At 43.2% G+C, this 60,948-nt stretch overlaps 2 protein-coding genes across 13 annotated transcripts in view; both read right to left on the reverse strand.

The window, feature by feature from the left end:
* Nucleotides 1–18,793, reverse strand: part of LOC105027504 (cytochrome P450 2K1-like) — a 20,502-nt gene extending 1,709 nt beyond the window's left edge. Inside the window, exons 1-7 of the mRNA XM_034295589.1 lie at nucleotides 18,199–18,793; nucleotides 15,607–15,769; nucleotides 7,805–7,954; nucleotides 7,528–7,688; nucleotides 1,496–1,675; nucleotides 710–851; nucleotides 387–571 (exon numbers count right to left, since the gene is read on the reverse strand). Of these exons, the coding sequence (XP_034151480.1) occupies nucleotides 387–571; nucleotides 710–851; nucleotides 1,496–1,675; nucleotides 7,528–7,688; nucleotides 7,805–7,954; nucleotides 15,607–15,769; nucleotides 18,199–18,405 (1,188 nt within the window). The 5' untranslated portion in view covers nucleotides 18,406–18,793. The remainder of the gene's footprint in view (nucleotides 1–386; nucleotides 572–709; nucleotides 852–1,495; nucleotides 1,676–7,527; nucleotides 7,689–7,804; nucleotides 7,955–15,606; nucleotides 15,770–18,198) is intronic.
* A 10,288-nt stretch (nucleotides 18,794–29,081) lies between these two features.
* Nucleotides 29,082–60,076, reverse strand: LOC105008234 (cytochrome P450 2K1). 12 transcript variants are annotated; one of them, XM_034295587.1, is made up of 12 exons: nucleotides 59,735–59,822; nucleotides 59,569–59,639; nucleotides 47,390–47,454; nucleotides 45,951–46,113; nucleotides 41,568–41,717; nucleotides 41,300–41,460; nucleotides 32,898–33,110; nucleotides 32,121–32,262; nucleotides 31,798–31,982; nucleotides 30,487–30,628; nucleotides 30,213–30,385; nucleotides 29,339–29,633 (listed from the first exon to the last, which is right to left on the reverse strand). In XM_034295587.1, exons 4-12 carry the CDS (start codon nucleotides 46,084–46,086, stop codon nucleotides 29,586–29,588), a joined length of 1,350 nt encoding a protein of 449 aa, XP_034151478.1. In that variant the 5' UTR covers nucleotides 46,087–46,113; nucleotides 47,390–47,454; nucleotides 59,569–59,639; nucleotides 59,735–59,822; the 3' UTR covers nucleotides 29,339–29,585. The 12 variants fall into 12 exon arrangements, 10 of the variants coding, with proteins under 10 accessions (XP_034151474.1, XP_034151472.1, XP_034151471.1 ...); XR_004576539.1 differs by lacking the exon at nucleotides 59,569–59,639 and having other exon boundaries at nucleotides 29,082–29,797; nucleotides 30,487–30,582; nucleotides 47,347–47,454; nucleotides 59,735–60,076; XR_004576540.1 differs by lacking the exon at nucleotides 59,569–59,639 and having other exon boundaries at nucleotides 29,087–29,633; nucleotides 30,487–30,582; nucleotides 47,347–47,454; nucleotides 59,735–60,076.
* Nucleotides 60,077–60,948: the final 872 nt, after the last annotated feature.

The raw sequence follows: 60,948 nt of genomic DNA on the forward strand, positions 1-60,948 counted from the left end.
ATCTTCAGTCTCGTTATCAATTGCTCAATTCTTATGATTATTCCTAGGAAGTTAGTAGTTACTAGTAAGCCTATTACTGGCTAATAAGCTGTTAAAACGGCCAGTGGCAAAAGCAATACAGTTCATAGACGCCATTTGTGGTGAAGGTAACCTTAAGAAACGTTCCTCAATGGAGTGTAGCGACTGTTGAAACGTGTAATGCAGTGGTTAACGACACAGCCTTTCAAGTGGGTGACCGAGGTTTGAACCTTGCTTACAAAGCAATTCAGTATATATTTTTTATTACCTTGGAATCAATTTAAGTGATTTTTTATCTACAATGACCAATATAATACTTTTACATTCACATGTATGATATGTCCTCTACAAAAATCCTGGTATCTGACCTTCTTGATGAAATATCCCTGGAAGGTAATGTCTCGACTGGTGGTGTGAGGGATAGACATGGGTACAATGCTGGCCAATCTCTGGGTCTCATGTATCACTGCATTAGTGTAGGGCAGGTTCTTCCTGTCTTCTACCAAAGGTTGACGACTTCCTATAACCCTGGTGATCTCCTCTTGGACCAGGTCTGAAACCAAATGGAAGGACAGGTTGGAGTTACTACAGTGAAACCCTTTGATAACATGTAATCTTTTACCAAGCAATGCTGATCTAGTTTCATGGAAGAGAGAGAGTGAATGTGTGGAGTTGTGTTTAGTAACCTCACCCTGTATGTGGGGGTACTTGGCCATAAGCAGTAAACCCCAGCACAAGGTTGTCCCGGTGGTGTCAGCACCAGCAGTGAACAGGTTAGTGACACTAAACACCAGGTTGTCATCATGGTAGAGAGATTGCATGTTGCCCAGTTCCTAACAGAAACACACCCACACATTTTCTCAATAATGTACAGTTTCTTAACACTGTGACACCCATTAGGACTCAGTACCAGTCAAAAGTTAGAGTACAACATGTAAAATTGTTTAAGTCTTTCTCAGTGCAGTGAGTGTTTTTTTGCCCATAGAACTACTATAAAACATAAAAGTAAACAAGAGTAAAACGAATTTCTTGTTGTCCTAAAAGGTAACTGATATCTTCAGAGATGGCTAGATGTTGAAGACCGAAAATCTAGTGGAAGACCCAAAAAGTTATTTGATGAATATTACTCCAAGATCACTTCATTTAAGAAGAAAGTGCACACTTCGACCATGAGACAAAATAAAAATAGGTATTGTTGGGTGGGAAGGACTAAAGATGTAGCGGCTTCTCTATCCCTCAATGCTGTTTCAAATATAACAAATCTGACTGGGAGGTATTTTGTTTGTTTCCAGTATCCACATTTTCCATAACGTTTAGGAAGGTAATAGAGTTATTGTTAAAGTTGACAGCTTCTGCTTTTGTTGGTGAATGTTAATGATGGACAACAAGAGTTATATTCTATGTTCTATGAGGTAATATGGATACAACACTTTGTTATGCATACCTGATATGCAGATTTTGTAGGCAATCTCCTTACCTCCAGGGTCTGTTTTCGGACAAGGAATGAGTCCACAAAGCCTCTAGACATCTCGGGGTTGAGAGTCTCCTTCAGGCCCCTAATGATCTCCATCACCTCTGACTTCCAATCGACAATATTCTTCTTTGCAACCATCAGGTTCTTTATCCATGGGCCCAACCAGGGAAACATATTGTATATCTGCACAAAAAATAGAGATATTTTGATATCTGCCTATATAATACACACAACTTATTATTGCGGTGAGAACGCTTGTACAATAATTATGCAAACCTTCTCACCTCATCTTATATAATTATACATAGACACCAACATGTTTAACACCCTTGATACAAATGAGCAGGGGTGGGTAGAGTACTGAAAATATGTACTCAAGTACTGTTACTCGTCCTAAAATGTACTCAAGTAAAAGTACCACCTGAAAAAACAACTCAAGTAAGAGTAAAAGAGTACTAGGTCAAAAAAGTACTTGAGTACTAGTTACATAATTTGTTCAAGACATAGTAACAACAAGGAAAAAGTATTTAAGAAAGTACAAACGAAATACTGCATTTCTATTATTAATCTGTGTTGCAATAGGATTCTTGCAAATTAAGACCATCATACGTCTTAATTAAATATTGTGTAGTAATTCTCAGTACATTTTGTCAATCAAATATTTGTTAAGTAAGTCAGGTCTTGGGTGGAATTACTGACTGCATTGCAACTAAGCCACCTGGTTAGCAGCAATTGCTTTCAACTTAAATCTAGCTAGCTAGATTGACTGCTAACTAAAGTGCATTACTAAATAATAAAGTTCAAGTCAAGCCCAATGAACCACTAATACAAATACACTAACAAGTTGTAGTGTTATTATATATTGTAGGTTAGCTAGAATATTACATTATCATTAGGACATATTACATGTCGTTATACTGTACGTGTACTTGTTCAATGACTAAAAAGTTGAAACAAAAAAAAAAGATGGCTATAATAATAGGATTTAGCTGGCAAGTTTCGCTAACTTTACCTCTGTGTGAAAGCGTAGATTGGTTTTGTCTTTGGGAATAAAAAGACATTTCATGAACACTGTGTTGCCTATTTCAAATGTAAATGTAACTGTTGCCAGGGATTGGAATTTCCCTCGTCAACGTCCTCCATTGACAACTTACCATGTCGGTGTCTGTCATTTAATTAGCTACGTCTGTGCTCGCACTCCGATGCAGATTTAAAGGAGCGGGAGCGGAACACCCAAACTTAAATCACGAAACGAATATATTTTTTGACCAACGACAGAAGACAAAATTGTTACAAAAGAGTAGATGAAATGTAACGGAGTAAAATGAGTACGATTTAGTTTAAACAAAAAATTGAGTACAGAGTACAGCCCCCAGAAAGTAACTAGAAACGTAGTTGTTACTCTGAAACTTTACTATCTTACTCATTCTCGTTACTCGTTACGCGTTATTTACCCACCCCTGCAAATGAGTAAATGTTATACTGTACAGGGAATTACTTTTCATTTGTGAAAGATCCCATATAAAAAGTAAAACCCAGTTTCCAAAGAAGTTGGGATGCTTTGTAAAATTTAAAGAAAAATAGAATGTAATGATTATTTAAACCCTATAGATCCATGTAGAGAGCAGCTATGTCGCTTTCCACGCCCCCTATTGGGGGAAAGATAGCGCTGTGAAAGTGTAGATTAGAAGACAACGGCGCAAATTTGGAAATATTTTTGAGAATCCTGCCTCACACAAATATGTCGACGCGAAAGGGAGGAGAATCTTCAAGGCGACATCACAGAGTTGAGGGTATTCCTGCATCAATGCTGCCCAGAATGACGAAAGAGTACAGGAGGTAAAGAGTTCCTTCAGCCTACTGTCACTCTTCAGCTCAATAAGCTGTTCCTACATATCAATTGACACTTCGTTTGCTGTGCACACAAATGGATCTCAAACCCACGCAGAATCCTCTTTAAAGTACGTCGAAATTGTTCTCTCATTGCTGACAGGCGCTCAGACGCTGACTGAAATAGAGAGGAGAAATCGTGTGACGTGCCTGCAACCGTGATAAAGTCTGCAAGGCTGGGGAACATGTCGCAGTTCCCTCGACTGATGCGGCCATATGTCAAGTTTTTGTGTGAAGGCGTCCACTCTGTCTGCAAGGAGCAAAATATGGGTTTTGCGCCCTTGCAAAGATAGGTTGAGGCCATTCAAGCGGACCAATTTATCGACCAAATAGGACAGAGACGCAAGCCACATAGTGTCATTCAGATGCTTCGGCAGATTTGATTTCTGTCAAAAAACACTTCACCTCCTCGCAGCTCATACATCCGCTGTAACACCCGCCCCCTGGAGAGCCAGCGAACTTCAGTGTGCAGAAGCAGCTGTTCGTGCCCTGACCCCATCTCCTGGCAGAGGACCCCAAACAAGCGAGAGTTTAGAGGCCGTGATTTGATGAGATTTATCATTTTCACGGATTGGTTCAGCACGGAGTCAAAGAGAACTGGCATTTTTTTAGCAGCTAGTGCTTTGCGATGGACCATGCAATGTGTCCATTTCACAAGTGGAGCTACTTGCTGAACGCAAGCAGCTAGGCCACGCTCATGGCCCGTCATTGCCCGCGCACCATCCGTGCATAAGCCAACGCATCGGTCCCAAGTCAAACCATTTTCACTGAGAAAAATATCAAGGACAGTGAAGATGGCTTCTCCTGTAGTGTGCGACTGAAGAGGCCGGCAAAACAGGACATCCTCCTCAATCGCCTTGTGCCGCAGATACCTGACATAGGTGAGGAGCTGTGCCTGCCCAGCAATATAGTGGATTCGTCCAGCTGCAGCGCGTAGTAAGGACTCTTTTTTTATGAACTCTATCAGTTGCTCTCTGATATCATTAGACATGTCTGAAATTCTCCTAGCGAATGTGTCATTGGACAGTGGTACTGCACCGAGCCTGGCTGCTGCACTATGTCCTATCATTATTCTGCACGTGTCTTGCGCGGCCGGCAAAATGAGAGTCTCTGCAATTGTATGCGGTTTACCCAGTTTAGCTATTCTTTTGGCCACTGATGGAGGCCATCAAGCTTTCTTTTAAAATATTCAGCTGGTTTATCCTTAATGCCAGCATGCTTGGTTTCGAGGTGCAGGGCTTCATGCTGTCGTTTGCCAGCACCTCGGCACACACGACACACAGAGGTCTCAGATCAGCCGTGACTGTAAACCCAAACTGCAGGTATGCTTCATCGTACCTTCAAAGCTTTTTTGCAGCTGGTGGGTTGCCTTGTTGGTCCTCACTAGAAATCTCTCCATTTTTGTTTGGTTTTGAAATCATTTGGATGTGGATTGGTTGTGTTTACAATCAAGTTTAGGCTATGATGTAAAGATGTGTCCGTGTGTGGCTATGTTGAGAGATTAGTATCGGCGGCTAATCAGTCGGGACTAAGGCACGATCTTTAAAACAACGAACAAAATAATGATTTTATGGGCAATGCAAATTCTATTTTAAGACTTAACGATTGTAGTTCTTTAAAAAGACTGTTTGGGTTTTGAAGTAAATTGATATCAATGGATAACAACTAGACTAGTGAGAGATGGCACAAGTAAACTTGGCAAGAGACTAGACTGGAGTGAATGCAGCTATGTGAGTCAAATGCAGTGATATTATTTTTGTGTGAGAGTGAGTAAAGAAACATTTACACCCGCTCTGTAAACCAGGGCGGGAACGGCGGCGGCCATGCGCATGCGCGATTCATTTGCAGCCTGGACGCGCAGTGGTGTGAGTGTCCTCACTGCTGCGCGAAGCTACTGAGAAACTGACTGCCTGTGAGTGCTTTTGGACGGGGGAGGGGCTCACGGCAGCACCCGCTGCTCGTTGAGCACAGTAACTGCAGAGTGATACGTGCTTTCGAGTCTCCAAACACCACACATTTTTTTTGCCATCTTATTAATCACTAAATTCAATTCAGTTGAGATGCTCCATGAAGTGATGCAACAGCCAGCTAGTGCCTGCCCCGACCACTAGCTCGTCGGTTGGACAGTCCTGCGCTGAGACCTCACTGTAAGCTGGAGGTCTCTCAGACCACTCTCGTTAATAAGAGGCTTTTATTTCGCTGTTGACGGTTCGTTTGTTTATATCACAACACATGTCCATCATAAGATCAATGGGTACCTGTGGTTAACTATGGTTAACTGGTCTTTTTGGAGTTAAACTCCAAAAGAGTGCCCTGCGGGCTTGACAACCTCGCTGTCCGGGCTGTCTCATACACACACACGTCCACAGCCCAGCAGGCAGAGGCGGGGGAGAGAGAGATACCGTTTCTCTTTGGGAGACTTGTTTAAATTTTGACAAATATGCTATATACATGTCACTAGATTTGTCGCTAGTCGCTTTTGACAAAAAAGTTGCCAGGAGGATGATTTGTGTGTTATAATAGTCCAACCACTTGCATTTGGGAATTTCCGTGATTTTTTTTTTTTCTGATAATTTTTTTCTCCCATCCTGTAGCCTACTCGCACCCCCTGGGAAAGTGTCCACACCCCCGGTTGAGAACCACTGATCTATGGTACACAATATCATAAAACATTTCTGAGAATCCATATGAATCTCTGTATGCGAGGGACAAGGCCGAAAACCAATATTGGTTGGCCGTGATCTCAGGGCCTTCAGCCGGAACTGCATTAAAAACAGACACGATTCTGTAGCAGAAATCCTGGCATGGGCTCAGCAACACTTCCAGTAACCATTGTCTGTGAACACAGTACGTCGCTGCATCCAGAAATGCAAGTTAAAACTCTACCATGCAAAGACGAAACCAGATATAAACTCTGGGCCCAAGCTCATTTAAGTTGGACTGAAGTGAAGAGGCTAACTGCCCTGTGGTCTGACGAATCAAAATCATGGAATCATGGACGCTGCATCCTCCGGAATAAAGAGGAGAGGGACCATCTGGCTTGTTATCAGCGCACAGATCAAAATCCAGCATTCATAATGGTATGGGGGTGCTTTAGTGAAGGCACCATTAATGCTGAACAATATATACAGTTTTTGGAGCAATATATCCTGCCATCCAGACAATGTCTTTTTCAGGGAAGACCTTACTTATTTGAGCAAGACAATGTCAAACCACATTCTGCAAGTATTACAACAGCATGGCTATGCATTAAAAGTATCCTTCACTGGCCTGCCTGCAGTCCAGACCTGTCACACATTGAAAACATTTGGCGCATTATGAGACGAAAAATACGACAAAGCAGACGCCGAACTGTTGACCGGCTGAAATCTTATATTAAGCAAGAATGGGAAAACATTTTACTTCCAAAACTACAGCAATTGGTCTCAGTTACAGAGTATTTTTAAAAGAAGTGATGCAGCACATTGGTCAACATGCCCATGTCCCATTTTGAAACATGTTGCTGGCATAAAATTCAAAATGGGCATGTATTTTTCCAAAAACAATAACACTCCTCATGTTGTCTTTGTACTATTTTCTATTGAATACAGGGTTTAAATGATTTGCACATCATTGCATTCTGTTTGTTTTTTGCATTTTATGAGGCCTCCAACATTTTTGAGACCCCAACTTTTTGACCAGCTGAAATCCTATATCAAGCAAGAATGGGAATACATTTCACTTTTAAAACTACAGCAATTGGTGTCCCCAGTTCCCAATCGCTTGCAGAGTATTGTTTAAAGAAGAGGTGTTGTAACACAGTGGTAAACATGCCCGTCCCAACTTTTTTCGGCCATTTTTCGGAAAATAAAATTTCTCAGTTTCAACATTTGATATGTTGTCTTTGTACTATTTTCAATAAAATATATAGAGATAAAATGATTTGCACATGTTCACATCAGCATTCTGTTTATATTTGCGTTAGGTGCAGTGCCCCAACTTTTTGGGAAACGGAGTTGTGTGCATGCGTAGTGTGTGTGTGCGTGTGTGTGTATACACACACTGAATGATAAACATTTAGTTTAGCTAATTTCATTGTATTCATTTAATTGAGGAAATTCAATATACTGAGGAAATACACGGGGGATTCAATGAGAAGACTGTACCTGAATTGATGCAGAGCCCATAAGGCGTGCATTTTCGTTAGCCCAATTCACCATAGCAATGAATGGGGGGTCAGTGTATTCGAACCTGCTGCCAAACACAATGGCTGAGATTATATTGGAGACAGCAAAGGTCACAGGCTTGCTGGTGTCCAATGCATTCCCTGTAATTAGACAAACATTTACAAATGATGTGGTTAAAACAAATATTTATAACCAGGTAATTAATTAATAATTAGGTATGACATACATGTTTAGAGATACCTAGTATTGTTCTTACCCTCATGTTTTTTTAATTCTTCAATTAGGTAAGCAATTTCTTCCAAGATTTTCTCCTCGCTCCCTTTCTTGCCCATCCCAAAATCCTTAAGGTTTGTCATGGCAAAGCGCCTCATCTCTTTCCATGAGTCTCCATTGGCAAGCAAAATCCCTGTAAAGAAGTTATGGTTGGTTTCCATGAGAATTTGAAGTGTATTAAAGGGATACTTGTCTGAAAGATTTCTAGGGAAGTGAGATTTGTTTAACACATAGTTGGCCATAAGGAGCGAGGAATGTTTTTTGCGCACTAAAAACAATTACATCACACTTTGGCCTGAATGGAGAGCAAGATCTGAGCCTCCATGATATACTGATATGGCTATAAGTCAATATCATGTGTAGTCGCGGTTGTGTTTGCGTAATGAAGCCATCGGAAGTCTTTTAGCAATGTTCCTACCAGCAAATATATTGACAAATGTACAAGGTGTAAACATATCTCTTTCTAAATAACTACAATGCAGTACAACTTACTTCCTACCATGCTGTAATCCCTCTGCTTCCACAGCATTTTTCTTTAAACATTATCCCGGTGGACAGGATAATGCTAGCAAGCAATCTAGCTAACTTCACAATAAGCAACAAAATGGCTGGTCATCATTTGAAGGATTCATTTTTGGAAGTGATCTTACATGGTAATATTTAACTACAGTCATGTGAAAAAATTAGGACACCCCATTAAATATTCAGTTATTCATTAAGAAATGTTCACATATCGATGTCTAATCTCGTTTTATTTATCGCTGGAAAAGTAAGTGATCTAATTGCAGGTAAACAGCAAAATAATAACATTGTTTTACTCATTAAACAAAAGACATCAACATAAATGCATATTCTAACTGAGGAAAAAGTTAGGACACCCTACCTAATGTTATCCCTTTTGGCTGAAATAACTTCAGTGAGACGCTTCTTGTAACCCTCTACGAGTCTCTGACATCGTTCTGAGGAAATTTTACCCCACTCCTCAATGCAGAATGCTTTAACCTGTGTGATGTTTGAGGGGTTTCTTGCAGGCACAGCCCGTTTCAAGTCACCCCACAGCATCTCAATGGGATTAAGATCTGGGCTTTGACTGGGCCATTCCAGGACTCTCAATTTCTTAGTTTTCAGACAGTTCTTGGTGGATTTACTGGTATGTTTAGGGTCATTGTCATGTTGCTGTGTCCAGTTCAGCTTCAGCTGAATTTTCTTACAGATGGTCTCACATGTTGCTCAAGCACCCTCTGATACACTGTAGAATTCTTGATGGATTCTATGATGGTGAGCTGGCCAGGTCCTGCTGCAGTAAAGCATCCCCAAACCATGACACTTCCACCTCCATGTTTCACAGTTGGTATGAGGTTCTTTTCTTGGAACGCTGTATTTGGTGTGCGCCAAACATGTCTTCTGTTCTGGTGTCCAAAAAATTCAATTTTAGACTCATCTGTCCAAAGAACATTATTCCAGAAGTCCTGTTCTTTGTCTAAGTTCTCTCTGGCAAACTTCAGTCTGGCCTTAGTGTTTCTCTTGGAGAGTAAAGGTTTCCTCCTTGCACACCTCCTGTGAAGATTAAACTTGTTCAGTCTCTGATTGTAGAGGCATGCACTTTTCACATCAACAGTCGCCAGAGCCTGCTGTAGGTCCCTTGATGACATTTTAGGGGTTTTGGAGACTTCTTTTAGCATCTTTAGCGTCTGCTTTCTGGGTGAACTTGCTTGGACGGCCAGACCTGGGCATGTTGGCAGTTGTTTTGAATGTCCTCCACTTGTACACTATTCTGCAAACAGTGGAATGGCTGATTTCAAACTTTTTTGAGATCTTTTTAAATCCCTTACCAGACTCATAAGCTGCAACAATCTTCTTTCTGAAAGCCTCAGACAGGTCTTTCGATCTCACCATGGTGTTCACTCTCACGTCAACAGTCAGGAGCATACCAAACTGAATGTCTGAGGTTTAAATAGGGCAAGCCTCCTTCAAAATGCTTAGTAACAATGTTCTAGTCATGTGTACCTAATGTGATACACCTGTGTGTGATTTCAGCCATTTTAAGTGGGACAAAATGTGGGGGTGTCCTAATTTATTCCTCACCAGAAATTGCATGTTTATTTTATTATATTTTACAGAAAGTTTTTAAAGGTATTTTCTTCAGTTTTATTTGTTTAGTTATATTACTTGAATCTCTCAGTATTGTTAAAATTCATATTAAATATCTATGTCTAAATATGTTAAAATACACACGTTTTCATAGGGTGTCCTAATTTTTTCAAATTACTGTATAAGTTTGAACCGATTTGAAATATACTGCTGGCTGCCAGGCTTGGAATTTCGTTATTTTAGGGGCAAGGTCATTTGGCTTTCGGTATAACAAAAATGTTTAGGGCACAAAAGCCACAGAGTGGAGATCAACGATGTAGCAAGGATGAGGAAAAAACTTGACAAGGCTGTAATAAATACAACTCTGTTTCGTTTTTTATGCAAGTCTTTATTAACAAGAACATAGCATAACAAAAATAGACAACAACAATATTGACTGTGATTAATTGTAAACCTGATGGGTGAGTTCATATTTATTTTTAAATGACTAGGTTTTGTTAAGAATAAATATATTGCTTGCATATTTTGGTTGATATTAGGGAGGACATTGTAACGTGCATTAGCTACTCAAGTGGACAGGGACAACAGGTCAGATTATCACTATAATAGTATTTTTCAAGTGTGTAGCCACATTATATAAAGTATTTCACAGAGGGGTGTCCAGTAGAGTGGGGTACCACCTTTGCCTTATAGTGACTGAACCAGTGAACTAGTCAGGCTAAGATGTAGCACACAATTTTCACATTTTATCAAATAAAACTTAATTCCCAACAACAACATTTTGGCTAGTGAAAATGCTGAGTGGCTAGTAACTTTGGAAAACCACTAGCCACAAGTGGCTGGTGAGCAAAAAATGTAATGTCAAGCACTGGGTGAAGCAAATAACCCTGATAGTCTCGTTATCATGGCACCTGTCAGTGGGTGGGATATATTAGGCAGCAAGCGAAAATTCTGTCCTCAAAGTTGATGTGTTAGAAGCAGTATAAATGGGCAAACGTAAGGATCTGAGCGACTTTGAAAAGGGCCAAATTGTGATGGCTAGAAGACTGGGTCAGAGCATCTTCCAGAGCATTAGGCCTTGTGGGGTGGTCCAGGTCTGCAGTGGTCAGTACCTATCAAAAGTGGTCCAAGGAAGGGAGAGCGGTGAACCCATGGGCGGCCAAGGATCACTGATGCATGTGGGGAGCGAAGGCTGGCCCGTGTGGTCCGATCCAACAGATGAGTGTTGAAAAATGTAATGCTAGTACTGATAGAAAGGTGTCAGAACAAAGTGCATTGCAGTTTGTTGCGTATGGGGCTGCGTAGCCGCAGACCAGTCAGGGTGCCCATGCTGACCCCTGTCCACTGCCGAAAGGGCCTGAAATGGACCACAGAGCAATGGAAGAAGGTGGCCCGATCTGATGAATCACGTTTTCTTTTACATCACATGGATGACCAACACATGGCACCAGGATGCATTATAGGATAAAGCAGGCCAGCAGAGGCAGTGTGATGCTTTGGGCAATGTTCTGCTGGGAAACCTTTGGTCCTGCCATTCATGTGGATGTTACTTTGACACATACCACATAACTAAGCATTGTTGCAGAGCCGGAAGGCAAAGCTCTCGATATACCGGTCAATTTTCGTTCCTACCCTCACCTATGGTCATGAAGGCTGGGTCATGACCAAAAGAACAAGATCGCGAGTACAAGCGGCTGAAATGGGTTTTCTCAGAAGGGTGGCTGGCTTCTCCCTTAGGGATAGGGTGAGAAGCTCATCCATCCGTGAGGAACTCGGAGTAGAGCCGCTGCTCCTTTGCATCGAAAGGAGCCAGTTGAGGTGGTTCGGGCATCTGGTAAGGATGCCCCCAGGACGTCTCCCTAGGGAGGTGTTCCAGGCACGTCCAGCTGGGAGGAGACCTCGGGGTAGGCCCAGGACTAGGTGGAGAGATTATATTTCGACACTGGCCTGGGAACGCCTCGAGATCCCCCAGTCAGAGCTGCCAAATGTGGCTCAGGAAAGGGAAGTTTGGGGTCCCCTGCTGGAGCTGCTGCCCCCACAACCCGATACCGGATAAGCGAATGAAGATGAGATGTTGCAGACCATGTGCACCCTTTCATGGCAACGGTATTCCCTGATGGCATAGGCTTCTTTCAGCAGGTGGTTGTACTTAAAACCATTTAATCAATATTGCTAAATAATACAAATGAGTAATTTTTTTTCTAAAATAAGTCTAAAAAAGTTTATTAATTGGTTATGTCCCCTGGTATGACAGCGATTTCCTCCGGTGTGACACCAATGCCATGTCACACCAAAGGAACTATCTGTCACACCAGTGGACATTTCAAGCCAAATGGTCCATTTTTGGCCTTGTTGTAAACACAAAGCCTTCCATTTTGTTTCACAAAAGACAAAAAAACTGACCCCTTGTATGACTATGGAAGAAAAGTGGGATAATTATATAAATATTTCCAGTCCATGTCCTTAAGTGATGTCTTCTGTACATGTCTTCTTAACGTGCATTGGTGCCCAAATGAATGCCTGATTATTTTGATGTAATTGTTATGATCACAAGAGTATTTGAAATAAATTACAGTCTTTTTTTCATTTATTTACTTAATTTGAAAATTCCACAATCTGATTAGCGACAGTCACACCATTGGACATTTGGCTTATTTGGTTCAAAACTGTAAGAAAATAAATTATATTAAGCATTAATTTACTTGAGTGCCAAGTAAAAAAAAAGAAAGGCAATTAACCATATATCACTAATTTATTTTTATTAAAATAAACTGGGGATTGCCAAATAAACCAAAAACAAGGGTGTCACGTAAACTACCCATGTCCTACGTCTGAGCAATAAGAATGTAACGGCCCCTTCCTGAAGGGACCATTACACTTCATGTTTTCTGTGTGTACTTGTCTTGTCCTTGTATGGTCTTTCCTGTTCTTGTTTCAGTTAATCGGTATATTCAGTTCACCTGTGTTTTAGCCCCCACCTGTTTCTGTTCTCCTCGTTTATCAGTGTATTTAGTTCAGCCCTTTTCTCCCTGGGGCAGCCCCAGCCCTGCGGCCTGTTGCCGTCCCACTCCCTGCGCCCTCACCTGTAGTGGACACACCAATGCCCGACAGGTACGACGGCTCCCCCGAACGGTTTCTCCCCTTTTTAGAGCAGGTCCTTCAGTACCTTCATGGCAGCAAGACCTGTATCGCCGCCGGCTTTGAGCCATTATTACACTCCCTGCTCACCGATCGGGCACTCAAGTGGACAGGAGAGCTATGTGGGTCCGCAGAGGTGTTCCTCGGGCTCCTACAAGAAGAATTTGGCCTGAAAGCGCCCCCTGCTGCCCTGGAGAGGCAGCCAGCGCCCCCTGCTGCCCTGGAGAGGCAGCCAGCGCCCCCTGCTGCCCTGGAGAGGCAGCCAGCGCCCCCTGCTGCCCTGGAGAGACAGCCAGCGCCCCCTGCTGCCCTGGAGAGGCAGCCAGCGCCCCCTGCTGCCCTGGAGAGGCAGCCAGCGCCCCCAGCTTCCCTGGAGAGGCAGCCAGCTCCCCCTGCTGCCCAGGAGATGCAGCCAGCGCCGCCAGCTCCCCCTGCTGCCCAGGAGATGCAGCCAGCGCCGCCAGCTCCCCCTGCTGCCCAGGAGATGCAGCCAGCGCCGCCAGCTCCCCCTGCTGCCCAGGAGATGCAGCCAGCGCCGCCAGCTCCCCCTGCTGCCCAGGGTCCGCCGCAGCCGCCAGCTCCCCCTGCTGCCCAGGGTCCGCCGCAGCCGCCAGCTCCCCCTGGTGCCCAGTGTCGGCCGCAGCCCCAGGAGGATTGGTGGCCCGGGCCGCCCCAGGAGGATTGGTGGCCCGGGCCCGCCGATGACTGGCCGCCTCGTCCAGCGGCGCCCTCTCCTGCCCAGATACCGCCGCCACCTCAACCAGCTGCGCCCTCTCCTGCCCAGGTACCGCCGCCTCGTCTTCGGGGCGCCCTCTCCTGCCCAGGTACCGCCGCCACCTCATCCAGCGGCATCCTCTCCTGCCCAGGTACCGCCGCCTCGTCCCGCGGCACCCTCGCCTGCCCTGCAGCCGCCGCCGCCTCTCCCTGCGGCACCCTCTCCTGTCCCGGTCTCCGCGGCATCTCCCTCTCCGGTCCCGGCTCCCTCTCCTATCCCTGTCCCTCCGCCGGCTCTTGCCTTTCAGCCAACTCTCCTGGCTCTTACCCCTCAGCCGGCTCCCCTGGCTCCTGACCCTCCGCCGGCTCCTGACCCTCCGCCGGCTCCTGACCCTCCGCCGGCTCCTGACCCTCCGCCGGCTCTCCTGGCTCCTGACCCTCCGCCGAGTCCTGGACTTTCGCCGGCTCCCCCAGCTGCCGGTCCTCCCCCCGCTCCCGACACTCCGCCGGTCCTCCCCCCGCTCCCGACACTCCGCCGGTCCTCCCCCCGCTCCCGACCCGCCTCCGGCTCTCCCCGCTCCCGACCCGCCTCCGGCTCTCCCCGCTCCAGACCCGCCTCCGGCTCTCCCCGCTCCCGACCCGACTCTCCCCGCTCCCGACCGCCTCCGGCTCTCCCGGCTCCCGACCCGGCTCTCCCGGCTCCTGACCTGCCGCCGGCTGTCCCGGCTATGGCTCCGGGTTCCTTGGGGCCACATGGTCGGTGCTCTACTAGGGGGCTTCCGTATGTTCCGGTCCCTGGTCCCCGAGCCTCCGCCTTGGTGCCCTGCCAGTCCCCCCCTTTTGATGTTTGGGCGCGTCCGGGTGTCCGTGTCTTTGGGGGGGGGTACTGTACCGGCCCCTTCCTGAAGGGACCATTCCACTTCATGTTTTCTGTGTGTCCTTGTATGGTCTTTCCTGTTCTTGTTTCAGTTAATCGGTATATTCAGTTCACCTGTGTTTTAGCCCCCACCTGTTTCTGTTCTCCTCGTTTATCAATGTATTTAGTTCAGCCCTTTTCTCCCTGTCATTGTTGGTCATTGTGCCTGTATGCCCGTCATGTTTTGTGTGCTCCTGTGCTCCTGTGCTCCTGTGCTCCTGTGCTCCTGTGCTCCTGTGCTCCTGTGCTCCTGAACCCCTGAACCACTGAACCACTGACCCATTGAACTCTGGACTATTTTGAGTGCTCGGCACTCTGTTTTGGTTTGCTTTAGTTTTGTTTAAATAAAACAGGGGAAACCCTTAAATTTCTGCGCCTGCCTCCATCTCCAACTCAACAAACATGACAAAGAAAACTGGATTTTTATTCTCATCTTAGAGCTCTTTTCTGGCATGTGTGTGCTAAAACATGGAAAGTTAGCATCCCCAAAACATAAAGCTACAAACAACGTGCTTGTCCTTTGACACTGGGTAAATATTGTGACTATTGTTTCTCTGAGCATGATGTGACTGTCCTAGAGATTCATGTTTGACCCATCTGGAGTCCTGAAAAATGCTTCCTCCATCAGGCATTTGGACTAAGAAAATAGATAAATAGATAAAACTGAAACAGCAACATTATACAGACTCATTCCAAATGCCCATCTACTGGACAAAGGCCAAACTGAAACATGCAGTTAATGGTTAAAACTGCTATCAAGATACTTCTGTGCCACCTGACAAGAATTTTGACAATGAAGAGCTTGTAAAGCACTTAATATACAGATCATCTCAAAGAGTGTAACACTGTTTTTGTAGTGCAATTGCACTACTATTGCTTAAAGGTGAAGAAACTGTTTTGTTATTTGGCTGAACTGTTATCATTACCATGTCCTTGGTTGAGATCATGGAACACCGGAGTGATGTCCCTGTCCCCAAAGTCCTGTGCCTGGTTAACTAGTGCCTCTTTGACCGTCTTGTATCCTGCCAGAACGATCACTTTCTTGGGGCCAAAGTGCATCGTGAAGACCGAGCCATATTTTTTGGAAAGCTGGACAGATAATACATGCATAGAGAACACTAAGAGTGAGCAGGCAAAACAAACTAATTTCTTACGGGATACACATTCAACTGTAGGTTATAACAGAATGGCACAATCATAAAACAAAACATGGCAACAAAGAAAAATATTTACTGACCCCTGTTAAAAAGTCTGCATACCCTTAGTTCTTAATACAGCACTCTAGCATCAATGACAGCGTGTAGTCTTTTTTAATAGTTCCCGAATTCTTGCAGGCGGTAAAGCAGGTGGTATAGTAATCAACTTGGCAAAATGCCTCCAGGTCATGCAAAGTCTTTGGTCGTCTTGCATGAACCCCACGTTTGAGATCTCCCCAGAGTGGCTCGATGATATTGATGATACGTCAGAAGACTGTGATGGCCACTCCAGAATTTTCACCTTTTTCTGCTGTAACCACTGGAGTGTTAACTTGGCCTTGTTCTTAGGGTCATTATCATGCTGGAAAGTCCAAGAGCATCACATGCGCAGCTTTCATGCAGAAGAATGCAAATTGTCTACTTGTATTTCCCTATAACATGCTGTATTCATCTGGCCTACAATTTTCACAAGATTCCCCGTGCCTTTAGAGCTCACCGCTCCCCCAAAACATCAATGAGCCACCACCATGCTTCACAGTGGGGATGGAATTCTGTTCAATATAGGCCTTGTGGACCCCTCTCCAACCATAGCGCTTATGGTTGTGACCATAAAGCTCTATTTTGGTCTCGTCACTGTAAATTACAGTGTTCCAAATGCTGTGAGGCGTGTCAAGGTGTTGTCAGGCATATTGTAACTGGGCGCAGTAAAGGCTTCTTTCTGGCAACTGGACAATGCAGCAAAAAAAATTCTAGTATCATCATATTGTGCTCCTTGAAACAACCACAACAGTCTTTTTCCAGAGCAGCCTGTATTTCTCCTGAGGTTACCTGTGGGGGTTTTTTTTGTATCCTGAACAATTCTTCTGGCAATTTTGCTGAAATCTTTCTTGGTCTACCTGACCTTGGCTTGGTATCAAGAGATCCCTGAATTTTCCACTTTTTTATTAAGTGATTGAACAGTACTGACTGGCATTTGCAAGGGTTTTGATATATTTTGATATCCTTTTTTATCTTTATAAAGTTCCATTACCTTGTTATGCAGGTTTTTTTGACAGTTCTTTTCTGCTCCCCATGGCTCAGAATCTAGCCTGTTCAGTGCATCTATGTGAGAGCTAACAAACGCATTGACTATTTATACACAGACACTAATTGCAATTTAAAAAGCCACAGGTGTGGGAAATGATCCTTTCATTGACATTTTCACCTGTGTGTGTCACATTGTGTGTCTGTAACAAGGCCAAACATTTGGGTGATTTCTGTTATCATTATGTTTTTTAAAGGAGCCAAACAACTATGTGATAATAAATGGCTTCATATGATCACTATCCTTAAATAAAAGACTTATTTGCATGATCAGTCATATTTTCATATCATTGCCATGATTTCAACATTTCTGCCAGGTTATGCAAACTTATGAGCACAACTGTATTCATAGAGAATATACAGTGCCATTGTAAAGTATTCAGACCCCCTCCTCCACATTTTCTTCAAATTAATAATTTGTTAAATGTTTACTTTTTGCAATCATTCTACACATTACCCCATAACTGTATGACAAAGCTAAAACATGTTTCCTGAAAATAACAAACAAGTATTCAGTTACTTGCCATAGAGTTTAGTACAAAAAACTCCCCCAGTTTTATATGTAAAATTTTCAAAAACTTTGATATCTATTCTAGATTTAAATTCAAAATCTCTGCATTAAGCTATTATATGAAACCTTACTCTGATAAAAGAAAATGTGTATTTTGGTTTAAACAACTGTGTATAAAAGGGGCTCTACACTCACACTTACTTCATTACAGAATGAACGTAAGAGTGTCCTCAACCTTTACTATAGTGATTTAAATAATTATAAAGGGCATATTATTTTTTCTTTATGCTGCGATTAAGGCCTTGTTTCATCACATTAACACCCTGTGAGCATAGGTCAGTCGAAGATAATGACGTATTATTTTTAAATAAAGTAATCATGTTATTAATACATAAAATACAACCTAAATACATACACATCATTCAAATGAAAGCAGATAAAACAAAAAAAAATTCACCCATTTCAAATTCTTATTCCCAGCTGAATTTCTAGCCTGGTTTTAACAACAATAAATTTGGGACCAGGCTATTTGGGAAAGACATGTCTATAGCAATTAACTACAAAAAAGAAAGCATAAGAAAAACATTTGCCAGCTAAGATCATGTACAACTCTGTAGTTTGCTTGTTGTACTTTTAAAATGTGAAATAGTGAAAAATTTGCTAGATAACACAAGATCAAAGATCAGATCAAAATCCTCGTCATGAATTCTCTTTGAATAATGTTTTACCTTACAGAGAGTACGGTAGGGTCTCTTGAGATCCATTATTAGAATGTTACCAAGCAAGGGCAGTGGCCTGGGTCCAGGAGGATTTATCCCCTGCTCCTCAGAACTGGAACCGAAGAAGAGACGGTAGAGGGCCAGCAGAAACAGCACAGCCCCCAAACATGCCACCGTGCTGGGAATCTGGAGGAGAAAATCTTTCACAATAGCCATGGCTCTCAACCCCTGAGCTTTGTTATGTTCACAGAGCACCTCCGCAGATTTCCCCGAAACGCTGTTTGGTTGCAGGTCTTGTATTTCTGAAATAATAGCAACTTAACAAAGGTATGGTAGTTTCTCACTATTGCTTCATCTGTAAAAACAAAAGGAAGAATTTTAGTGATAATTAGTGTGGCTGGTAGGATGTTAGTGTGGCTGGTAGGTTATTGGGCTAAAGAAATGTCAACTAAGTAGCAACCATTTAAAAATGGCTTTCCTATTTGCACAGTATGAACATGTACTGTGTAGTAACTCTGCTTACACCTTACAACTAGATGACTGGATAAAATCAGCTTGTAAATGAGCCAATGATTCGTACAGACTTTCTCCTTTAGTATTGTTCTGTCATTCATTTCTTAATCTGTCGTAGCTTATTAACGTGTTTTAGACACTTAATGTGATTTACATAGTAACAAAGGAAAACACACTTCATGCCCCTCCATATATTCCCAGTCAGTAAATGGCTTTACAAGTTTAGCACTATACTGTGCAACTTTGTAGCTCCCCAATATTGCTTGATTTCTTTTAATAGATTTTTCTTGAACACAATGCTTAGCTTTTCATTCATGGACACTTAATAGCTAAAATAAATCTATATTATTTTGTATAAATTGCAATAAAAGAAATGGTGTGGCCATTTTGAACTTACTAAAATAGTTTTAAAAAACATGCCAACTGCCAGCAATGCTGCTCATCAACAGGGTCTAGTTTTGAATTTAGATAGAAGAGGCAGTTTGTTTCAACAACCTAAAACTCATTGGATAATGCATATTCAATTAATGTATATTGAAACCTTGCAATTTCGATCATGTTTATCCAGTTTTTATTGTTGACAATAGTTCATTTTAAATACAACACACAAAATAATTTTAAATAATGCACTTCACAAGCATCGCAATTATAATGAAATACGTTTTTTTCATTGTAATTATTGTTCAAAACAATTGTGTAAGCCCTTGCTGTGCCAAGGCAAATATTATTGCATGCACTTATGACACACGTGCCTTAGATTGCTGGACCCTTGATCATTTACACTCCATCTGCAATTACCCAACTTGTGATCGAGGCAGGTGAGTGCGCAAATAGAGGTTGGGTGTGGATTGGAAGGGTGAATTCGGAATCTGAGAGAGAGAGAAAAATGTCATGATTACCAAATTTTGAGAGAGTGTCTTTGACATTTTTTATTAATCTGCAGTTTGGAATGGTCTTCACAACCTTTTATAAAACAGTATGTTTGTGTGTGTGTGCGCATGCATGTGAGTGTATGCAGATTTTAGTTTTTTACTTTCTTAGGGTAAATTGAAGTATGCCTGCTAAATCAATTGATGTGTTGAGTCCATTATTACCAGGTTTTAAGGAAGGGTCCATTTAGGTAATCATTCTCAACAGTCCTGATCTGAATGTCTTAGCTTCATGCTTAAAGGTAGAACAAGCTGTTCCATCAAGGATTAACCTTTAAGAACAAATAATGGTCTATTCATTCCTTGGTTAGACTTCAAAATAAGTAAGGCTATCTTTCAAATAAAATATATATTTTCCTGTTTTCCTGGATTTGCATTGGAAAAATATGTTAAAGGTCAAGTGTTGAAAGCCATCAAGGATTCTTTGAGACAAAGCCTAGAATTCAAATATTAACATTTCAGTAGTTTATGTCAATAAGGTTTATTCTGAAGCCTGTAAACAGGTTTCAGTCTGTTGTTTAGTTTCCTATGTGAAGATTGATCTGAAGTCATCTGGATTATTTAGGAAATTCTTGACTTATTTAATTATAGTTTTTTTCTGTTCATCATGACATTTTTATTTAATCAGAAATAATATTATTTATCTGACATAATATTTACAAATATTAAACGTTTATATTCACAAATTCCATATATTGGTTTTCAATATGAATCAGTCAAAGGAGGGAGCTTTAGGAGAATTTGGGCAAGACAAGAAACATGATCAGTTTGGTATTACCCATACAGGTGAATGAAAAACACAATGCAGAGAGGAAAGGAGTTCCTGCACTAATTTCTGCAATAAAACTTACACCAATCAGCCGTAACTTTATGACCACTGACAGGTGAAGTGAATTACACTGATAATCTCGTTATCATGGCATCTGTCAGTGGGTGGGACATATGCAGCAAGTGAACATTCTGTCCTCAAAGTTGATGTGTTGGAAGCAGGAAAAATGACAAGGGCCAAATTGTGATGGTTAGACGACTGGGTCAGGGCATCTCCAAAACTGCAGCCCTTTTGGGGTGTACCCGATCTGCAGTGATCAGTACCTATCAAAAGTGGTCCCAGGAAGGAAAAGCGGTGAACCGGCAACAGGGTCATGGGCGGCCAAGACTCATTGATACACGTGGGGAGCAAAGGCTGGCCTGTGTGATCCAACAGACGAGCTTCTGTAGCTCAAATGGCTGAAAAAGTTAATTCTGGTACTGATAGAAAGGTGTCAGAACACAGTGCATTGCAGTTTGTTGCGTATGGAATTGCGTAGCCTCAGACCAGTCAGGGTGCCAATGCTGACCCATGTCCACTGCCAAAAGCACCTACAATGGGCATGTGAACATCAAAAATGGATCACAGAGCAATGGAAGAAGATGGCCCGGTCTGATGAATCACATTTCATTTTATATCACCTGGATAGCCGGGTGCGTGTGTGTGGCTTACCAGGAGAACACATGGTACCAGGATGCAATTTGGGAAGGAGGCAAGCTGGCGGAGGCAGTGTGATGCTTTGGGCAATGTTCTGCTGGGAAACCTTGGGTCCTGCCATTCATTTGGATGTTACTTTGACATGTACCACCTACCTAAGCATTGTTGCAGACCATGAGCACCTTTTCATGGGAATGGTATTCCCTGATGGCATTGGCCTCTTTCAGCAGGATAATGCACACTGTCACAAAGCAAAAATGGTTCAGGAATGGTTTGAGAAACACAACAACAAGTTCAAGTTGTCCAAATTCCCCAGATCTCAATCCAATCGAACATCTGTTGGATGTGCTGGAAAAACAAGTCCGATCCATGGAGGCCCCACCTCACAACTCACAGGACTGAAATGATCTGCTGCTAATGTCTTGGTGCCAGACACCACAGCACACCTACAGAGGTCTAGTGGAGTCCATGCCTCGACGGGTCAGGGCTGTTTTTGTGGCAAAAGGGAACCTACACAATATCAGGCAGGTGGTCATAATGTTATGGCTGATCGGTGTATACTAATTAACAGTCACCATAATGATGACAATAATTCAGTGATGACTTTAAGTCGACATCCGTGGAACCGCGGACAGTGCTCATTTGCATAAATATTTCGAAAAATAGATTAGCCATAATCGTCCGATTCCAATGGTATATTACTTGTAGCCACTTTCGTGAAGCATTCCGTGTATAATTTGGGTTGTCCGTGTATAATATGGTTTGTATAGTTTGTGTTGCTATGGGAACTTTTCACCAGGCAACGACATTGACCATGCATCTTAGAAAGGCTCATGTGTAGACAAGAATAGGGATTACAAGGGTGTACATCACTATATATGATGTTTTGAACCATAATACATCGTTTGTATTATAAATATGATATAAAAATAAATATTTAGTCCACATAGTATGGGGGTGTTCTTGAGTTTTTGGGAAGAAGTTGGTAATTTTTCTGAGTTTATAAAATATATAAGTCCAAACGTAATTAGCGATCTAGTGCTGCCACCTGCTGGCCGTTTTGTGTCATTACACCATAAAAAAGGTAGGGTTATAATCTTTCATTTTATAGTGTTTTATTTCCTATATTTTTTACCTTCTATTATTTCATTATTTTCAACCCAATTACAGTGTAATTTGATAGAAAAGGCATGAAAGTATGAGGAAATACCATTGACACAAGACCTCATAATGCTTTCAAAAAAAAATCTTGATGCTGAATGGCAGAAATTTTTTCCGAAAACAATTTTTTTGCCTTTCAAACAGTTGAGATTTATAAATAGTGACCCAGAAGTCTGTTTTTATGTGTTTTTATTGTAGCCAGAGGGGTTGTTATTACCAGTATACATCATAATAGGTTGTATCTGTTACAGAAATGAATCTAGGACCCAAAATGTCCAAGTAGTGAAATCCAGCCGAAATCCCCATAGGCTACCAAGGGTTAACTCCAGTGGGGATATTAAAAACAGTGATGACAACCAATATAATCAATGCTATCTTTATTATCTTAGGTCGCTGATACAGTTTTGTATACTGCAGCTCCATCTTTTGCACAAGTATTTTTTCCCTTGCATTCTGATTTCCAACTTTCACAAAATCCCCTGTTAGAAACGCCCTAATTATTTTTCCTGAAAAATATATTAGAGAAATAGAACCCATTAAACACGTTCACAGGATAGCACCTCCAGATCAAAACATCCTCCCACTGCCATACCCATAACTGACAAAGTTTAGTAAAAAATATACAGCTCTTGAAAAATTAAGATACTCATTTTTCTTAAATCAGCATCTCTACATGTATGGCAGCCATTCCATTCCAGTGTCTGTTAAATTCCAACACAGACACACCTCATTTTACTTAATGATGTACAGATTTGGTGATTACCTGAACCAAATCTAATTAAACGACGAAAAGTATAAAAACCACTGCTGTGGTCATCACTATCCTCTTGAAATAGGACCAGCTGGATGGCCAAAACAGTGCAAGTAGAACCTCAAAGGTAATTTGAATTAAAAAAAACTATTCAGCATGAAAAGAGTTGAAAGGAAAAGCGTTGAGTGAGGAAAAGAAGCGTTCAATTCTGGCTTTACTGGCAGAGGGATAGAATGAGCGTCAGGTTGCTTCAATCCTGAAAAATTTAAAGATGGCGATTCATAAGAACAAGATCAAGCAACAGACATTGGGGACAACAAAGCTACAGACTGGCAGAGGGCGAAAACAACTGTCCACTGACCGAGATGACCATCAACTCATTCAACTGTCACTCAACAACCGTAGGATGACACCAAGTGACCTACAAAAAGAATGGCAAAAAGAAGGTCTGATGTCATGCAACTCTAGAAAAAAGCCCTTCATCAATGAGAAGCAATGAAGAGCCAGGCTGAAGATTGCAAAAGACAATAAGGATTGGACCGTAGAGGAATGGTGTAAGAGCTTTGCCCAAAACCTAGTCATCTAATTGTTAGACAGAGACCTGGAAAGGCCTGTCTCGCACCCACTGTGAAATTTGATGGAGGAAAAAAGTATGTACAATGATGATCTGGGGATGCTTCAGCAAGGCTAGAATCAGGCCGATTTGTCTTTGTGAAGGACACATGAATCACGTACAAGGTTATCCTGGAAGAACACCTGCTTCCCTCTGCTCTGACAGTGTTCCCCAACTCTGAGAATGGGTTTTTCCAGCAGGACAATGCTCCATGCCATACAGCCAGGTCAATCAAGGTATGGATGAAGGATTACCAGATCAAGACCCTGTCATGGTCGGCCCAATCTCCAGACCTGAACCCAATTGAAATCCTCTGGAATTTGATCAAGAGGAAAATGGATGGTAACAAGCCATCAAACAAAGCCGAGCTACTTGAATTTTAGTGCCAGGAGAGGCATAAAGTCACCCAAGAGCAATGTGACAGACTTTTGTGGAGAGCATGCCAAGACACATGAAAGCTGTGATAAAAAATCTGGGTTATTCCACCAAATATTGATTTCTGAACTCTAAATACTAAAGTTAAAACATTAGTATTTTGTTGTTGAAAAATGCATATAAATGTGTTTTCTTTGCATAATTTGAAGTTTGGAAACAATACATATTTTTTTGGTTATTTTGACCAGTTGTTATTTTCTAAAAATAAATACTCTAAATGACAATATTTTTATCTGCTTCCTCAATGGAAGACGTGACGGCGGGTTTGAGGAGATCCTCGAAGTACTCCTTCCACCGCCCGACGACATCCCCAGTTGAGGTCAACAGCTGCCCACCTCTACTGTAAACAGCGTTGGTAGGGCACTGTTTCCCTCTCCTGAGGCGCCGGATGGTTTGCCAGAATCTCTTCAAGGCCAGCCGATAGTCCTTTTCCATGGCCTCACCGAACTCCTCCCAGGCCCGAGTTTTTGCCTCCACAACCACCCGGGCTGCAGTCCGCTTGGCCTGTCGGTACCCGTCAGCTGCCTCAGGAGTCCCACAAGCCAACCAGGCCTGATAGGACTCCTTCTTCAGCTTGACGGTGTCCACCACCGGGTTCGGGGATTGCCGCCTCGACAGGCACCGGAGACCTTACGGCCACAGCTCCGAGCGGCCGCTTCGACAATAGCGGTGGAGAACATGGTCCACTCGGACTCAATATCTCCAGCCTCCCTCGGGATCCAGTCGAAGCTCTTCCGGAGGTGGGAGTTAAAGATCTCTCTGACAGGAGACTCTGCCAGACGTTCCCAGCAGACCCTTACAGTACGCTTGGGCCTGCCGAGTCTGTCCAGCTTCCTCCCCCGCCTTTGGATCCAACTCACCACCAGGTGGTGATCAGTTGACAGCTCCGCCCCTCTCTTCACCCGAGTGTCCAAGACATACGGCCGCAGGTCAGATGAAACGACAACAAAGTCGATCATCGACCTGCGGCCTAGGGTGTCCTGGTGCCACGTGCACTGATGGACACCCTTATGCTTGAACATGGTGTTAGTTATGGACAAACTGTGACTAGCACAGAAGTCCAAGAACTGAACACCGCTCGGGTTCAGATCAGGGGGGCCGTTCCTCCCAATCACGCCCCTCCAGGAGTCCCCAGTCGGAGCACCTTCCAGCACCCCTCCCAGAGACTCCAAGAAGGTCGGGTACTCTGCACTGCCGTTCGGCCCGTAGGCACAAACAACAGTGAGAGACCTATCCCCGGCCCGTAGGCGCAGGGAAACAACCCTCTCGTTCACCGGGGTAAACTCCAACACATGGCGGCAGAGCTGGGGAGCTATAAGCAAACCCACACCAGCCCGCCGCCTCTCACCATGGGCAACTCCAGAGTGGTGAAGAGTCCATCCTCTCTCAAGGAGTGTGGTTCCGGAGCCCAAGCCGTGCGTAGAGGTGATCCCGACTACCTCTAGTCGGAACCTCTCAACCTCACGCACGATCTCAGGCTCCTTCCCAGCCAGCGAGGTGACGTTCCACGTCCCTAGAGCTAGTTTCCGTGTCCAGGGATCGGGTTGTCTAGGCCCCCGCCTTCGACTGCCGCCCGATCCTCTCTGCACCGGCCCCTTATGGTCCCTCCTGTGGGTGGTGAGCCCACGGGAGGGCGGCCCCATGTTGATCGTTCGGGCTGGGCCCGGCCGGAGGAGGAGGGCTCAGAGGTGGACTCGTCCATCACCCGGGCTGAAGTCACAGAGGTGGTTAAGAAACTCCTCGGTGGCAAGGCACCGGGGGTGGATGAGATCCGCCCTGAGTACCTCAAGTCTCTGGATGTTGTGGGGCTGTCTTGGCTGACACGCCTGTGCAACATCGCGTGGCAGTCGGGGACAGTGCCTCTGGGATGGCAGACCGGGGTGGTGGTCCCTCTTTTTAAGAAGGGGGACCGGAGGGTGTGTTCCAACTATAGGGGGATCACACTTCTCAGCCTCCCCGGGAAAGTCTATGCCAGGGTTCTGGAGAGGAGAATACGGCTGATAGTAGAACCTCGGATTCAGGAGGAACAGTGTGGTTTTCGTCCAGGCCGTGGAACACTGGACCAGCTCTATACCCTCTACAGGGTGATGGAGGGTTCATGGGAGTTTGCCCAACCAATCCACATGTGTTTTGTGGATTTGGAGAAGGCATTCGACTGTGTCCCTCGCGGCATCCTGTGGAGGATGCTTCCGGAATATGGGGTCCTGGGTCCCTTGCTAAGGGCTGTCAGGTCCCTGTACGACCGAAGCAGGAGCTTGGTCCGCATTGCCGGCAGTAAGTCAAACTTGTTCCCTGTGCATGTTGGACTCCGGCAGGGCTGCCCTTTGTCACCGGTTCTGTTCGTAATTTTTATGGACAGAATTTCTAGGCGCAGCCAGGGGCCGGAGGGTGTCAGGTTTGGGGACCACACGATTTCGTCTCTGCTCTTTGCGGATGATGTTGTCGTGTTGGCCCCTTCAAGCCAGGACCTTCAGCATGCACTTGGACGGTTTGCAGCCGAGTGTGAAGCGGTGGGGATGAAAATCAGTACCTCCAAATCCGAGGCCATGGTCCTCAGTTGGAAAAGGGTGGCTTGCCCACTTCAGGTTGGTGGAGAGTGCCTGCCTCAAGTGGAGGAGTTTAAGTATCTAGGGGTCCTGTTCACGAGTGAGGGAAGGAAGGAACGGGAGATTGACAGACGGATCGGTGCAGCTTCTGCAGTAAAGCGGTTGATGTATCGGTCTGTCGTGGTGAAGAAAGTGGTGATTTACCGGTCAATCTACGTTCCTACTCTCACCTATGGTCATGAGCTTTGGGTCATGACCGAAAGGACAAGATCCCGGATACAGGCGGCCGAAATGAGCTTTCTCCGCAGGGTGGCTGGGCGATCCCAGGGTGGCTGAAGCTCGGTCACCCGGGAGGAGCTCAGAGTAGAGCCGCTGCTCCTCCACATCGAGAGGGGTCAGCTGAGGTGGCTTGGGCATCTGTTTCGGATGCCTCCGGAACACCTTCCTTGGAAAGTGTTCCGGTCCCGTCCCACCGGGAGGAGAGCCCGGGGAAGACCTAGGACACGCTGGAGGGACTATGTCTCCCGGCTGGCCTGGGAACGCCTCGGTGTCCCCCCGGAAGAGCTGGAGGAAGTGTCTGGGGAGAGGGAAGTCTGGGCATCCCTGCTTAGACTGCTGCCCCCGCGAACCGGCCCCGGATAAGCGGAAGAAGATGGTATGGTATGGTACAATATTTTTATTTGGAATTTGGGAGTAATGTTGTCAGTAGTTTATAGAATAAAATAAAACGGATAATTTTACTCAAACACATACCTATGAATAGTAAAACCAGAGAAATTGATCATTTTGCTGTTGTCTCTTAATTTTTTCCAGAGCTGTATATGCAGTAACAAACGTTCAGACACATACTCATTCAAGGGTATTTCTTTATTTTTTATATTTTCCACATGGTAGAATAATTCTGGAGATATCAAAACTATAAAATAAGACATAGCCAACCTTTGAGGACATTTTGGCACACCCCTCAACATTTTCTCAACCAACTTCATGAGGTAGTCACTTGGAATGATTTTCTAACAGTCTCGGAGGAGTCCCCACATATGCTGAGCACTTGTTGGCTACTTTTCCTTCACTCTGCGGTCCAATCCCAAATCAATTCATCTAAATTGAGGTTGGGTGATTGTGGAGACCTGCTTATCTGATGCAGCACCCTCACTCTTTTGTCTTGGTAAAATAGCCCTTACATAGCCTGTTGAAAAACAAATTATTGTCCCATTAAGTGCATAGCAAATGGGAAGGTATATGGCTGCAGAATGCTGTGGTAGCCATGCTGGTTGAGTGTGTCCTGAATTCTAAATAAATCACAGTTTCAGCAGAGAACCCCCACACCATCACACCTCCTCCATGCTTCACAGTGGGAACCACACACGCAGACATCTTTTCATCCACTGCATCTCAGAAAGACGGTTTGATCCAAAAATCCTCCAGGATGCCCCCTGAACCAACTCAACTATAGTCCACTCCCCGCATACACTCATAACTCTCAACTGGACAAATCTATAACCCTTTCCCACTAACACACACAGCCCTCAAATGGACAAATCTCTAACCCTTTCCCACAGACACAACCTTCAACTGGACAATTCTATAACACTTTCCCACATACACACAGCCCTCAAATGGACAAATCTATAACCCCTCCCCACATAAACACACAACCCTCAACTGGACAAAATCCTGCACCTTACATATACATTTTAGTTATTTTTTAGTAATTTATTAATACTATTGCTATGCTACTATTTTTATGCTCAGTCAACTGTTCTTATTTGCTTTTATTTCCCTTATTCCTTTTGTATTAATTGTATAAGGCCAGAAAACAAATCCTTGTTTGTTGTGAAACTTACTAGGCAATAAAAGTGTTTTTAATTTTGAAAAAACAATTTGTGAGTCTGGAAGGTCGTGCCCTGATGTTCCAGCAATGTCTAACAGATGGCAGCAGTCTGAACACTTGTTTTAAACATTTCTCACAAACGGCATTATGTCATGATCTATATTATTCAGAGCTTTTCTCCATTGGCTGTATACTGAAACCAGTATTAGCACTAATTAGCGTAGCCATTTCAGCCAGGAAACCTGAATGGTCATTGGTCAGCAACGCATCAGCTGATGTAGGATTGCTCCTATCATCATGTCAGACTGAATATCGGTCTGTTTAATCATCAGGTTGCTCAGTCAGATGTTGATTCTTTTACTAGCATGCAGGTGCACGCCCACTCACCACCCCTGCCTCCACCTGTTCTGTTCTGTGTTCTTTGTGGGGGAGATCAGTACTGCATACCTTGCTCATTGCCATGAGAGTTGCATTAATAATAATCAAGGTTAAGTTATTGTTGATAGTATTGTAAACACAATCATGTGTTGGCAGACTTACCCTAGAGGAGCAGAACCTAATGCAAAGACATTGCATGCACATGGCTGTGCAGAAGTTCTCCAATAAAGGGTTAAACTAATAAGTGGCGTTTTGTGTCTGAACTTTCTTTTCATCAACTTCTAAATCCCTGGTTGAAAAACATGCCCCCCTTAAGCATGAAGAAGTAAAAAATCTTCCCTGAATTATCAAACCTCTTTCTATAAATGAATAAAGTCTGGGCTAGGCGAGGAAAACTTGTGAAATAACAGATTGGCTGCTCTTTAGGAAATAGATGGACTACTGCGGTCAAAAATCTACATGCAAGGCAAAAGAGACCTAGGTCTCAGTCTGTATTCCCCTGTTAAAATAAAGGTGAAAGAGAATTTTAAAATATCATAATGCTTTATTGAAATATGTTCAGCTATTGAGATCAGAAGTGAGACACAAGGAACTGCTGCACCTAAAATAAAACTGCAGGAAATGCTTTACAATTGTCTTTTATCAACGTCTTCGTCATGGATTCTGTAAGAATGCTTCTTTCTTCTTAGCTTACAGAGAGTGTGGGGGCTCTGTTGAGGTCCAGAAAAAGGATGTAAACAAGCAGGGGCAGTCGCCTGGGTCCTGGAGGCTTTATCCCCTGCTCCTCAGAACTGGAACCAAAGGAGAGAAGGTAGAGGGCTGGCAGAAACAGCACAGCCCCAAGAGATGTCACCATGCTGGGAATCTGGAGGAGAACATGTCTCCACAAACCTTAATTGTGCTATGAAACAGGCATTTGTTCTCAGAGCACCTCCAGTAAATCCTGTTTTGTTGAAGGACCTTTATGAGCTGCACTTGAAATCCTGTAATCATAAACAAGCAGCAGTTGGTTTGTTTTTTACTGCAGTTGGCATCAAACATTGGTCCATTGCTGCCATCTAGCATTCCCTATCACTCCCCATCTTTATCATTTGGCCATGTGTTTGTAGTATCTTATACTCCTGGTTACTTTGCTTTTGCAGTACTCTGCCCTCAAAACACAACAGTTTTATTTTCACTTCTACTGCAATCAGGACATTTAATTAATCAGTTGCTAATAAAGATGACATTGTCTCATGGGTTGACAGAAACTTTACCCATACCCTAAAACTGTTGTAATCCTACCTGGTAGAAGTAAGGACACAATTTTCATGAGTAAGGACAATTTATTTATTTGCTAGAAAACTGTACATAATGTTTGATCATTGGCCAGAGTTTCTCTCCTCAGACCCGACTCACAGCACACAGCTGGTGGGGTAAAGGACCGAGTGTGAACCCCACAGCTGGAGTGAGGTCCAGATCATCCTCTGTTACTCCAGGAGGAGGGGAGAAATGAAAGCGCTGCAGGAGGGAAGTGAAGAAGAGGAAAAGCTCCATCCTGGCCAGACTCTCCCCCAGACACACCCTACGACCTGAGAGAGAGAGACATAGAAGACAACAAGATGTCTGTACAATAGATCAGAGTCTAGTTCTATTTTCTACCCCACGCTAAATCATCAGGAGAAATTAATACCTGCAGAAAAAGCCATAAAGGCTTCCTTCTTGATGAATCTGCCCTGCTCATCCAGAAAGTGGGCGGGATTAAAGGTGTGGGGGCTCTCCCATTCACCTTCATCATGAAGAACAGACGTCAGTAGAGGAATCACACACGTCCCCTACAACCAATAAAATTAGACAAATACAGAGATAAGGTGATGAGTGAGATCAAAATTACTACATTTGCAACAAGAGATGTTTTTTTTTGCTGGACTGCGTAAGTGGAGCCAGCTAAGAAGAGCGAATATCTCTTACTGAGTCTGTCCCTGACTGACTGACAACCTCTTGTTAAATAGCGTAGTGGTTTGAGAAGCAGACTTGTGAACTATAGGTCCCAAGTTGCTATCTCCTCGCAGATGAAGCGAAGTACACATTATGAATTATTCTGTATAGACAAAATCTTTGCTGGCTAAAACCGAAACCTGGTTATATTACGACAGTTTCTGGCATGAAATAGTTCATCTTCAGTCTCGTTATCAATTGCTCAATTCTTATGATTATTCCTAGTAAGTTAGTAGTTACTAGTAAGCCTATTACTGGCTAATAAGATAAAACGGCCAGTGGCAAAAGCAATACAGTTCATAGACGCCGTTTGTGGTGGAGGTAACCTTAAGAAACGTTAGTCAGTTTAACACAATCCTCAATGGAGTCTAGTGACCGTTGAAACATGTAATGCAGTGGCGTAGTGGTTAAAGACAGTGCCTCTCATGTGGAAGACCTAAGTTTGAATTTATTGAGAGCAACAACATTTATTATTTCGGGTAGATTCCACGATTCTCTTGTCTTTTCACTTGATGAAAAAGTTAGTTATCGTCACCTTTATTGATAGTTGTCATTCACAAATGAAAGGAAAAAGTATGTTGTTTTGCCATGAAATGAAATAGCTTTGGCAGACTCGCTGGCATTTGTTCAATTCTTGTAAGTTCCGGTAAGTTAGTAGATACTGTTAAAGCTTATTACCAGCAATACATATCCGCTATTTGTAGTGGAGGTAAACGTTAGTGGAAAATTAACTATTAAAACAGCCAATGGCAGAATAGGATTTGTTCAGGATAGAGACAAGAGGCTATACTGACACCCAGCAGATGTACAGCTCTGTGGTGTAGTGGTTGAGGACACAGCCTTTCAAGTGGGTGACCCGGGTTTGAACCTTGCTTACAAAGCAATTCAGGATATTTTTTTAATTACCCCTGTAATCAATTTAAGTGATTTGTATCTATAATGACCAATATAATACATTTACATTCACATGTATGATATGTCCTCTACAAAAATCCTGGTATCTGACCTTCTTGATAAAATATCCCTGGAAGGTAATGTCTCGACTGGTGGTGTGAGGGATAGACATGGGTACAATGTTGGCGAATCTCTGGGTCTCATGTATCACTGCATTAGTGTAGGGCAGGTTCTTCCTGTCTTCTACCAAAGGTTGACGACTTCCTATAACCCTGGTGATCTCCTCTTGGACCTTGTCTGAAACCAAATGGAAGGACAGGTTGGAGTTACTACAGTGAAACCCTTTGATAACATGTAATCTTTTACCAAGCAATGCTGATCTAGTTTCATGGAAGAGAGAGAGTGAATGTGTGGAGTTGTGTTTAGTAACCTCACCCTGTATGTGGGGGTACTTGGCCATGAGCAGCAGACCCCAGCACAAGGTGTTCCCGGTGGTGTCAGTACCAGCAACAAACAGGTTAGTGACACTAAACACCAGGTTGTCATCATGGTAGAGAGAATCCGTGTTGCCCGATTCCTAATAGAAACACACCCACACATTTTCTCAATAATGTACAGTTTCTTAACACTGTGACACCCATTAGGACTCAGTACCAGTCAAAAGTACAACTGGTAAAAGTCTTTCTCAGTGCAGTGTGTGTTTTTTTGCCCATAGAACTACTATAAAACATAAAAGTAAACAAGAGTAACACACATTTCTTGTTGTCCAAAAAGGTAACTAATATCTTCAGAGATGGCTAGAAGTTGAAGACCGAAAATCTAGTGGAAGACCCAAAAAGGTATTTGATGAATATTACTCCAAGATCACTTCATTGAAGAAGAAAGTGCACACTTCGACCATGAGACGAAATGAAAACAGGTATTGTAGGGTGGGAAGGACTAAAGATGTAGCTGCTTCTCTATCCCTCAATGCTGTTTCAAATGTAAAATCTGACTGGGAAGTAATTTGTTTGTTTCCAGTATCCACATTTTCCATAACGTTTAGGAAAGGTAATAGAGTTACTGTTAAAGTTGACAGCTTCTGCTTTTGTTGGTGAATGTTAATGTTGGACAACAAGTGGTGTGTTCTGCTGCAGGATCCACCACAGTGAAATATGAGTTATATTCTATGTTCTATGAGGTAATATGGATACAACACTTTGTTATGCATACCTGATATGCAGATTTTGTAGGCAATCTCTTTACCTCCAGGGTCTGTTTTCGGACAAGGAATGAGTCCACAAAGCCTCTACACATCTGGGGGTTGAGAGTCTCCTTCAGGCCCCTAACGATCTCCATCACCTCTGTCTTCCAATCGACAATATTCTTTTTTATAAGCATCAGGTTTTTTATCCATGGGCCCAACCAGGGAAACATATTGTATATCTGCACAAAAAATACAGAGATTTTTATATCTGCCTATACACTCACCTTAAGGATTATTAGGAACACCATACTAATATTGTGTTTGACCCCCTTTCACCTTCAGAACTGCCTTAATTCTATGTGGCATTGATTCAACAAGGTGCTGAAAGCTTTCTTAAGAAATGTTGGCCCATATTGATAGGATAGCATCTTGCAGTTGATGGAGATTTGTGGGATGCACATCCAGGGCACGAAGCTCCCGTTCCACCACATCCCAAAGATGCTCTATTGGGTTAAGATCTGGTGACTGTGGGGCCATTTCAGTACAGTGAACTCATTGTCATGTTCAAGAAACCAATTAGAAATGATTCGAGCTTTGTGACATGGTGCATTATCCTGCTGGAAGTAGCCATCAGAGGATGGGTTGCTCAGGTAGGCCGTGGCATTTAAACGATGCCCAATTGGCACTAAGGGGCCTAAAGTGTGCCAAGAAAACATCCCCCACACCATTAAACCACCACCACCAGCCTGCACAGTGGTAACAAGGCATGATGGATCGGTGTTCTCATTTTGTTTACGCCAAAAAACAGAAATCGAGACTCATCAGACCAGGCAACATTCTTCCAGTCTTCAATTGTCCAATTTTGGTGAACTCGTGCAAATTGTAGCCTCTTTTCCTATTTGTAGTGGAGATGAGTGGTACCCGGTGGGGTCTTCTGCTGTTGTAGCCCATCCGCCTCAAGGTTGTGCATGTTGTGGCTTCACAAATGCTTTGCTGCATACTTCGGTTGTAACGAGTGGTTATTTCAGTCAAAGATGCTCTTCTATCAGCTTGAATCAGGTCGGCCCATTCTCCTCTGACCTCTAGCATCAACAAGGCATTTTCGCCCACAGGACTTCCGCATACTGGATGTTTTTCCCTTTTCACACCATTCTTTGTAAACCCTAGAAATGGTTGTGTGTGAAAATCCCAGTAACTGAGCAGATTGTGAAATACTCAGACCAGCCCGTCTGGCACCAACAACCATGCCACGCTCAAAATTGCTTAAAATCACCTTTCTTTCCCATTCTGACATTCAGTTTGGAGTTCAGGAGATTGTCTTGACCAGGACCACACCCATAAATGCATTGAAGCAACTGCCATTGATTGGTTGATTAGATAATTGCATTAATGAGAAATTGAACAGGTGTTCCTAATAATCATTTAGGTGAGTGTATAATACACACAACTTATTATAGTGGTAATAACGCTTGTACAATAATTATGCAAACCTTCTCACCTCATCTTTATACATACATAATTATACATAGACACCAACATGTTTAACACCCTTGATACAAATCAGCAGGGGTGAGTAGAGTACTGAAAATATGTACTCAAGTACTATTACTTGTCCTAAAATGTACTCAAGTAAAAGTTTAAGTACCACCTGAAAAAACGACTCAAGTAAGTGTAAAAGAGTCCTAGGTCAAAAAAGTACTTGATTACTAGTTACTTATTTTGTTCAAGACATAGTAACAAGGAAAAATGATTTAAGAAAGTACAAACGTAAAACTGTATTTCTATTATTAATCTGTTTTGCAAATAGGATTCTTGCAAATTAAGACCATCATACATGTTACTAGCAGAACATTTTTTTTTAAATCTTGTGTAGTAATGCTCAGTACATTTTGTCAATCAAATACAACCCGGTGGCAGGAGGTGTCATGTCCTGATAGTACTTTATTGAATCTACAGGTAGTGTATTTATGACATCTGTCAATTTTTTTGCCATTTTCATAGTCTATCCAATGTCACGTTAGTGTAAACTAATTAAATCGCTAACATGTTTAGCAAGCAAACTAGCTAGCACCCTGCAATAAGGTAGGCTACAACGTACAATAGACTAATAATTCCATCCTCACCCCTGTCACATACAGTACACATACGCATGCGCAAATGTACTGATTATCGATGCATCACATCAAATAATGAATGTGAGCGCAGTGCAACAACCAGACAGGATTTACACAGCTAGCAAAATTAGCAATTACAAATCCAGCAGCATTTAGACACACTTTGAATTGGGATTATTATGACAATAATCCTGACCTAAAATCACTTCCTGAAGTGAATTTTTCAGAATGTTCTATGTATTGCCTTTTCAACGCAGCATCAAAATTTACTTCTTTGACTTTTAACTGTTGACTTTGCATCATTAACTAACCTGTGATGAAGTGCCTGCCACAGAAATAAACGTGTTGACTGGACGGGTCACCATTTACCCTCTGTGAGGATGGCCTGAAGCCCCAGATCTCTTCTTTTGCTTGTCCTTCGCCTTTTTGAGGAGTAAGGAAAAGCGTAAACTAGGGTTTTCTCTCTTATTTGAAGCGCAAAATACAACGCAGCAACGTTTACGCATGGTACCACTAATATTTACAAATGTGCACTTTCGCAGCGCTGTCTTTCCCCCAATAGGGGGTGTGGTCGTTTGGACGAGTGGAAAGCGACGTAGCTGCTCTCTACAGGGATATATAGGGTTTAAATAATCATTACAATCTGGTTCTCTTTACATTTTACAAAGCATCCCAACTTCCCTGTACAGTATAACATTTGCAGGGGTGGGTAAATAACGCGTTACAAGTAACGCGAATGAGTAAGAGAGTACAGTTTCAGAGGAACGAGTACTTTTCTAGTTACTTTCTGGGTGCTGTACTCTTTATTTTATTTTTAACTAAATCATACTCTTTTTACTCTGTTACATTTCATCTACTCTTTCGTGTAAATTTTGTCTTCAGTCGTTGGTCAAAAATTATTTTCGTTTCGTGATTTGATTTGAGTTTGGGTGTTCCCTCCCGCTCCTTTAAATCTCCATCGGAGTGCGAGCACAGACGTAGCTAATTAAATGACAGACACCGACATGGAAAGTTGTCACTGGAGGACGTTGATGAAGGAAATTCCAACCCTGGCCACAGTTCCATTTAAATTTGAAATGGGCAACACAGTCATCATGAAAAGTTGTCTTTTTATTCCCAAAGACACAACCATCTATGCTTTCAAAAACGAATCCTCATAGCTCCGCAAGCACATAGCTAAAAGGCAATATGGTTTTCTTATTTCCTATGAATGAATTGCCCAAGACGTCGGATTTTGTATTCAAATTAAATTGTCTGTTTACCCCAAAAAGGGGCGGGAGCATGACATGAAGGCAAAATATCAGGATGGGCTGCTTTTTTTAAAATTTTAAATAGAAAATAGTACAAGACAGCATATCAAATGTTGAAACTGAGACATTTTATTTTTTTCATGAAAAACGTATGCCCACTTTGAATTTTATGCCAGCAACATGTTTAAAAAAAGATGGGACTAGGGCAATAGAAGACTGAAAAAATTATGTAATGCTAAAAAATAAGCCTTGAGGAATATCTCAACAAATTAGGGTAATTGGCAACAAGGCAGTAACATTATTGGGTATAAAAAAAAAAAAGTGTCTTTCATATACTCATCATCTATGGTACACCATACCATACCATCTCCTTCCGCTTATCCGGGGCCGGGTCGCGGGGGCAGCAGTCTAAGCAGGGATGCCCAGACTTCCCTCTCCCCAGACACTTCCTCCAGCTCTTCCGGGGGGACACCGAGGCGTTCCCAGGCCAGCCGGGAGACATAGTCCCTCCAGCGTGTCCTAGGTCTTCACCGGGGTCTCCTCCCGGTGGGACGGGACCGGAACACTTTCCCAGGAAGGCGTTCCGGAGGCATCCGAAACAGATGCCCAAGCCACCTCAGCTGACCCCTCTCGATGTGGAGGAGCAGCGGCTCTACTCTGAGCTCCTCCCGGGTGACCGAGCTTCTCACCCTATCTCTAAGGGATCGCCCAGCCACCCTGCGGAGAAAGCTCATTTCGGCCGCCTGTATCCGGGATCTTGTCCTTTCGGTCATGACCCAAAGCTCATGACCATAGGTGAGAGTAGGAACGTAGATTGACCGGTAAATCGAGAGCTTCGCCTTGCGGCTCAGCTCTTTCTTCACCACGACAGACCGATACATCAACCGCATTACTGCAGAAGCTGCACTGATCCGTCTGTCAATCTCCCGTTCCATCCTTCCCTCACTCGTGAACAAGACCCCTAGATACTTAAACTCCTCCACTTGAGGCAGGCACTCTCCACCAACCTGAAGTGGGCAAGCCACCCTTTTCCGACTGAGGACCATGGCCTCGGATTTGGAGGTACTGATTCTCATCCCCACCGCTTCACACTCGGCTGCAAACCGTCCCAGTGCATGCTGAAGTTCCTGGTTTGAAGGGGCCAACACGACAACATCATCCGCAAAGAGCAGAGACAAAATTGTGTGGTCCCCAAACCTGACACCCACGGCCCATGGCTGCGCCTAGAAATTCTGTCCCTAAAAATTACGAACAGAACCGGCGACAAAGGGCAGCCCTGCCGGAGTCCAACATGCACTGGGAACAAGTCTGACTTACTGCCGGCAATGCGAACCAAGCTCCTGCTTCGGTCGTACAGGGACCTGACAGCCCTTAGCAAAGGACCCAGGACCCCATATTCCCGAAGCACTCTCCACAGGATGCCGCGAGGGACACAGTCGAATGCCTTCTCCAAATCCACAAAACACATGTGGATTGGTTGGGCAAACTCCCATGAACCCCCCAGCACCCCGAAGAGGGTATAGAGCTGGTCCAGTGTTCCACGGCCCAGATGAAAACCACACTGTTCCTCCTGAATCCGAGGTTCTACTATCGGCCATATTCTCCTCTCCAGTACCCTGGCATTGACTTTCCCGGGGAGGCTGAGAAGTGTGATCCCCCTATAGTTGGAACACACCCTCCGGTCCCCCTTCTTAAAAAGAGGGACCACCACCCTGGTCTGCCATCGAGGAGGCACTGTCCCCGACCGCCACGCGATGTTGCACAGGCGTGTCAACCAAGACAGCCCCACAACATCCAGAGACTTGAGGTACTCAGGGCGGATCTCATCCACCCCCGGTGCCTTGCCACCGAGGAGTTTCTTGACTACCTCTGTGACTTCAGCCCGGGTGATGGACGAGTCCACCTCTGAGCCTTCATCCTCTGCTTCCTCAATGGAAGACGTGATGGCGGGATTGAGGAGATCCTCTAAGTACTCCTTCCACCGCCCGACGACATCCCCAGTTGAGGTCAACAGCTGCCCACCTCTACTGTAAACAGCGTTGGTAGGGCACTGTTTCCCTCTCCTGAGGCGCCGGACGGTTTGCTAGAATCTCTTCGAGGACCAGCCAATAGTCCTCCTCCATCGCCTCACCAAACTCCTCCCAGGCCCGAGTTTTTGCCTCCACAACCACCTGGGCTGCAGTCCGCTTGGCCTGCCGGTACCCGTCAGCTGCCTCAGGAGTCCCCACAAGCCAACCAGGCCTGATAGTACTCCTCCTTCAGCTTGACGGCATCCCTTACTTCCGATGTCCACCACTGGGTTCAGGGATTGCCGCCTCGACAGGCACCGGAGACCTTATGGCCACAGCTCCGAGCGGCTGCTTCGACAATAGCGGTGGAGAACATGATCCACTCGGACTCTATCTCCAACCTCCCTCGGGATCCAGTCGAAGCTCTGCCGGAGGTGGGAGTTAAAGATCTCTCTGACAGGAGACTCGGCCAGACATTCCCAGCAAACCCTTACAGTACGCTTGGGCCTGCCGAGTCTGTCCAGCTTCCTCCTCCATATCGGATCCAACTCACCACCAGGTGGTGATCAGTTGACAGCTCTGCCCCTCTCTTCACCCGAGTGTCCAAGACATACGGCCGCAGGTCAGATGAAACGACAACAAAGTCGATCATCGACCTGCGGCCTAGGGTGTCCTGGTTCCACGTGCACTGATGAACACCCTTATGCTTGAACATGGTGTTCGTTATGGACAAACTGTGACTAGTACAGAAGTCCAATAACTGAACACCGCTCGGGTTCAGATCAGGGGGGCCGTTCCTCCCAATCACGCCCCTCCAGGTGTCACTGTCGTTGCCCACGTGGGCATTGATGTCACCCATTAGAACGATAGAGTCCCCAGTCGGAGCACGTTCCAGCACCCCTCCCAGAGACTCCAAGAAGGTCGGGTACTCTGCACTGCCGTTCGGCCAGTAGGCACTCCAACACATGGCGGCAGAGCTGGGGAGCTATAAGCAAACCCACACCAGCCCGCCGCCTCTCACCATGGTTAACTCCAGAGTGGTGAAGAGTCCATCCTCTCTCAAGGAGTGTGGTTCCGGAGCCCAAGCCGTGCGTAGAGGTGATCCCGACTACCTCTAGTCGGAACCTCTCAACCTCACGCACGATCTCAGGCTCCTTCCCCGCCACCGAGGTGACGTTCCACGTCCCTAGAGCTAGTTTCCGTGTCCAGGGATCGGGTTGTCTAGGCCCCCGCCTTCGACTGCCGCCCGGTTCTCTCTGCACTGGCCCCTTATGGTCCCTCCTGTGGGTGGTGAGCCCACGGGAGGGCGGCCCCATGTCGCTCGTTCGGGCTGGGCTCGGCCGGGCCCCATGGGGAAAGGCCCGGCCACCAGGCGCTCGCGAACGAGCCCCAACCCCGGGCCTGGCTCCAGGGTGGGGCCCCGGCTGCGCCATGCCGGGCGACGTCACAGGACACAAATCATTTTTCATCATTAAGGGGTTTTTGAACCCTATGGTACACAATATCATAAAACATTTCTGAGAATCCATATGAATCTCTGTACGCAAGGGACAAGGCTGAAAACCAATATTGGATGGCCGTGATCTCTAGACCTTCAGGCGGCACTGTGTCACGTTTCAAAGGAGAGAGACGGAGGCAGGCGCAGAGATTTGACACGTCTTTTAATAAACACAAAGGCAAAGAAAACAAAACGGAGTGCCGGGCAATACAAAATAGTCTCAGGAGTAAGGAACACCGAAACATGACACGCACAATGACCGACAAGGACAGGGAGAAAATGACTGAACTAAATACACTGACTAACAAGGAGAACAGAAACAGGTGGGGGCTAAACACAGGTCAAAGGAATAGACCGATTAATTGAAACAAGAACAGGAAAGACCATACAAGGACAAGACAAGCCAAGGACAAACAGAAAACACGAAGCGGAACAGTCCCCCTCAGGCTGGGACCGTTACACGCTGCATTAAAAACAGACACGATTCTGTAGCAGAAATCACGGCATGGGCTCAGCAACACTTCCAATAACCATTGTCTGTTATCACAGTACGTCGCTGCATCCAGAAATGCAAGTTAAAACCCTACCATGCAAAGAAGAAACCAGATATAAACAAAATCCAGAACTAGCGCAGTCTTCTCTTGGCCCAAGCTCATTTAAGATGGACTGAGGTGAAGAGGCTTACTGCCCTGTGGGGTCTGACAAATCAAAATCCTCAATTATTTTTAGGAATCATGGATGCCGCATCCTCCGGACTAAAGAGGAAAGGGCTTGTTATCAGCGCACAGATCAAAATCCAGCATTCATAATGGTATGGGGTTGCATTAGTGAAAGCACCATTCTGAACAATATATACAATTTTTGGATAGAGTCCCCAGTCGGAGCACTTATACTGTCTTTTTCAGGGAAGACCTTACTTATTTCAGCAAGACAATGTCAAACCACATTCTGCACGTATTACAACAGCATTGCTATGCAGTAAAAGTATCCTTAACTGCCCTGGCTACAGTCCAGACCTGTCACACATTAAAAAACATTTGGCGCATTATGAAACGAAAAATACGACAATGCAGACCCCAAACTGTTGACCAGCTGAAATACTATATCAAGCAAGAATGGGAATACATTTCACTTTTAAAACTACAGCAATTGGTGTCCTCAGTTCCCAAACGCTTACAGAGTATTGTTTAAAGAAGAGGTGTTGCAACACAGTGGTAAACATGCCTGTCCCAACATTTTACGGCCAAGTATTTTTTCAAAACCAATAAAATTTCTCAGTTTCAACATTTGATATGCTCTCTTTGTACTACTTTCAATAAAATATAGAGATAAAATGATTTGCACGTGTTCACATCAGCATTCTGTTTATATTTGCATTAGGTGCAGTGGCCCAACTTTTTGGGAAACGGAGGTGTGCATGCGTAGTGTGTGCGCTTATGTGTGTATACACACACTAGATGATAAACATTTAGTTTAGCAAATTTCATTGTATTCCTTTAATTGAGGAAATTCAATATACTGAGGAAATACACAGGAGATTCAATAAGAAGACTGTACCTGAATTGATGCAGAGCCCATAAGTCGTACATTTTCTTTAGCCCTATTCACCATACCAATGAATAGGGGGTCAGTGTATTCGAACCTGCTGCCAAACACAATGGCTGAGATTATATTGGAGACAGCAAAGGTCACAGGCTTGCTGGTGTCCAATGCATTCCCTGTAATTAGACAAACATTTACAAATGATGGTTAAAACAAATATTTATAACCAGGCAATTAATTAGGTATGACATACATGTTTAGAGATGCCAAGTATTGTTCTTACCCTCATGTTTTTTAAATTCTTTAATTAGGTAAGTAATTTCTTCCGAGATTTTCTCTTCGCTCCCTTTCTTGCCCATCCCAAAATCCTTAAGGTTTGTCAGGGCAAAGCGCCTCATCTCTTTCCATGAGTCTCCATTGGCAAGCAAAATCCCTGTAAAGAAGTTATGGTTGGTTTCCATGAGAATTTGAAGTGTATTAAAGGGATACTTGTCTGAAAGATTTCTAGGGAAGTGAGATTTGTTTAACACAAAGTTGGCCATAAGGAGCGAGGAATGTTTTTTGCACACTAAAAACAATTACATCACACTTTGGCCTGAATGGAGAGCAAGATCTGAGCCTCCATGTTATACTGATATGGCTATAAGTCAATATCATGTGTAGTCGCGGTTGTGTTTGCTTAATGAAGCCATCGGAAGTCTTTCAGCAATGTTCCTACCAGCAAATATATTGACAAATGTACAAGGTGTAAACATATCTCTTTCTAAATAACTACAATGCTGTACAACTTACTTCCTACCATGCTGTAATCCCTCTGCTTCCACAGCATTTTTCTTTAAACATTATCCCGGTGGACAGGATAATGCTAGCAAGCAATCTAGCTAACTTCACAATAAGCAACAAAATGGCTGGTCATCATTTGAAGGATTCATTTTTGGAAGTGATCTTACATGGTAATATTTAACTACAGTCATGTGAAAAAATTAGGACACCCCATTAAATATTCAGTTATTCATTAAGAAATCTTCACATATATCGATGTCTAATCTTGTTTTATTCATCTCTGGAAAAGTAAGTTATCTAATTGCAGGTAAACAGCAAAACATAACATTGTTTTACTCATTAAACAAAAGACGTCAACATAAATGCATATTCTAACTGAGGAAAAAAAGTTAGGACACCCTACCCCTAAAACCTAGCGTTACCCCATTTGGCTGAAATAACTTCAGTGAGATGCTTCTTGTAACCCTCTACCTGTCTCTGACATCGGTCTGAGGAAGGTTTGCCCCACTCCTCAATGCAGAATGCTTTAACCTGTGTGATGTCTGAGGGGTTTCTTGCATGTACAGCCCGTTTCAATTCACCCCACAGCATCTCAATGGGATTAAGATCAGGGCTTTGACTGGGCCATTACAGGACTCTCCATTTCTTAGTTTTCAGACAGTTCTTGGTGAATTTACTGGTATGTTTAGGGTCACTGTCATGTTGCTGTGTCCAGTTCCGCTTCAGCTTTAATTTTCTTACAGATGGTCTCACATGTTGCTCAAGCACCCTCTGCTTGAGCAAGATGGTGGCCAGCTCATGATGGTGAGCTGGCCAGGTCCTGCTGCAGCAAAGCATCCCCAAACCATGACACTTCCACATCCATGCTTCACAGTTGGTATGAGGTTCTTTTCCTGGAAGGCTGTATTTGGTGTGCGCCAAACATGTCTTCTGTTCTGGTGTCCAAATAATTCAATTTTAGACTCATCTGTCCAAAGAACATTATTCCAGAAGTCCTGTTCTTTGTCTACGTTCTCTCAGGCAAACTTCAGTCTGGCCTTAGTCTTTCTGTTGGAGAGTAAAGGTTTCCTCCTTGCACACCTCCCGTGAAGATTAAACTTGTGCAGTCTCTTTCTGATTGTAGAGACATGCACTTTTCACATCAACAGTCGCCAGAGCCTGCTGTAGGTCCCGTGATGACATTTTAGGGGTTTTGGAGACTTCTTTTAGCATCTTGCGGTCTGCTCTCGGGGTGAACTTGCTTGAATGGCCAGACCTGGGCATGTTGGCAGTTGTTTTGAATGTCCTCCACTTGTACACTATTTTGCAGACAGTGGAATGGCTGATTTCAAACTTTTTAAAGATCTTTTTAAATCCCTTACCAGACTCATAAGCTGCAACAATCTTCTTTCTGAAGGCCTCAGACAGGTCTTTCGATCTCAACATGGTGTTCACTCTCACGTCAACAGTCAGGAGCATACCAAACTGAATGTCTGAGGTTTAAACAGGGCAAGCCTCCTTCAAAATGCTGAGTAACAATGTTCTAATCATGTGCACCTGATGTGATAAACCTGTGTGTGATTTCAGCCAGTTTAAGTGGGACAAAATGTGGGGGTGTCCTAATTTATTCCTCACCAGAAATTGCATTTTTATTTTATTACATTCTACAGAACGTTTTAAAAGGTATTTTCTTCAGTTTTACTTGTTTAGTTATATTACTTGAAACTCCCAGTATTGTAAAAATTTATATTAAATAATCATATGTCTAAATATGTTAAAAAACACACATTTACATAGGGTGTCCTAATTTTTACACATGATTGTATACGTTTGAACCGATTTGAAATACACTGGTGGCTACCAGGCTTGGAATTTCGTTATTATAGGGGCAAGGTCATTTGGCCTGTATAACAAAAAATGTTAGGGCACAAAAGCCATAGAGTGAAACAGGATTTGGAGCTTACACATAAACAACTTGAATAGTTTATAAGAAAAAAGCTAGTCAGAAGGATAACAATACCTCAGTTGCCCAAAGGTAAACCTATACAAAGTATCCTTTAACATCACAATCACCTGCGTTAATGATTACGACCTTCTTAGGGAGTTTTTCCTAGCCACTGAAATTCAACACTACTGAAATAAACATATATAGTGACTTATTTGCACGTAGAGCAAGCCATTTTAGTTTTTTAATCTTTCGCCACCGGCATGTTGTATAATGTCAAACCTAACATTACTTCTCGGAGCTCTCAAAAAGCGTGCAGGTGTATTCTCCCACTTGGAGGTCGGAACTTTTTCACCTCCCAGTTGCTCATTAACATTGCTCATAACTAGCTAGCTTGCTTACCTGCATGTAATCTGTTCTTGTGATTGTTCTCAGTTAACAGGATCAAACAGTTTAACAGGATGAACAGAATTAACTATTACATCTGTGGCCAACATTCTGCAGTATCATGTAAAAAGAAATGTGAATGCACTTTGCTTTTATTCAAGCAACTGTCTGAACATTTAGTACAGCCAACAGTACTAAACATAGAACAACCAGCGTAGTGGAACATTGAGAAAGCATACATTTTTAGCCACGTCTGCTGGTAAATGTGTGTTAATGTCTGTGTTTTTGCCAATTGTTGGGGGGTATACATAAAGGTATGGCGTTTTTTTTTTTTTTTATCTTGCTAGTGTAGTGATAATTTTACTGAACTGATGTATTAATGGATTGTACATTGTATATTTCTACTTAAGTATTGAGTTTCATGGAATAGTACTGTGTCCTTGGGTTTAGACAAGAAGGACAATGCCAGAAGTGTTGAAAGTTTTGTGGGAGAGGAGATCTGTTTTTTGTTTGTTAAACACGTCTGAATGATATCAGTGGAACATTGGGTCCTCCGCCAATCTGTTAATCTGCCTAAACCATCAGTGTGTGTTTGTTCTCTTGGTATGTGGCCATCTGTCTTTAAAGGGTCATTAACAATGCCCCTTTAGCCCCTATGGGGAAGGAGGGGCAATTTGCCTACTTGGGTATACACATAGGAAGGGAACATGTATTTTAGACATGAGACAGCTGTGCTGTATTTTACCACACCCTTTTGTGCTGTAAGTACTGAATGTTTTTCCAACTGACCCCAGAGATGTCTCACAGTTTATTCTGTAAACTTTGATTCTACTCTCATTGCAAGTATTAAAACTGCTTATTCTGCCAAGAGAACTTTGTCTCTGTACCTACTTCCAATAGTGTTCTATTTGATGGAATTTCTGTCACACTAGTTAAAACGCAAATTGATTTGAGGCTTATTAATTATTGAGGCTTATTCCAAAACTGTGTGTAGGACTGAATGATTTACATCTGACACTAGAAATTTACTGTAAAATGTTTTACTAGTAATGTGTAAATGTTTCTGTTTTTGCTAAGTAACTGTGGAGGTATAAAATAATATTGTCAAAAGGAATTTATCAAAAGGAAATCATGGAAATATGCACAGTAAGCGTCTTCAAAATAATCCAATGTTTTATTTTCTCCAGACATAATATTACTGTTCTGAGATCCACCTTTGACCAACTGTACATGGAACATTCTACCTGAAGTGTTGATCGCGTCTTTGCAAATGTAAGCTGACTTGTTAACTTTATCAACTCATTCCAGATGCCCTGGAGGAAGACCAAACTGATACATGCTGTTAATGGTGAATGCTGCAAACCGGCAGGTTCCACTCTAGAAGACAAGACTGAGATTTCTATAGGAAAATCTTTAATGGAACCAATGTTGCTTAATTTTAAACATGAAAAGCAAAAGAGGCTTGTAAGGGGCAAATTAAGTTGCTTTGGATATTTTGACAGAAATATGACATTAAAGGTTTTGTTATTTGGCTGAACTATCCCTCTAAGATGGTGACTCCGTTATCATTACCATGTCCTTGGTTGAGAACATGAAACAGTGGAGTGATGTCCCTGTCCCCAAAGTCCTCTGCCTGGTTAACCAGCGCATCTTTAACCGTCTTGTATCCCGCCAGAACGATCACTTTCTTGGGGCCAAAGTGCACCATGAAGACAGGGCCATATTTTTTGGAAAGCTGGACAGATAAAGCATAAAGAATACTGTAGACAATGTTGACATATGAATGAGGGCTTCACATAAGGATTTAAAAACAACTATTAGTCAAGAGTCAAATCATGAAGTCAATAGTTTCCAGCTGGTTACACCTTGGTTCACTATACAATATATCAACTACTTTCAAATACATTTAGAAAATTAGGAGTTCGATATTTCTTATTGGAATAAGCATGAATGCATAGAAAGAGGGAGTGGGATGTCTCCCTTTTCTGTCTCATTCTCTATGTTGATACAACCAAGCCACATAAAACTATCTTTTATATAAAGGGGGGTTCTTGAAGATGTACTGCACAAGAATAGGCTACAATTGATGAGAGGGTTCTGCAGTCCTCAGGGTTAAAACTGCAGGACAAGCTGCTTTATGTTTTGAAATTGAAAACCTACAGTATACTACTCACTATTAACAAAAAAACATTCTCCTACTGACAAACATGAAACAAATACTGCACTGTTTTAATGTCAATAAGATGTTTTTTCTCCCAGAATTGCTTTACCTTTTCCTGAAACAAAGCCTGGTGACAGCCTGGAAAGTGTTTTATTGTATTGAGTGGTAGAAGTAAAGAAATGTCTAACATCCTTAGTTTGAGTTACTTACTGAAAGTCAGTCACCAACGACAAACTGTCAGATTCCCACCATAGACTGTAAAAAAATATGGACGTAGTAACTGTGACGTCACTCATAGGTGTCTGAAGACCCGTTTTGAAGCTCATTTTTGGCAGAGATGGCCGTTGACATCTTGGCAGCGCGTCTCTCACCCTAACTCCCATATAACAAAAAATGGGCAAAGAGGTGTGGCGTGGGTGAAACTGAGGTGCCTGTTTGCCAAGGTACTAAGTTAACAAAGGCTAAGAAGCTAGGCTAAATGCTACTAGATATCAGATTTTCACATATCTTTAGTTATGAGCATAGACTGTATGGTTACGAGTCGTTTATTTGGATGTCACTTGATTATAACGTTACTCGATAGTGACTGGAGTTAGCTGAGGCGATACCAGAAAGGACAAACCGCTAGGTGTGACACGAGTGACAGCTCCAGCACCACACCTGTCACTCAATAGCCCATGCCCCCTAATTATAAGACTTAATATAATTTAAACAGATGAGTTATAAAATAATTAACCCCCCCGCACTATTAAGTGTCTAATCAGCAGAAGTGCTTTAATTGTGTCTCATTAATTAGATTGAAATTACATTGTTATGTTTACAGTGATATGTTGGGGGAGACAAATCATACTTTTCCCCTGGATGGGGGGTCGTGTCCCCCGTCCCCCTGGGATTTCCGCCTATGCCGAAAAGGAACTGTGGTAGAAAAAAAGGAAGCGTGATTATGCTTTCACCATTGTGTGTGATAGAAATGATGTAATCCTTGTTAATAACATTTCTATATTTCAAAGAAAGTATATCATATTTGCAAACCCCTGGTAGGGGATGTTACAACCAGAAAAAGTCCTAATTTCCCTTATTGTGCAATTGATTAATCCACCACAAATGTGATAATATCAAACAGCCTACAAACAGGGTCTCTTCAATACAGCAGGCTATGTGCCCATGAATCAGACACGGCCATGAAATAAGGCAGCCAATCAGCACGGGACATTCTACAGCTTGTGGAGACCTAACCTTGCTGTTTGAATAGGAATATATAATCAGAATAGCGAAAATATTGCATTCATGAAAGCCCTAGAAATGTGACACAGTTGAAGCAACTGAAGAACTATAAAGAAGAGTGGTCAAAATGTTCTTCCCAGTCAATATAAGATACTGATAGACAGTTACATGAAAAGGTTTTAAATTTTTTCCACACTCCAAAAACTGTTTCTACAAGACCTCTTGTCAGGATATGAGTTGTATGCTCTCTTTTCAAATGTCTGGGGATTTAAAGGGGCAGTTATAAGGTATCCTAGACATATCCATTGTCCCATAGTAGGTAGTCTTCATCAGTTGACTTGTTGATTCCAAAAAGGTCTCCATCCACCATTTGGAAGCATCCGGTTGTGTAAAACTGCAGAGCCACCAGGAGCTTAAGCATTGGAGGGACAGCTGCATTCCTATCACTCCCATGCTGGATGACTGGTCCAACCTTTGAGAAGCGATATCTTGTTGAAAAGTAAAATTCAAAAGGGTTTATCCTGTCTCTTATTTTTCTACAAGGAACTCTGTTGTAAATTTCCTCTCCACCGGAAATATGCTGCTATTTTGGTCAAGTTAAACCACCTCAACTGGCATTTTAGAATGAATCTGTTATCATAGTTTAAATTCCAAAATAAGATTTATGGACCAACAGTTTAAAGTTTTGGTTTGAAGGTTTGAAGTCAGAAAAAATTTAGAATCGAGAAAGGATTGCATTTAACTAGGATCTATTTAAATCTAGGTTTTACATTTGGTGCAACTGATAGATAAACCTTGATTTAACCCAGTTTATAAGTTAATCTAAATCAAATCAAATCAAATGTATTTATAAAGCCCTTTTTACAACAGCAGTTGTCACAAAGTGCTTTACAGAGACACCCGGCCTTAAACCCCAAGGAGCAAACAACAGTAGTGTTGAATTTCAGTGGCTAGGAAAAACTCCCTAAGGTCGAATTTTAGGAAGAAACCTAGAGAGGACCCAGGCTCAGAGGGGTGACCAGTCCTCTTCTGGCTGTGCCGGGTGAGATATTAAAAGTCCAATTGGAATAATAAATACATTTCTCTGGGCTAAATCCAGAGTCTATTTGAATTTAGACTAGGTCAGAAGTATGATCTACGTTGGTGCAACCCACTCAATGTCTCAGTGTGTATTGGAGTGAAAGGAGCGGTGATGTATTAAGTCTGGTCCTGCTCCATGTATACACTGCATGCACAATTATTAGGCAAATCGTATTCCTCAAGATTTATTTTGTTTAACAAACACAATGCCCTCAGTCAATCCAAAATATAATTGAACCTCAAACCTGAATGATTAACAAAGGAAAAATTAGTTTTGATCTTCCTCAGGGGAATACATGTGTGCACAATTATAAGCAAATAAATTAAAAAATAATTTCTCCAACGCACTTATTTTAAAAGAGTAAGTGCAATAAATAAATAACACAAAATGAAAATTCAAAAACCACAACCTCCCAAATGCTGTTCAAAGAGGTGTATTGTCTTCCCTGACTGTAAATATCACATTTGAGAAGGGTCCACAAATTCTCAATAGGATTTAAGTCAGGTAAGGAAGGGGGCCAGGTCATTATTCGGGCATCTTTGAGGCCCTTGCTTGCTAGCCAAGTGGAGTACTTGGATGTATGTGATCGAGCATTGTCCTGCATAAAGAACATGGCCTTCTTGAATGCTGAGGACTTCTTCCTGTACAACTGCTTGAAGAAAGTATCTTCCAGAAACTGGCAGTAGGTTTGGGAGTTGAGTTTCAGTCCATCTTCAACCCAAAAAGAACCCAACTCCCTCAACCTTAATGATAGCAGCCCATACCAGTACCCCTTCTCCACCTTGCTGGTGCCGGACTCGGAGTGGTGCCCTAGGTCCATTTAGAGATGGACCAGATGGATGGGCCTGTGGCCATCAAGAGTCACTCTCATTTAATCTGTACATAAAACCTTTGAAAAATCTGTCTTCAGGTATTTCTTTGACCAATCTATACGCTTCAACTTGAATCTTATTCAGTAGAGGTCTTCTTTCAGCCTTCTTGACCTTGTCCATGTCTTTGAGCACTTGACAACTTGTACTACTGGACACACCATGTAGGTTGCAGTTGTGGAATATGGTGGAATATGGTGGCACTGGAGGATAATGGAGGATAATAGCGTCACGTTTAATTATTCTCAAGTCTTTTGCAGTTAATTTGCATCTTTACTTCTCCATGCAATTTTTCACCCCGGTTGACTATTTGCAACAAAACATTTGAGTGTCCGGTGGTCAAGCTTCAATAGTTCAGCTATTTCAAGAGTGTTGTATCCGTCTGAAAGGCATTTTACAGTTTGAGTTTTCAGTAGGGTTGGGAATCGTTTCAATTAAATCGATTCCGATTCTGCTTATCGAATCCGGTTCTTATCGACTCTTGGTTCCAATTCCAATATTCTTCGGAAAGAAAGAACCCAAAATAAAATATATATTTATTCTTTGCACATTTAGGCCTTAATAAGTCAACTGAGACAGGAATGTTTATTTTCCCCTTCATTACATTTTTTTAAATAAAATACTTATAATGAAGAATAATCAAAAACAATTACAAACCAAAACTATTTAAATAGAAAATCTAACAAAACAGTTATTATGAAAGCATCAATGTCTGCAACGCAGTCAACAAATCTTTTGAAGAAAAATACAGCTTGGTGACATTCATCCTTCTCCTTGTTTATCTTCCCCTTAATGGGTAAAGTAAAAGGAATTAATGTACTAGAGCAGGGTCTCTAGGGATTAACCGGTGGTGGACGGATACTCTCCGAACTCATATATTTGAAAAATATATATTTGAATATATAACCCCTCCATGAACTGCCACCTTAACGTGGTGGAGGGGTTTGAGTACCCGAGTGACCCTAGGAGCCATGTTGTCTGGGGCTATATGCCCTTGGTAGGGTCTCCCAAGGCAAACATGTCCTAGGCGACGGGTCAGACTAAGAGCGGTTCAAAACCCCTTAATGATGAGAACAATTTTGAGGTTCGTGACATCGCCGGTATGGCGCAGCCAGGGCCCCACCCTGGAGCCAGGCCCGGGGTTGGGGCTCGTACGTGAGCGCCTGGTGGTCGGGCCTTTCCCCATGGGGCCCGGCCGGGCTCAGCCCGAAGGAGCGACGTGGGGCCACCTTCCTGTGGGCTCACCACCCACAGGTGGGACCATAAGGGGCCGGTGCGGAGAGGATCGGGCTGCAGTCAAAGGCAGGGGCCTAGACAACCGGATCCCCGGACACGGAAACTAGCTCTAGGGACGTGGAACGTCACCTCGCTGGCTGGGAAGGAGCCGGAGATCGTGCGTGAGGTTGAGAGGTTCTGACTAGAGGTAGTCGGGATCACCTCTACGCACGGCTTGGGCTCTGGAACCACACTCCTTGAGAGAGGATGGACTCTTCACCACACTGGAGTTGCCCATGGTGAGAGGCGGCAGGCTGGTGTGGGTTTGCTTATAGCTCCCCAGCTCTGCCGCCATGTGTTGGAGTTTACCCCGGTGAACGAGAGGGTCGTTTCCCTGCACCTACGGGTCGGGGATAGGTCTCTCACTGTTGTTTGTGCCTACTGGCCGAACGGCAGTGCAGAGTACCCGACCTTCTTGGAGTCTCTGGGAGGGGTGCTGGAACGTGCTCCGACTGGGGACTCTATCGTTCTAATGGGTGACATCAATGCCCACGTGGGCAACGACAGTGACACCTGGAGGGGCGTGATTGGGAGGAACGGCCCCCCTGATCTGAACCCGAGCGGTGTTCAGTTATTGGACTTCTGTACTAGTCACAGTTTGTCCATAACGAACACCATGTTCAAGCATAAGGGTGTCCATCAGTGCACGTGGAACCAGGACACCCTAGGCCGCAGGTCGATGATCGACTTTGTTGTCGTTTCATCTGACCTGCGGCCGTATGTCTTGGACACTCGGGTGAAGAGAGGGGCAGAGCTGTCAACTGATCACCACCTGGTGGTGAGTTGGATCCGATATGGAGGAGGAAGCTGGACAGACTCGGCAGGCCCAAGCGTACTGTAAGGGTTTGCTGGGAATGTCTGGCCGAGTCTCCTGTCAGAGAGATCTTTAACTCCCACCTCCGGCAGAGCTTCGACTGGATCCCGAGGGAGGTTGGAGATAGAGTCCGAGTGGATCATGTTCTCCACCGCTATTGTCGAAGCAGCCGCTCGGAGCTGTGGCCATAAGGTCTCCGGTGCCTGTCGAGGCGGCAATCCCTGAACCCAGTGGTGGACATCGGAAGTAAGGGATGCCGTCAAGCTGAAGGAGGAGTACTATCAGGCCTGGTTGGCTTGTGGGGACTCCTGAGGCAGCTGACGGGTACCGGCAGGCCAAGCGGACTGCAGCCCAGGTGGTTGTGGAGGCAAAAACTCGGGCCTGGGAGGAGTTTGGTGAGGCGATGGAGGAGGACTATTGGCTGGTCCTCGAAGAGATTCTAGCAAACCGTCCGGCGCCTCAGGAGAGGGAAACAGTGCCCTACCAACGCTGTTTACAGTAGAGGTGGGCAGCTGTTGACCTCAACTGGGGATGTCGTCGGGCGGTGGAAGGAGTACTTAGAGGATCTCCTCAATCCCGCCATCACGTCTTCCATTGAGGAAGCAGAGGATGAAGGCTCAGAGGTGGACTCGTCCATCACCCGGGCTGAAGTCACAGAGGTAGTCAAGAAACTCCTCGGTGGCAAGGCACCGGGGGTGGATGAGATCCGCCCTGAGTACCTCAAGTCTCTGGATGTTGTGGGGCTGTCTTGGTTGACACGCCTGTGCAACATCGCGTGGCGGTCGGGGACAGTGCCTCCTCGATGGCAGACCAGGGTGGTGGTCCCTCTTTTTAAGAAGGGGGACCGGAGGGTGTGTTCCAACTATAGGGGGATCACACTTCTCAGCCTCCCCGGGAAAGTCAATGCCAGGGTACTGGAGAGGAGAATATGGCCGATAGTAGAACCTCGGATTCAGGAGGAACAGTGTGGTTTTCATCTGGGCCGTGGAACACTGGACCAGCTCTATACCCTCTTCGGGGTGCTGGGGGGTTCATGGGAGTTTGCCCAACCAATCCACATGTGTTTTGTGGATTTGGAGAAGGCATTCGACTGTGTCCCTCGCGGCATCCTGTGGAGAGTGCTTCGGGAATATGGGGTCCTGGGTCCTTTGCTAAGGGCTGTCAGGTCCCTGTACGACCGAAGCAGGAGCTTGGTTCGCATTGCCGGCAGTAAGTCAGACTTGTTCCCAGTGCATGTTGGACTCCGGCAGGGCTGCCCTTTGTCGCCGGTTCTGTTCGTAATTTTTAGGGACAGAATTTCTAGGCGCAGCCATGGGCCGGAGGGTGTCAGGTTTGGGGACCACACAATTTTGTCTCTGCTCTTTGCGGATGATGTTGTCGTGTTGGCCCCTTCAAACCAGGAACTTCAGCATGCACTGGGACGGTTTGCAGCCGAGTGTGAAGCGGTGGGGATGAGAATCAGTACCTCCAAATCCGAGGCCATGGTCCTCAGTCGGAAAAGGGTGGCTTGCCCACTTCAGGTTGGTGGAGAGTGCCTGCCTCAAGTGGAGGAGTTTAAGTATCTAGGGGTCTTGTTCACGAGTGAGGGAAGGATGGAACGGGAGATTGACAGACGGATCAGTGCAGCTTCTGCAGTAATGTGGTCGATGTATCGGTCTGTCGTGGTGAAGAAACCGGTCAATCTACGTTCCCACTCTCACCTATGGTCATGAGCTTTGGGTCATGACCGAAAGGACAAGATCCCGGATACAGGCAGCCAAAATGAGCTTTCTCCGCAGGGTGGCTGGGCGATCCCTTAGAGTTAGGGTGAAAAGCTCGGTCACCCGGGAGGAGCTCAGAGTAGAGCCGCTGCTCCTCCACATCGAGGAAGACCTAGGACACGCTGGAGGGACTATGTCTCCCAGCTGGCCTGGGAACGCCTCGGTGTCCCCCCGGAAGAGCTGGAGGAAGTGTCTAGGGAGAGGGAAGTCTGGGCATCTCTGCTTAGACTGCTGCCCCCGCGACCCGGCCCCGGATAAGCGGAAGATGATGATGATGATGAATTTGAATAATTTGTAGTACACATTTGTCTACCTACAGTATAAAAGGCAAATGTCAGACCGCTATGTTTTTTTTCCTTCCTGAGCGCGAGACGCTGCTAATGTGAGCTGTACCTGGGGCGCTATTGTGGTTGATACACCGCAACACATCGAAAACGGAGCATTCTTTTAGATTCACGCCATGTTAAAGAAACTTATGAATCTTATTTGACGTGCTGCACGAAATGTCCTTGCTGCATGTGTTGCATTTTGCTGTGTTTTTTTTTTTTTGTGAAGCTAAGACACACTTTCGACCGTTTGCTGCGTTTAGACTCAGCCATGGTCCAGGATCAAAACAGAAGTGTTGCTTCTTACATGCTTTTTTAACATCCTGAATAACAAAACACGTTAGGTCCACGTAGCTAGTTCAACTTTTAGTGACTGTAAAATGGGTGCTGAAGCTAGGAAACGAAGTTGGGATTCAAAATGTAGGTCTCTCATCGAATCCACGGTTCTTTGAAATTTGGAATCGGCTCCAGCTTGGAACCGGTTCTCGATAGCCAACCCTACTTTTCAGTGTCAGTTAAATCTCTTTTTTGGCCCATTTTACCTGAGGTCATGAAGCTGCCTAATAATTACGCACATCTTGATATAAGGTGTTATTCACTGTTGCCACACCCTCCCTCATTACACAAATACTTATCACCTGAAAATGATTCAATCCAATGAGCATTCAAGTTTATATTGTTCTGAGCTGTAAAATGTGCATATAAATAATAATACGATCAGAATACTCACTTACCTAATAATTGTCCATGCAGTGTAAACAGAAAAAACTAAATTCACACTGGTACCTCAAAAATGCAACCAGCAACAGCACTAGTTAGGTAAACAACATAGTCAGTGAATGTATACTGCTTCCAAGACAAGAGGCCAAAGCACTTTAAAAGCATGTATTGAGCCTTACCACATACCTCTTGCCCAGAGAGAATTTCTTGTTGTATAATGTAAATAGAAAATAGTATTTAAATAATGAATGTGTCATCAGGTCAGTTGTTGTAGTCTAAGCAGGCTCATTCCTAACCACAATTCATGAACATGTACAAACATGTCTTGAACTTTAGAGGTAGAACCTAAACAGCAATTGTCACTTTAGAAGGCTATAAAAGCAGAAAAAGTCAAATCTAAAATCACCCTGTCCCACAATAGCACACATATTTAAGTAAACCATATTAGACGCTCCTGTAGGCCATCAATGAACAGTGCAATAAGAAATGTTTGGAGAGTTCAAACAGGGTTACAGGAATGTGGTAACAAAAACTAACATTGCATCGTTGTTGTCCAATAAATCTTGTATTTTAACCTTTCCATAACAAAGGTTCTCTTTTCCATTTCCTTCCCCTTTGCTAGTCTCTCAGCTTGCGACAGACTTAGGTTGACTAACATCATTTGTAGCCATCGAGTTCACTAGATCTGCATTACTGTTCAAACTTCATTGCCATAGGACAGGGGTACTGAACTCGTATCTTACGAGGTCTGAAGCCTGCTGGTTTTCTGTTCTACCTCATCATTAATTGCACTTATCAAGGTTCAGAGTTGAGTTTGAGGGCCATAGTCCATAATGAAAGTCCCACATTAACACTTCCGTTCCAAATTCTGGAACAAGACTCCTCCAACACTCGCAATGTGGTTAGTTCCCCTTCTCTACCACTAATGAGCATTCCAGGTCCTGGATATTCCTTGATTACTGGCTTTTGATTGTCAATTATAAAACCTTAAAAAGTTTGGGATGCTGTGTAAAATGTAAAGAAAAAAAGAATGCAATGACGTGCAAATAATTTAAACCCCATATTCAATAGAAAATAGTACAAAGACAACATATCAAATGTTGAAACTGAGAAATGTTATTTGTTATATGGCCAAAGAAAGTTGGGACAGGCATGTTTACCACTGTGTTGCAAAATCTCTTCTTTAAACAATACTCTGTAAGCGTTTGGGAACAGAGGACATCATTTGCTGTAGTTTTAAAAGTGAAAATGTATTTCCATTCTTGCTTGATATAGGATTTCAGCTGGTCAACAGTTTGGGGTCTGCTATGTCGTATTTTTCGTTTTGTAATGCGCCAAATGTTTTCAATGGGTGACAGGTCTTGACTGCAGGCAGGCCAGTTAAGGAGACTTTTACTGCATAGCCATGCTATTGTAATACATGCAGAATGTGGTTGGGCATTGTCTTGCTGAAATAATTAAGGCATTGCATTGCATCATTGCATTGCATTGCATCATCTTCCGCTTATCCGGGGCCGGGTCGCGGGGGCAGCAGTCTAAGCAGGGGGCAGCAGTCTAAGCAGTATTAAGGCCTTCCCTGAAAAAGACATTGTCTGGAAGGAAGCATATGTTGCTCCAAAACCTGTATATATTGTTTAGCATTAATAGTGCCTTCAAAGATATGCAATTCACCCATGCCATGTGCACTAATGCAGCGCCATACCATTACAGATGCTGGATTTTGAACTGTGCGCTGAAAACAAGCTGGAAGGTCCCTCTCGTCTTTAACCCGGAGAACGCGGCATCTATGATTCCCAAAAATAATTTCAATTAATTTTGGTTAATCAGACCACGGGTTTCCACTTCGCCACAGTCCATCTTCAAGAGTAAAGGCCCAGAGAAGACTGGCAGCGTTTCTGGATCTTGTTCATACAGAGACCACTCTACATGTACATGACTAAATGTATGGCAGCCATTCCAGTGTCTGTTAAATTCCAACACAGGCACAGATCATTTTACTTAATGAGGTATTGATTAGGGGATTACCTGAACCAAATCTAATTTAACAAGGATCAGTATAAAAACCACTGCTGTGGTCATCACAAACCTCTTGCAACAGGACCATCTGGATGGCAGAAACAGTGCAAGTAGTACCTCAAAGATAATTTGAATTAAAAAATATATACTATTCAACATAACATCAGAGTTGAAAAGAAAACCTTTGAGTTAGGAAAAGAAGGGTTCAATTCTGCCTTTACTGGCAGAGGGATACAGTGAGCGTCAGGTTGCTAAGAGGAGCCAGGCTGAAGTTTGCAAAAGACCATAAGGATTGGACCGTAGAGGAATGGAGTACGGTCATCTTCTCATCTTCAGTGAATTTTGATGGAGGATCAGTAATGATCTGGGGATGCTTCAGCAAGGATGGAATCAGGCAGATTTGTCTTTGTGAAGGACACATGAATCAAGCCAAGTACAAGGTTATCCTAGAAGAACACCTGCTTCCTTCTGCTCTGACAATGTTCCCCAACGCTAAGAATTATTTTTTCCAGCAGGACTATGCTCCATGCCACACAGCCAGGTCAATCAAGGAGTGGAAGGAGGACCACCAGATCAAGACCCTGTCATGGCCAGCACAATCTCCAGACCTGAACCCCATTGAAAACCTCTGGAATTTGATCAAGAGGAAGATGAAACAATTTTTTGGGCATAAAGTCACCCAACAGCAATGTAACAGTGCCGCCTGAGGGCCCAAAGATCACAGCCATCCAATATTGGTTTTCGACCTTGTCCCTTGTGTACAGAGATTTCTCCGGATTTCTCTCTGAATCTTTTAATGATATTAAGTACTGTAGATTGAGATCCCCAAACTATTTTCCATTTACATTGAAAAACATTATTCCTAAATTGTTGCACTATTTACCTGCAGTCTTTCACAGAGTGGTGAACCCCTCTCCATCTTTACTTCTGAAAGACTCATCCTCTCTGGGATGCACTTTTCATACCCAATCACCCAACTGATCTGTTGCCGATTAACCTAATTCGTTGTGAGATGTTCGACCAGGTTTTTTTTTTGCATTACACAACATTTCCTATCCCAACATTTTTTAAATGTGTGTTCTAGCATCAAATTCAAAGTGTATATATTTTTCAAGGAACAATAACATTTCTCGGTTTCAACATTTGATATGTTGTCTTTGTAATCATTTCTACTGAATATAGGGTTTAAATAATTTGCACATCATTGCATTCTATTTTTCTTTACATTTACACAGCATCCCAAAGTTTTTGTAAATGGGGTTTTGAAATCTCCAAAAAGCCTTTACAGCCATACGTCACTCTAAAGGATAAAGGATAATCCCACTTCTGATTCCAAATATCATATGTTGGCCAATTCCTGATCACATTAAAGGCTGCATATGAATATGCACTCTGTTATTCGTTTAAAAACTAGAGTCATTACATCAGTTCTTGGGGGGAAAAAAAATCTCCAACGCAAATGTCTTTCCAGGACAGGAAGCATAAATCAAAAGACACTGAATCAAATTTCTATCAGAGAACATGCTTCAAGTGTGTATTGCTAACAACCACTTTCTGTTAGTCATATGTTTTGGTTACAGTATGGGAGAGAGACATTCCCTGTTCTGTTCCATCTTTTACAGATTAATTTGGAACAATTATGACATGTCCATTTTGGTGTATGACATTCATTTGTGCCACCTTACATGACTCCACTGTCTCTTCATCAATTCATAGAATTCTTCATAATGAGTTATGTAATATAATGTAATGTAAGTATTTATAGAGATCCGACATGCCAAAACCCATCAATGCCAAATAAGAAAAAGACTAACTAAAATCAAAATGCAGAAAATTATATAAATTGTCTCATCTTTAAATTATTGCCTTTAAAAAGTTGCTAAAACATTCACATTCACCTCAAGAACAATATAAATGCAATAAAATATAAAAGTTTGGTACAAAATAACAGTAAAACCTCCCTTCATTTTTTACGAGACAACATAGAATTCTTTAACATTTATTCTGAATTAAGATGTCTGCATAAAGATGTCTGCATGTCTGTGAAGGAACCGAAAAATGTCAATTCTATGTCTATTTACACTTACAATGAATCTTCATTATTTATTATTGACACGTATACCTATGTACTGGATTTCTGTTCTAGTAGGCTGGCCTTGGAATGTTTATTCCCCCACTACTTGAGTTTTAGGATATAACCAGAGCGAGGGTTTGAAGAAGCTCTCTTGCATTTACCTTTCCTCCTGTCAGCATCTTCAAACTCTGGAGTACTTTAATCTTTGATATTTTGGTACTGTAATGGTAATACTTTCTTTATCTGTTAACAGCGCAGAGATTTTCTTTTATATCAGCATCTCTACATGTATGTTATAGTGGATCTTAGATATCCTCAACATAGGGTACTTTTGGATAAAAATTTCACAAATTTGGGACCAGCCTTGGCTTGGCACATATATAGGGGTCCATCGACCACGGCTACAGCAATCCACCAAGGGGAGTAATGCACCCCCGAAGTCCTACACCCTTGACCAACAATGAGTATTTCTCTGGAGTATCGGGAATTGCACACCTGTCAGAACCAATCGGGTTCCCTCACGTATAGACTCTTGGGAATCTAATTAGATATTCTCTCACATACAACAGGATTTTGAGAATTGGTTAAACTACTGGCATATTTTATGTTTTAATATCTCTGTTAATGATAATCTTTTCTTAGCTTCAATCTCGTCTTTCTGTTTTTAACTTCTTATCGAAGGGTTTTTCTAGATTTTATATAAATACAAGTTTATATTATGACAACAAGATAAGTCAACAATAAAACATGTAACATCCATAATCAACTGTTATTATGTATAAATAAATTGGACTTCGTCACTCCCCGCTCCGGTGCCAACAATTCAACTCTCAAAACAGACTGATTAACTATTGCGAAAATTTCGCTTACCTCTATAATGCACGTAGTTCAGTCAGTCAGAGAGAATTGAAACACTGGTCGTGAAGATATCGAAGTCCCATCTCCGGTGCCAATAAAACGTAAACATATAAACAGCAGTCTAAAAATCCAACAACATCTTTGTTAGGGACTCTAACAAACATTTCTTACTTCTTACCTCACAGAGAGTACGGTAGGGTCTCTTGAGATCCATAATGAGCATGTTACCAAGCAAGGGCAGTGGCCTGGGTCCAGGAGGATTTATCCCATGCTCCGTAGAACTGGAACCGAAGGAGAGAATGTAGACGGCCAGCAGAAACAGCACAGCCCCAAGAAATGTCACCATGCTGGGAATCTGGAGAACAGTTTCAACAAAAGCCATGTCTCCACGTACGCTGAGCTTTGTTATGGAACTTGTTTTTTCTCACAGGACTCAACAGATCTGCAAAGAGAGTTGTTAGGTTGGTTGGAGGACTTGTATGAGCTAGGGATGGGCAAATCGATACTAGTTCTGCTGTCTCCTTCCGCTCCTAATATAACCTACACACAGGCGCACTGTAACACTCAGTCACAGTTAAAGAGCTGAGAGTTGTGTAAGTTACTTGTACGTGGCAAAAGGGAAACGAAGCGTTGTTTGGGGTTATTTCACTCCAATAATCAAACGTAAAGCAACATGTGATCTTCGTAAAAAGTCTGTACGATATTTTGGCAATACTACAAACTTGTTAAAACACAAGAATCAACCACATAAATTAGCATGATGAAGTACAGCGAAGGCGATCAGAGGAGAGAACCCAGGCAAATAACCCTAGATCTGATGACATATTACTGAGGCAATTGTCCTAAATAAGCCATATGTATATACAAAGTATAGTACATGTGAATAGATCATTTCTTTTTTTAAATAATTTCAATACAAAATTAAAAAAAATAGGCTATCATAGGGCAGAATATTACAGTGGGTGCATTTAAATGCAAACTAATATTCTGATACACTGACTAAGGTTAATATTCCCAACTATGTAAAAGTTGATCATATTTTCAAAACAATATCTGAATTCATAATATCAATTTTGAGGGAAAACTAATATATATTGCTCAGGATTTCTACAGCATTGAAAGTATCTCATAAAATGTTGTCAAAGTTAAGATCTCAATGATCTATAGGGTATACAACTCTTACCCTGGCCATTATTTTATCATAAAAGTGTCACTTATCAAATTGTGTAATGCATTTTGGAACTCTTAAACACTTTAATAATTGCATGTAGCTATTTAATCTAACCATTTTAGGTTGTTATGTGAGTTATACAGTCCAGAAAAACGTAATATTTAGCTTGTAGAATTTTCTTTCATAGATGACCCTCAAAGAGCAGCAGAGATTACAAGAAA

Source organism: Esox lucius, chromosome 11, assembly GCF_011004845.1.
Source record: "Esox lucius isolate fEsoLuc1 chromosome 11, fEsoLuc1.pri, whole genome shotgun sequence".
Taxonomy (NCBI): domain Eukaryota; kingdom Metazoa; phylum Chordata; class Actinopteri; order Esociformes; family Esocidae; genus Esox; species Esox lucius.

What these genes read in the sequence shown, in the direction of transcription:
- LOC105008234 (XM_034295580.1), bottom strand. Translation starts at nt 59,938, where the DNA reads ATGGCTTTTGTTGAAACTGTTCTCCAGATTCCCAGCATGGTGACATTT. An exon ending in TGTTCTCAACCAAGGACATG is followed by an intron (nt 41,718 to 45,950) that starts GTAATGATAACG and finishes ACTTCTTTACAG; the next exon opens with GGATTTTGCTTGCCAATGGA. An exon ending in CTTTATGGCTTTTTCTGCAG is followed by an intron (nt 30,386 to 30,486) that starts GTATTAATTTCT and finishes TCTCTCTCTCAG; the next exon opens with GTCGTAGGGTGTGTCTGGGG.